The sequence below is a fragment of the Thalassophryne amazonica genome, chromosome 3 (assembly GCF_902500255.1).
Source record: "Thalassophryne amazonica chromosome 3, fThaAma1.1, whole genome shotgun sequence".
Taxonomy (NCBI): domain Eukaryota; kingdom Metazoa; phylum Chordata; class Actinopteri; order Batrachoidiformes; family Batrachoididae; genus Thalassophryne; species Thalassophryne amazonica.
In genome coordinates this window covers 146852065-146906095 of record NC_047105.1, presented here as the reverse complement: position 1 = coordinate 146906095, position 54031 = coordinate 146852065, and the positions used below count along the sequence as shown (strand labels likewise).

The window sequence follows — 54031 nt, the reverse complement described above, 5'->3', positions numbered from 1 at the left end:
TCTTAGTCTTGTCCATCCAAATTGGAAGTCCCAAAAACCAGTTTTATTTGTTATTATCTATCGTCCACCTGGTCGTTACTGTGAGTTTCTCTGTGAATTTTCAGATCTTTTGTCTGACTTAGTGCTTAGCTCAGATAAGATAATTATAGTGGGCGATTTTAACATCCACACAGATGCTGAGAATGACAGCCTCAACACTGCATTTAATCTATTATTAGACTCTATTGGCTTTGCTCAAAAGTAAATGAGTCCACCCACCACTTTAACATATCTTAGATATTGTTCTGACTTGGTATGGAAATAGAAGACTTAACAGTATTCCCTGAAAACTCCCTTCTGTCTGATCATTTCTTAATAACATTTACATTTACTCTGATGGACTACCCAGCAGTGGGGAATAAGTTTCATTACACTAGAAGTCTTTCAGAAAGCGCTGTAACTAGGTTTAAGGATATGATTCCTTCTTTATGTTCTCTAATGCCATATACCAACACAGTGCCAGAGTAGCTACCTAAACTCTGTAAGAGAGATAGAGTATCTCGTCAATAGTTTTACATCCTCAGTGAAGACAACTTTGGAGGCTGTAGCTCCTCTGAAAAAGAGAGCTTTAAATCAGAAGTGTCTGACTCCGTGGTATAACTCACAAACTCGTAGCTTAAAGCAGATAACCCGTAAGTTGGAGAGGAAATGGCGTCTCACTAATTTAGAAGATCTTCACTTAGCCTGGAAAAAGAGTCTGTTGCTCTATAATAAAGCCCTCCGTAAAGCTAGGACATCTTTCTACTCATCACTAATTGAAGAAAATAAGAACAACCCCAGGTTTCTTTTCAGCACTGTAGCCAGGCTGACAAAGAGTCAGAGCTCTATTGAGCTGAGTATTCCATTAACTTTAACTAGTAATGACTTCATGACTTTCTTTGCTAACAAAATTTTAACTATTAGAGAAAAAATACCTCATAACGATCCCAAAGACGTATCGTTATCTTTGGCTGCTTTCAGTGATGCCGGTATTTGGTTAGACTCTTCTCTCCGATTGTTCTGTCTGAGTTATTTTCATTAGTTACTTCATCCAACCATCAACATGTTTATTAGACCCCATTCCTACCAGGCTGCTCAAGGAAGCCCTACCATTATTTAATGCTTCGATCTTAAAATATGATCAATCTATCTTTGTTAGTTGGCTATGTACCACAGGCTTTTAAGGTGGCAGTAATTAAACCATTACTTAAAAAGCCATCACTTGACCCAGCTATCTTAGCTAATTATAGGCCAATCTCCAACCTTCCTTTTCTCTCAAAATTCTTGAAAGGGTAGTTGTAAAACAGCTAACTGATCATCTGCAGAGGAATGGTCTATTTGAAGAGTTTCAGTCAGATTTTAGAATTCATCATAGTACAGAAACAGCATTAGTGAAGGTTACAAATGATCTTCTTATGGCCTCGGACAGTGGACTCATCTCTGTGCTTGTTCTGTTAGACCTCAGTGCTGCTTTTGATACTGTTGACCATAAAATTTTATTACAGAGATTAGAGCATGCCATAGGTATTAAAGGCACTGCGCTGCGGTGGTTTGAATCATATTTATCTAATAGATTACAATTTGTTCATGTAAATGGGGAATCTTCTTCACAGACTAAAGTTAATTATGGAGTTCCACAAGGTTCTGTACTAGGACCAATTTTATTCACTTTATACATGCTTCCCTTAGGCAGTATTATTAGACGGTATTGCTTAAATTTTCATTGTTACGCAGATGATACCCAGCTTTATCTATCCATGAAGCCAGAGGACACACACCAATTAGCTAAACTACAGGATTGTCTTACAGACATAAAGACATGGATGACCTCTAATTTCCTGCTTTTAAACTCAGATAAAACTGAAGTTATTGTACTTGACCCCACAAATCTTAGAAACATGGTGTCTAACCAGATCCTTACTCTGGATGGCATTACCCTGACCTCTAGTAATACTGTGAGAAATCTTGGAGTAATTTTTGATCAGGATATGTCATTCAAAGCGCATATTAAACAAATATGTAGGACTGCTTTTTTGCATTTACGCAATATCTCTAAAATCAGAAAGGTCTTGTCTCAGAGTGATGCTGAAAAACTAATTCATGCATTTATTTCCTCTAGGCTGGACTATTGTAATTCATTATTATCAGGTTGTCCTAAAAGTTCCCTAAAAAGCCTTCAGTTAATTCAAAATGCTGCAGCTAGAGTAATGACGGGGACTAGAAGGAGAGAGCATATCTCACCCATATTGGCCTCTCTTCATTGGCTTCCTGTTAATTCTAGAATAGAATTTAAAATTCTTCTTCTTACTTATAAGGTTTTGAATAATTAGGTCCCATCTTATCTTAGGGACCTCATAGTACCATATCACCCCAATAGAGCGCTTCGCTCTCAGACTGCAGGCTTACTTGTAGTTCCTAGGGTTTGTAAGAGTAGAATGGGAGGCAGAGCCTTCAGCTTTCAGACTCCTCTCCTGTGGAACCAGCTCCCAATTCAGTTCAGGGAGACAGACACCCTCTCTACTTTTAAGATTAGGCTTAAAACTTTCCTTTTTGCTAAAGCTTATAGTTAGGGCTGGATCAGGTGACCCTGAACCATCCCTTAGTTATGCTGCTATAGACGTAGACTGCTGGGGGGTTCCCATGATGCACTGTTTCTTTCTCTTTTTGCTCTGTATGCACCACTCTGCATTTAATCATTAGTGATCGATCTCTGCTCCCCTCCACAGCATGTCTTTTTCCTGGTTCTCTCCCTCAGCCCCAACCAGTCCCAGCAGAAGACTGCCCCTCCCTGAGCTGGTTCTGCTGGAGGTTTCTTCCTGTTAAAAGGGAGTTTTTCCTTCCCACTGTAGCCAAGTGCTTGCTCACAGGGGTCGTTTTGACCGTTGGGGTTTTACATAATTATTGTATGGCCTTGCCTTACAATATAAAGTGCCTTGGGGCAACTGTTTGTTGTGATTTGGCGCTATATAAAAAAATTGATTGATTGAATTGATTGACTCGTGGTTAGTGGCTGGATGAAGCCATTTATCATCAACCAAATGTGTTTCTTCTTTTTAAATCATAATGACAACAGAATCGCCCCAAATTACCCTGATCAAAAGTTTACATCCCCCTGTTTTTCAGACTGTGTGTTGCCACCTTTAACATCAACAACAGATTGGAGTCTTTTGTGGTGGTTGTGGACGACTGAATAACTGAATATGTCTTGGACTTTATTTACATCAGTTATGTAGAAATACAAACAGTTTGGCCCTCTATGGTAAATCTGTGTGGAGTAGACAGTTCTCAAAAACTGAATGAGAAGAGTGAGGAAAGCCACCAAGACACCCAGAAGAAGTTACAGGTTTCTTGTGGCTGTGATTGGAGAAATTGTGCACAGTGCAAATTTCTGCATTTGTATCATCAGTTATCCAGCTTCATGATGAAGCGGTACAGAGGAGGATTTTCTTCAATAGAAGACCTGAAAGTTCAGCTCAAAATTGCCAGGCGGTCTGGATTTGATCTGTTTTGGTGAAAGAAAATACTTTTCCGCTCTACTTCAGTCTGGACTGAAGGTGTCTCTTCTGCAGGAGTGGGCTTTTCCTTGGTCATTAAGCTCTCAGTCTTTTCCTGTCCAGGGCTTTAGTGATTGTCTTCTTTGAGATTACAATTCCTGACTTGCTAAGTCCTGCACTTGTGTCTTGGCAGTTGCTTTGGGGTCTTTAGACACGTCTCTCACTAGTTTTCCTTCCAGAGTCTATGAAATCTTGAATGTTGTGAACTCTGTGACTCTTTGGATTTCTTGATGATTCTTCTCACTCCAGTTCTTGACTGTTGTCCAAGCTGTGATAACTCCTCCTCCTGTTTTGTGAGTCATCAACAGTTCCTTTTCTCAAGTCCAAGCTAATATATTCTGATGTTTTCTCAGTGATGCTCGAACCCCGCATTTTTATCCTGCATGTACAGTAGTGTTCAGAATAATAGTAGTGCTATGTGACTAAAAAGATTAATCCAGGTTTTGAGTATATATCTTATTGTTACATGGGAAACAAGGTACCAGTAGATTCAGTAGATTCTCACAAATCCAACAAGACCAAGCATTCATGATATACACACTCTTAAGGCTATGAAATTGGGCTATTAGTAAAAAAAAGTAGAAAAGGGGGTGTTCACAATAATAGTAGCATCTGCTGTTGATGCTACAAACTCACAACTATTATGTTCAAACTGCTTTTTTTTTATCAATCCTGTGAATCACTAAACTAGTATTTAGTTGTATAACCACAGTTTTTCATGATTTGTTCACATCTGTGAGGCATTAATTTTGTTGGTTTGGAACCAAGATTTTGCTGGTTTACTAGTGTGCTTGGGGTCATTGTCTTGTTGAAACACCCATTTCAAGGGCATGTCCTCTTCAGCATAAGGCAACATGACCTCTTCAAGTATTTTGACATATCCAAACTGATCCATGATACCTGGTATGTGATATATAGGCCCAACACCATAGTAGGAGAAACATGCCCATATCATGATGCTTGCACCACCATGCTTCACTGTCTTCACTGTGAACTGTGGCTTGAATTCAGAGTTTGGGGGTCATCTCACAAACTGTCTGTGGCCCTTGGACCCAAAAACAACAATTTTACTCTCATCAGTCCACAAAATATTCCTCCATTTCTCTTTAGGCCAATTGATGTGTTCTTTGGCAAATTGTAACCTCTTCTGCACGTCTTTTATTTAACAGAGGGACTTTGCGGGGGATTCTTGCAAATAAATTAGCTTCACACAGGCGTCTTCTAACTGTCACAGCACTTACAGGTAACTCCAGACTGTCTTTGATCATCCTGGAGCTGATCAATGGGTGAGCCTTTGCCATTCTGGTTATTATTCTATCCATTTTGATGGTTGTTTTCCATTTTCTTCCACGCGTCTCTGTTTTTTTGTCCATTTTAAAGCATTGGAGATCATTGTAGATGAACAGCCTATAATTTTTTGGACCTGCGTATAAGTTTTCTCCTCTCCAATCAACTTTTTAATCAAACTACGCTGTTCTTCTGAACAATGTCTTGAACGTCCCATTTTCCTCCGGCTTTCAAAGAGAAAAGCATGTTCAACAGGTGCTGGCTTCATCCTTAAATAGGGGACACCTGATTCACACCTGTTTGTTCCACAAAATTGACGAACTCACTGACTGAATGCCACACTACTATTATTGTGAACACCCCCTTTTCTATTTTTTTACTAATAGCCCAATTTCATAACCTTAAGAGTGTGCATATCATGAATGCTTGGTCTTGTTGGATTTGTGAGAATCTACTGAATCTACTGGTACCTTGTTTCCCATGTAACAATAAGAAATATACTCAAAACCTGGATTAATCTTTTTAGTCACATAACACTACTATTATTCTGAACACTACTGTACAATGGGAGATAACCATCAGTTTGCACTTGTGTTTACAAGCCGTGAGCATCACAGAGTTAAAGCTCATCATTGAACATCAGCGGGTCTGTCAGTTCTTAAGGGGAGTAATAATTTTGACCCTGGTAGTTTTTGGTTTTTGTGACATGATTTTGTTTGTGTGTTCAAAGTGAAATAATTTAAACATCCAAAATAAAACCAGGATGTTTAGAAATGCTGTGCTGAAAATTCCTTCATTTTCAATTTATTTTAAATAGCACCAAATCACAACAAAGTTGCCTCAAGGTGCTTCACACAAGTAAGGTCTAACCTTACCAACCCCCAGAGCAAGAACACAGGTGACAGTGGAAAGAAAAAACTCCCTCTGAGGAAGAAACCTCAAGCAGACCAGACTCAAAGGGGTGAGCCTCTGTTTGGGCCATGATACAGACAGAATTTACAAAACAATTCACAAAATGAATAAACAGTAAATGTTGCCGGTGCAGAGGACAGAAGAAGACACCACACCCATCTCTGGATGGAGCTGCACCTCAAACAGAAAGAAAAAACAGATTCGGGCATCAGAAAGACAACAAATACAGTATAATTTGTCAGCATTAAACAACAAGAAAACAGAAGAAATACTAAGGTGATCGCCAGTAGCCCTAAGCTTCACTAAAAGACCCAGAAGCTAGATAAAGTTGAGGCCACGGCCCACCGTGATTACTGATAAAATTAATTTAAAAGAGTAAAAAGCATAGTAAGGTACTATACCAGTATGCTAGCCATATGAAAGGGAAAATAAGTGCATCTTAAATCTGGACTTGAAAGTCTCCACAGAATCTGATTGTTTTATTGATGCAGGGAAATCATTCCACAGAGCAGGGGCACGATACGAGAAAGCTCTGTGACCCACAGACTTCTTATTCACCTTACAGACACAAAGTAGTCCTGCACACTGAGAACGCAAAGCCCGGGGCGGTACGTAAGGTTTACTCAGGTCAGCTAAGTAGGGAGGCGCCAGTCCATGAACAATTTTATAGGTTAGTAGCAGAACCTTAAAATCTGATCTCACTGGGACAGGAAGCCAGTGAATGTGGCTGTAATGTGGTCAAACTTTCTGCTTCCTGTCAAAAGTCTGGCTGCAGCATTTTGAACCAATTGGAGAGCCCTAATGCTGGACTGCAGTAAACCAGAAAATAGAACATTACAGTAGTCCAATCTAGAAGAAACAATCGCATGAATCAGGGTCTCAGCATCAGCCATAGACAGGATGGGATGAATCTTTGCTATATTTCGCAGGTGGAAGAAAGTAGTCCTCATAATATCTCTAATGTGAAGGTCAAAGGACAACGTAGGATCAAAAGTTCTTCACTTTGTCAGTGTGATGTATGACAGATGAGCCTTGGCTAAGCGTTAAATGGTCAAATTGATGCCGATGTCTTTACTGGACCAAGAACCATAATTTCAGTCTTATCAGAGTTTAAAAGGAGGAAGTTGCTAGACATCCAGCTTTCACTGATGCATCAGCATAGCAGTGAGAGGTAATCCCAAATCAATCAATCAATCAATCAATTTTATTTATATAGCGCCAAATCACAACAAACAGTTGCCCCAAGGCGCTTTATATTGTAAGGCAAGGCCATACAATAATTATGTAAAACCCCAACGGTCAAAATGACCCCCTGTGAGCAAGCACTTGGCTACAGTGGGAAGGAAAAACTCCCCTTTTAACAGGAAGAAACCTCCAGCAGAACCAGGCTCAGGGAGGGGCAGTCCTCTGCTGGGACTGGTTGGGGCTGAGGGAGAGAACCAGGAAAAGACGTGCTGTGGAGGGGAGCAGAGATCGATCACTAATGATTAAATGCAGAGTGGTGCATACAGAGCAAAAAGAGAAAGAAACACTCAGTGCATCAGGGAACCCCCCAGCAGTCTACGTCTATAGCAGCATAACTAAGGGATGGTTCAGGGTCACCTGATCCAGCCCTAACTATAAGCTTTAGCAAAAGGAAAGTTTTAAGCCTAATCTTAAAAGTAGAGAGGGTGTCTGTCTCCCTGATCTGAATTGGGAGCTGGTTCCACAGGAGAGGAGCCTGAAAGCTGAAGGCTCTGCCTCCCATTCTACTCTTACAAACCCTAGGAACTACAAGTAAGCCTGCAGTCTGAGAGCGAAGCACTCTATTGGGGTGATATGGTACTACGAGGTCCCTAAGATAAGATGGGACCTGATTATTCAAAACCTTATAAGTAAGAAAGAAGAATTTTAAATTCTATTCTAGAATTAACAGGAAGCCAATGAAGAGAGGCCAATATGGGTGAGATATGCTCTCTCCTTCTAGTCCCCGTCAGTACTCTAGCTGCAGCATTTTGAATTAACTGAAGGCTTTTTAGGGAACTTTTAGGACAACCTGATAATAATGAATTACAATAGTCCAGCCTAGAGGAAATAAATGCATGAATTAGTTTTTCAGCATCACTCTGAGACAAGACCTTTCTGATTTTAGAGATATTGCGTAAATGCAAAAAAGCAGTCCTACATATTTGTTTAATATGCGCTTTGAATGACATATCCTGATCAAAAATGACTCCAAGATTTCTCACAGTATTACTAGAGGTCAGGGTAATGCCATCCAGAGTAAGGATCTGGTTAGACACCATGTTTCTAAGATTTGTGGGGCCAAGTACAATAACTTCAGTTTTATCTGAGTTTAAAAGCAGGAAATTAGAGGTCATCCATGTCTTTATGTCTGTAAGACAATCCTGCAGTTTAGCTAATTGGTGTGTGTCCTCTGGCTTCATGGATAGATAAAGCTGGGTATCATCTGCGTAACAATGAAAATTTAAGCAATACCGTCTAATAATACTACCTAAGGGAAGCATGTATAAAGTGAATAAAATTGGTCCTAGCACAGAACCTTGTGGAACTCCATAATTAACTTTAGTCTGTGAAGAAGATTCCCCATTTACATGAACAAATTGTAATCTATTAGACAAATATGATTCAAACCACCGCAGCGCAGTGCCTTTAATGCCTATGGCATGCTCTAATCTCTGTAATAAAATTTTATGGTCAACAGTATCAAAAGCAGCACTGAGGTCTAACAGAACAAGCACAGAGATGAGTCCACTGTCCGAGGCCATAAGAAGATCATTTGTAACCTTCACTAATTGTTATATGGCTGGGGGGGCCTGGCTGCCGGTTTGTTTCTGTCTTTTGGTTTTCCTCCCAGGTGGCGTGCGTTTGGGACTGAGTGGCTGTGTTGCTGAGGCTGTCAGGACCTCACCCTGATCACCTGCGACTCGTCAGGACTCACAGCTGTGGTGCATCTGGATGGATTGGAACATGTTGGCATTTAAGACTGGAGTGCACAGTGTGTATTTGCCAGAGACCCGACCTTGTGACCAGATGGGTGAGATCGTCGTCTCGGGAGCCATCTCATCAACAGCGGATGCTGAGAACGTCCAGGTTTGATGCACAGTCTGTGAAAGAGGAGGGGGTGAGGTTTCACGCTTGTCAGCACACTTCCTGAGGTACGTTAGATTTTGTGACTAACATTTATACAGTCAGTAAATGTGGTGTCCCTCACACCTTATTGTATTGAGCTGTATGTTAGTCATGTATCAGCTTTCACCGCAGTGGAGTTTTGTGAACTGATTGTTCCATGCCTGCAGGTTGGGAAGCTGATCAGTAACCAAGCCAGGAAGTGTTTGCTGTTTGTACACCTTTAAGTGTTCTGTGTGTAGAGTGTGGACTCACATAATGGTTCCTTCTTTCACAGACTCGGTTGTTGCGGCCACCTGGGGGGTGTCGGCGGGGTCCTTGGGTTCGAAACAACTTCTGGCTCCGGACCGTTAGCGCTGCTGGGAGCGCACCACGCCAGACCGCACCTTTTGTTATTATATTATCACTGTTATGTATTAAATTCAGTTAGCCTTTGTACCGTGCTCTGCTTATTTCATACTGGGTCCTTCAAACGCTGGTCGGTTCTCCGAGCTGCGTCCGACACATAACACTAATGCTGTTTCTGTACTATGATGAATTCTAAAACCTGACTGAAACTCTTCAAATAGATGGTTTAATTACTGCCACCAAAACACCGCAACATGTGCCCAAAGGGTGCTATATACAGGGAGAAAAGCAGGGGGCCTAAGACAGACCCCTGTGGAACCCCAAATTTCATGTCACAAAGGTTAGAGGTAGTGTTACTGTACAAAACACAATGAGAACAACTGGTCAAGTATGATGTCAACCACGCAAGGGCACTCCCAGTAATCCCAAAATGATTCTCCATCTGATCGAGTACAATATGATGATCCATGGTATCAAATGCAGCACTGAGATCTCACAGCACCAGAACCGTAGTGGTGTCTGAATCCATTTTAGCAGAAGATCATTCATCACTTTAGTGAGAGCCGTCTCTGTGGAATGATGTTTTCTAAAAGCAGACTGCTGTGGCTCAAAGAGATTATTCTCAGTAAGATAGTCCACGAGCTGCCGTGACACCACTTTTTCCAGAATTTTAGAGAAAAATTATAGATTTGTTATCGGCCAATAGTTTTTCAATATACTAGGGTCAAGATTAGATTTCTTAAGTAATGTTTAATCACTACAGATTTGAAACATTTCAGAACAGATCCAGAAGTTAAAGAAAGATTAATCATTTCCAGCACAGTCAGCCCAAGAGTGGGCCACAGGTCCTTAAACAGTTTTCTTGGTATAGGATCAAATAAACAGGTTGTGCTTTTTTTTTTTTTTAGATGTTATGAGTTTCATCAGCAGATCTAGTGAGATACTATCAAATTCTGTAAATCTAGGAAATACCCCAGTAATAGCGCCCACCTCAATAGCAGGGTGTAGTGGCTGGGTTAAGGCATGCTGGGATATGTTTAACCTAATGTCTTCTATTTTCTTCTCAAAGTCATCCAAGAAATCTTGTGCTGTAAAAGGAGAGCAAACTACAGGTGGTTGTCCATGCATAAGTGTTGCCACCGTGTCAAACAAGAACTTTGAGTTATGCTTGTTTTTGTTGATCAAATCAGAGTAATAGGTCTGCTTTGTTGCCAGTAGTACATGCTTATAGGCTAAAATAGCATCACGCCTCACGAGGTAGAATACTTCTAATTTTGAACTACGCCATTTCGGTTCTAGACCTCTGACCTTATGCCCTTGTGGGGTGTGGTTTTAATATAGGTGGCCAATCATGTCAGGTGTAGTTTTGAGCGCTGAGTTTAAACTGTCCACAAGACTGTCTACTGATTGGGCATTTTCCAAATGTGAAGCTTAGATATCAGTCAGTCGAGCTTTGAGTTCAGTTGTAGTTGAGGAGTTGATGTGACACCATAGTGATAAATAAGGTTGTTGTTCCACTAAACACAGCAGTGAAACTGTAAACCTAATAAGTGAGTGATCCAGAGAACACCAATGTAAGAGGCATGATGTCAATATTTCTGACAGCAATACCACGTGCGAGAACCAAATCCAGGGTATTTCCACTAATGTGCATCGTGTCCTGAATGCATTACTGAAATCCTAATCCATCCACAGTTTCCATAAATGATTTGCAGAAGGGATCAGAAGGTTTATTTATAAGAATGTTAAAGTCACCAATAATCAGAATATTATCTGCAGTAGTCGACAAGTTAGAGATGAATGCACCAAATTCATCTAAGAATTTAAAACATGGGCCAGGGGGCCTATATACAGTGACAAATACGGCTGATTTTTATTCTTCTGACCTTGGAAATACTTAGCATTGTGGGCAGAGAGGAGAATCAGCTTCTCAGAGGAGTTATATTTGTGAACCCCAACAGCTAATCAGTGGTGGGCACAGATACCCCAAAAAATTAACTTCAATAACAGATAATCAGATAACTGAAAAGTTATCTTTGATAAAGCTAAAAAATGTATTGGAAGTTACAGATAACCGATAAATTCCAGTATTGTCTCCAGTACACTTGCAACTACTAACAAGCTGAGTTTGAGTTTTAACATCACGATCACTTCTGGAAGCATCAAAGGCGACGACAGACCCAAACGAGTCAGCACTTCTGTCTTTGAGCGTCCTGCCTCCTGCTGGAAGCTCCTGTTAACTACATGGCTTCCAGCACAGAAGCAAGTTGAGATGAGCCACAAAGCTCAATCCTCTACTCAATCACAAAGCAGTGCTGAGTTATGGTTTGGTGTATAAAAAATGAATACTGATAGAATAACTCCATTAATGTCAATTCTGTCATTTGTGCAAAGTTAAGATATAACATATATCTTTTAATGTTGAATAATGCACTAATTCTGAAGTTTTGTAACAAACACAGACAGATGGCATTCTGGGTAAACTATGCCTCCGCTAACACTGATTGGTTGACTCATTCATTCTATGTAAACCAACACGTTAATGTGAGGTGTGTCGTGTGTTGGTGTTTACAGATAAATGTGCTTTTGTAAAATATGCCATTTTTTATTTGTAAAAAAAAAAAAGGCATTTTCAAAAAAAAAAAAAAGACAAGTTGTAATTAGATAACTATCTGATATTCCCAGTGTCAAAAATAAATCGAACACTGCCATGATCTACCCGTGCCAGTGCGAGTTTTGGCCCTTTTTCAGCTGATTTTTCATTTCTGCGAGAATTTTTGGGATCGCACCGAGTTTCAGGTTAATCGTGTGTCCTGCATCGTTTAGTATACATGGAGTAACAAGCTGCGTTTAACATTTCACAACCACCTCCTGATTGGCGATTGTATGGTCAGATGAAAATCAAACCTGTTTGATATTCTGGTCGGCCATTGTGATGGTATCCTGCTGCTGAAGAGCTACAAGCATCAAACCTCTATCACTGTGCCTGTGCAAACACCGCAGACCTGTCTTGTAATTTTTTTTTTTTTTAAACTTTGATGTCTCCCATCGAGAGTTTTTGTAAATTAAGTTTGAAAAAAAAGCTTCTGTTTACGTTTTGCTTCTGGAAACACGAGTCCGACGTGTGGTTTTTGAATGTACAATGTGTGTGAGAACATAAATCGTGCACTCTGAACTTTTACACAGTGTGTTCAGTTTGAGCTGGAACCGAGTACAATGATTGAAAATATCAGCCCAGCTTCAGGGAGAATACTGCCATGACCACTACTGGCCAGTACATGGCAATAGAGACCTTGAAAACTTGACAAAACAAAATTCCAGATAATCTGTGTTGCTACGTTTAAGATGCATGGAATTTAATAAACGCAAACAAAATAACAATGTGGAGCCTGATCAGAGTGTCTCAAATGCATTTCTCATGTCGTGAACATACTGAGATTACCCTATCCTACCCACAATGCACCTGGACACAGGATGCCCACAGTAAAACCTTAAAAATTAGTGCATTACTTTAAAAGTAAAACATATATCTGATATTTTCACTTTATAAAACTTCAGATGTGGCGTTAATTTAAATAACTTGTCCAAATTAGTTTGGTTAAAATTTGAACCATAAGTTAAAAATGTATGCCTCTGGATGACTTGGGTGATATTGCCCGCATATCAGTACTGGGTTAAAAGAAATGTTTTTTTTTTTGTGACCAGGTCTCCTTTGCCTGCAGAGGATAGAGCGGTTTCTTCTAGAAACAGCTCTCTTCTGTTTGCAGAGGGTAGGACTACACATCTGCTACAAAACATTTAACAGGTAGGTGCTCAAATGATTTTAAATTTTCTAAATGTTTGTAGCTGTTCAGCTTTGTTTACCATGTTAACAGTCTAAAAATTATTGGACAAAAATTTATCCGAAGGCAATTAGTCCGATAATGGTTTCAAAGTTATCTGAAAAGATAATCCGATAATGAAAATGTTATCTTCGATAATTATCGGTTATCGGATTATCGGAACTGTGCCCACCACTGCAGCTAATAAACTAAACCTAGATTTATAAATAAGAGCAACACCCCCACCTTGCTTTGCATCACGAGGGACATGACTAAATGTATGCGCCGGTTGACACTTGGACTGTTTGGATTTAGCGGTGGTTCCAGAGTAGCATATATAAGATGACTGGTAGTAGGTTTAGGTTTGAGACATTCCACACGAGTTGTAGGTAGCAGACACAAAATATTTGATATTGCTGGAACAGCCAACAGACCATCCTCGATTTCAACATCATCCAATGTAGTAATGGGTATTAAGTTTGCAAAGCATATCCCTCTATGATTTTTATGGACACATCTGTGGAAACAGGCCACAGCCTCAACTTGACAAATTCCCCTCCATGCCACATAAACTGCACTATCACCATAGTGGATTGCACGTGCATTTTTAAATTCAGCACATTTCAAGAAATTTGTTGGACCTTTGTAGGTTTTATTAACATTTTTATGGGTTCTGTTTTTTTTTTTTTTGTTACCATGTACAAGGACAGTGTGACAGCAGTGAGATACGCAGTAGGAACGACTCTTTCAAGGTGGAGGTGGGATTACACCAAGGATCAGCTCTGGATTTTTTCTTGTTCACAGTGGTGACAGACAGGTTGACAGATGAGATCAGACAGGAGTCTCCATGGACTATGGCAGGGGTGGGCAATCATGTGCCATGAAGGGCCGAAGCACTGCAGGTTTTCCTTGCTACCAATCATCTCAGCAGGTGATTTCATTAATGTTCAGGTGTTTCAGCAGGTGATTTCATTGACAACCAGGTGTTTATGTTCAAGGGAGAAAGCTCATCAGCAACCCACCTGCTGAGGTGATTGGTTGCAAGGAAAACATGCAGTGTCTCGGCCCTCGTTGCCCCACCCCTGGACTATGGTGTTTGTAGATGACATTGTGATCTGCAGTGAGAGAGTAGAGAGCAGGTTGAATCTAGCCTGGAGAGGTGGAGATATGCTCTGGAGAGAAGGGGAATGAAAGTCAGTCAGACCAAGACTGAATGCATTGTGTGAATGAGAGGGAGCCCAGTAGAATAGTGCAGTTACAAGGAGTAGAAGTGGTGAAACAAGATGAGTTTAAATACTTGGGGTCAACTGTCCAAAGTAAAGGAGAGTGTGGTAGAGAGGTGAAGAAGAGAGTGCAGGCAGGGTGGAGTGGGTGAAGAAAGGTGGCAGGAGTGAATTGTGACTGAAGAATATCAGCAAGAGTGAAGGAAAAAGTCTACAAGACAGTAGTGAAACCAGCTATGTTGAGACTGAGATGGTTTGGACGTGTGCAGAGGAGGGACCCAGGGTATATAGGGAGAAGGATGCTGAGGATGGAGCCACCAGGCAGGAGAAGAGGGAGGCCAAAGAGGAGGTTTATGGATGTGCTGAGGGAGGACATGCAGGTGATTGGTAAGACAGAGGAAGCTACAGAAAACAGGGTGAGATAGAAATGATTGATCTGCTGTGGCTCCTCCTAATGGGAGCAACCAAGAGAAGAAGAAAAAGAAGATTAATCTACCTTTCTGCAAAAAATTCTTCAAAACGTCTTTCACAGCAGACTGGGGCTTATCTTGCTGATAGTAACCTCTTTGAGTCACTGCAGTCCACATTTACAGTGCACCACTCCACAGAGACAGCACTTACTAAAGTGGTTTTGATCTTCTGCTGGTTGATGGACCACCACAGTCCTGCTGCTGCTGGATCTCAGTGCAGCGATTGATATGGTCGATCATCATATATTGTTGGGTGGGGTGAAAAGTGTTTTATTAATGTTGGTCAAACTCTCTTTTGGTTGACATTGTATTTATCTAACCCATCTCAGTTTGTATCGGACAACAACGTGAGGTGAAAACTCCTACTTCAGTAAAATATGAGGTACCACAGGGTTCCATATGAGGTCCTCTGCTCTTCTCTCTTTACAATGACCTCTTGGACAGATATTTTGAGCCATTGGTCACTGTGACCACTGGGATCTAATCTGTATGTGGTTGCTTAGCTGCAACATTTATGTCTCTGCGTGACTGACATTTCTTTGTTGTTCCTTGTTTTATTTTTTTGTAATTAGTGGTTTGGTCAAAGTAGATGGTCCCCCACTGAGTCTGGTCTGCTTGAGGTGTCTTCCTGTAATCAAAAGCGCCTGAAGGGATTTTTCTGACCACTGTTGTCTGCTTGATGCTCAGGAGTTGGATGAGGTTAGACTTTACTGGTGTGACGTGACTTTCTGTGACTTCTGCTGTGTTTTGGAGCTGTATAAATAAACTAAGTGTCTTTCAGGAGGACTTTTTCAGACATGAGGGGTTTTGTTATACCTCTAACTGACATTAGCACCACAGAAACCTGACTTGAAGTTTTACTAATGTCTTTTCTAGATGAAAGTTTTCAGGTCTGACTGCTTTCAAATAAAATAAAATAAAAAACACAAGCTTTTCTTTTAAAGATCTTATTTAAACCTGAGAGAAATCAACATACATCAGTGAAGGTCAAGATGGATTCAACCAAATACCAGTGAGATGAACACAAAGTGAATCATGAAGGATTCATGAAGCTGGGGGGTTGGTTAGGACTGGACTTCTCCTCAGGAGGGTGACGGTGTGTCTCATTAGCTGAAGTCAGCCTTGACTCAGAGACACACCCTGTTCTTGACACGAGCCTGTCTGCGGTGAGCGTGCACTCATCTGGTCCTCGGGCTACGATTCCACACAGGCGAGGCTCGACTCGACTGCAGGCACACCTCAGAAAGCCTTAAGCCCCGCCCACACGGCAGGTAGTGTGTCTGTGTTTATTCACCGCCTGCTCAGATCAGCGTCACCAGCTTGTTTATTTCCACTAACTTTGGATTTCTTTATCATTGGTTCTACTTGTATTTGGTTGTGTAGGTTTTTTTCTTGAACAGTTAAGTCGTTTGTTTAGAACTTGTTTTTACATACGTGTTTTTTCCCCCTCATTCACACAAAAACTAAATCAAAATGAACCCAACACATGCGCTCCTCATGTTCCCACCTGGCACAATTTGGAACATCTTCTACAGATAACGCTGCATCGTGAGATGCGCTTATGATGTGCGTTCAGGTTTATGAAGCTCCATCTGCTAACTATTCCCAAAACCCTCCAATGGGATTAAAGCCGGCCAGCGAGCTGCCTGGGTGTTTGGGGAACTGACTCGGGGGGAATCAATCTTAATAACTTCAGACATGCTGGGTTTGGTGACAGAGCGTAACACGTGTGAGTGCACGGATCCAGAGCAAGACAAAGATGAAGCGTGATAAACGCGGTCCTTTCAAATCTGGTGAATTTTGATGGAGAAGATCTGAAAAGATTTGAAAAGGTCATTTTTTTTTGCCATTGTAATTTGGCAGACTTGTGTCTGCCACCTGCTGGATGGTCAGTGGATGATGATGGATTAGGAGCAGGTGTGGTTGTCACCTGTGGTGGGCACAGCTAACCAAAAAGTTAGCTTTGACAACCATTAATCAGATAACTGAAAAGTTATCTTTTTTATTTTTTTTATATACACCATCGTTTACGAACTGAAAGCTGCTGCTTTTTTGAACCCTGCGGCTTAAACAACCAAAATACATCCATTAAAGCATTGATTGGCAGAATAAAATACAGGTAGTAAATATAAATTCTTACCTGTTCGTTTCAGTGGGATTCATCTGAAGAAATAATCCACATAAAGTGTCCTTTTTAAAAATCCAAAACAGTGTCCAAATGCAAAGAAAAGTCCCTCCCTCTGTACACACAGCTGCACCGTTAGAGCTCCTCTCCCCCACCGAGTCTTGGCGATTAAATTACAGCCACAAAGAAATAAAATAAAATAATGTTAAGATTAGTCTTTGCGGCTCTGTGACAGACTGGCGTCCTGTCCAGGGTGAACCGCGCCTCACGCCCTGTGATTGCTGAGATAGGCTCCGGCCCCAGTGACCCTTAGTATCAAGTTGAAGATGAGTGATTAAAGTGTTTGCTGAGACGTCAGTGTGACCTGCTCTGAAGATAATCCACAGGCCGCCACCACTCGTGGTACTCGCACTCGTTGTTGCACTCAGTGCATGTTGGTCTCCAAATGAGGTGTGGTCATATGGTCCATTACAAAAAGGCATTTTCTTTTGTGGAGTACTGTATTTAACGAGTGTGACACTCAGACGTGCCTGACATCAGTGGGTTGACCACAGGGACACTCTGCACAGAGTCCAGATCCACGATATCGTGGGACCATCAAACTGATATTAAACAACAACAACAACAAAAAAACAATAAATAAAAGTCAGAACAAAAGGAACAAATACAGTTTTAGTAACTTGTCCGGTTTGGTTGGGACTGTGTGTGGACAGGGGAGGACTCTGTTTCAGAGAATCCACAGACGTCTGAAAACATAAACCTGTAAATTACTGACGATCATTAAGGTCCCGTGACTTCACTCTGTGCACAGAAAGCAGACGACATTTTGAACCCTCTGACTCTCACTGGTCCTGTCCTGCAGAAAAGTCTCACACTCCTGTTTGAAGAGGACAGGTGACCCTGCGTAAGTTTTTATTATTTATTTATTTATTTGGTTATTTTCACTGGACTACAACAGGCCCATAACCAGAAAATGGGAGAAATCAAACAACTATGTTCTGAGTTTCTGCACCAGCAGGATTATGACAAGGACTTGGACACGTCCCCAAATTGATATGTGCTCTGCCTTTTACACCATTTGTCAAATATCCTCAAGATAGGGCCCTTTGCATGTCTTTCTGTGTGTGAGTGTGTGTCTCTATGTGTCTTTCTGTGTGTGTGTGTGTGTGTGTGTGTGTGTGTGTGTGTGTGTGTGAGTGTGTCATGTGTTTCTTTGTGCATGTCTCTGTGCGTGTGTGTGTGTTTTGTGCAGGTGGAGGGTGTGTCTGTGACACACACTTCGTCACAGTATCCAGGTGTTTATAAAGGTGCACACACACACACAGACACACACTCAGAGTGAACACAGCAGATTGTGTTTCTGCTTCTTCAGTCTTTCATTTGTTGAATATTAACCGTAATTAATAATCAACTCATTTTCTTTGACTTGAATCTCCAGATCGATTCCATCTCTAATCCAGAACGTTTTAGTCTCTGATCCAGATTATTTCTCTGGGGGAACACAACATGAGGATTTTCATTCTCCTTGCTGGTAAGAATGAGTTTTTTGTCTTTATCATTTAGTCTTATTTAGTGTGTGTGTGTGTGTGTGTGTGTGTGATACGAGCTGCTGGCGTTGGAATGAATGTCTGCTCTCTGGTCGTGATGGAACTTGTTCCAGGCTACTTCCTGCTACTCAGAATCCGTCTGAAGGTTTAAGCAGCTGCAGATCTTCTTAAAAACAGATTTTAATTTTGGTACATTTTGGAACGACCGACTCTCCAGATGTTTTTGTCTCAGTGTTAAGGTTGAGGGCTGCACTGGAGAAAGAGTTCTTGATTCTTTATGTGTTGTATTATGTAAATTTATATGTTACCTAATGAAACCAGAAACAGAGAGACGTCACTTCAGATGACATGTGGACGTTTCTCACAGGGACGATTTAAACTCTTCTATTTCAGACATAATTAATATCAACATCTTCATGTGTAAATATTCATTGTAGCAGAAATAGAAAGTCTGCCTGTGTTTGCTCAATGAAGAATCCATTCATAATCATCATCATCATCATTCATCTTCAACTGCTTATCCAGGATGGGGTCACGGGGTCAACAGCTCCAGCATGGAACCCAGACTTCCCTTTCCCGGGCCACATTGACCACCTCTGACTGGTAGATCCCGAGGCATTCCCAGGCCAGTGTGGAGATATAATCTCTTCATCTAGTCCTGAGTCTTCCCCGGGGTCTCCTCCCAGATGGACGTGCCTGGAACACCTCCCTTGGGAGGCGCCCAGGAGGCATCCTTACCAGATGACTGAACCACCTCAGCTGGCTCCTTTCAACGCAAAGAAGCAGCGACTCTACTCCGAGCTCCCCACGGATGACCAAACTTCTCACCCTATCTCTAAGGGAGACACCAGCCACCCTCCTAAGAAAGCCCATTTCAGCCCCTTGTACCCACGATCTAGTTCTTTTTTCATGACCCAACCCTCATGACCATAGGTGAGAGTAGGAACGAAGATTGACCAGTAGATCGAGAGCTTCGCCTTTTGGGTCAGCTCCCTTTTCATCAGAACAGTACAGTAGAGCAAATGCAACACCGCCCCACTGGCCAATCTCAGCTTCCACTGTCCCCTCACTCGTGAACAAGGCCATCTGCAAAAAGCAGTGATGAGACCCTGAGCCCACCAAACCTGAAACCCTCCTCCCCCTGACTACGCCTTGATATCCTGTCCATGAATATCACAAACAGGATTGGCGACAAGATGCAGCCCTGGCAGAGGCCAACCCCCACTGGAAAAGAGTCCGACTTACTGCCGAGCACCTGAACACAGTTCTCGCTTTGTGAGTACAGACATTGGATGGCCCAGAGAAGGGACTCCCTCACTCCATACTTGCACAGCACCTCCCACAGTATCTCCAGGGGTACCCAATCATATCCCTTCTCCAAGTCCACAAAACGCATGTAGACTGGATGGGCATACTCCCAGGCACCTCCAGGATCCTTGTGAGAATGAAGAGCTGGTCGGTTGTTCCACAACCTGGACGGAACCCACATTGTTCCTCTTCAATCAGTGGTTCAACTATGGGCCGAACCACCCTTTCCAGCACCCTGGAGTAGACTTTACCAGGGAGGCTGAGTAGTGTGATACCCCTGTAGTTGGCAGACACTCTCTGGTCCCCCTTTTTAAATATGGGGACCACCACCCCAGTTTGCCACTCCTTAGGCACTGTCCCAGACCTCAACACAATGTTGAAGAGATGTCTCATCCAAGACAATCCCTCCACACCCAGAGCCTTCAGCACATATGGACAGATCTCATTAACCCGGCCTTGTCACTGTGGAATTGTTTGACTACCTCAGTGACTTCCACCAGGGAAATTGATGATAATCCTCCATCAGCTTCCAGCTCTGCCCCTACTGCAGAGGGCGCTCGGGTCTGATGTAGGTGTTCCTTCCAGCAGTTGAGATCAACAGAGTCCCATCCTTACTGTAGACATTTTGGATGGTTCCCTGTTTTCCCCTCCTGAGGTGCCTCACGATCCGCCAGAAGCACCTTGGTGCTAACCGAAAGCCCTTCTCCATGGTTGCTCCGAACTCCTCCCATACCCGCTGCTTTTGCTCTTCCACAGAAGAGACTGCTGCCCTTTGGACCTGCTGGTAGCTTGCAACTGCCTCCAGAGTCCTCCGAGATAACATATCCCAGAAGGACTCCACCTTTATTCGGATGGCTTCCCTGACCACCAGTGTCCACCACTGTGTTTGTCATGGACATCAGTTAATCATTCACTGATTAACTGATTCCATCTGCTCAAAGTGATATTAATCAGTGAAATCACCTGGTGGAGTCAGTGGCTGCAAAGAAAACCCACACCCTCTCGGCCCTTTCTAGAACAAGTTGCCCACCCCTGACCTAAGACCTTCAGCCCACAGCTCCCCGCTGCAGCTTCAGCAATGGAAGCTTTGAACATTGCCCATTCTGGTTCAGTGCCCCCAACCTCCACAGGGATGCAAGCAAAGCTCCGCTGGAGGTGTGAGTTGAAGATCTGTTGGACAGTGGGCTCCTCCAGACATTCCCAGTTCACCGTCACTATCTGTTTGGGCTTACCAGGTGTGTCCAAAGTCCTCCCCATCCCCTGATCCAACTCACCACCACATAGTGATCAGTTGATAGCTCTGCCCCTGTCTTCACCCGAATGTCCAGAACATGCGGCCTCAGATCAGATGATACAATCACAAAATTGATCATCGATCTTTGGCCTAGGGTGCTCTGGTACCATGTACACTTATGAACATCCTTATGTTCAAACCAGGTGTTCATTATGGACAGTCCATGACTAGCACAGAAGTCCAATAACAAACGGCCACTTGGGTTTAGATCGGGGAGGCCGTTCCTCCCATTCACGCCTCTCCAGGTTTCTCTGTCATTGCCCACGTGTGCGTTGAAGTCCCCCAGCAGAACAATGGAGTCACCCACCGGAGCCCCATACAGGACCCCATTCAGGGATTCCAAGAAGTCTGAATACTCCAAACTCCAAACTGCTGTTTGGTGCAAACAACAGTCAGAGTACCCCCCCCCCCCCCCAACCGAAGGTGCAGGGTGCAGGGAAGTGACTCTCTCATCTACTGGGTTAAACTCCAGTGTAGGAGTGCTCAGCCGGGGACTCGTGAGTATCTCCACACCCGCCCGGTTCCTCACACCCTGGGCAACTCCAGAGAAGAATCAGGTCCAACCCCTATCAAGGAGAGTGGTTCCAGAGCTGAGGCTGTGCGTGGAGGCGAGGCCCACCAGATTGAACTGGTATCGCTCCACCTCCCGCACAAGCTCCGGCTCCTTCCCCCACAGCAAAGTGACGTCCCACACCTCCAGAGCTAGCCCCTGCTGTTCGGGTCTGGTCTGCCGAGGCCCTCGGCTTTCACTGCTACCCATGGGACAGCGCACCCGACACCTGTGGTTCACCCTGTGGGCGGTGAACCCACAGGGTGGAGATGGAAGGTCCACCCTGCCCTTTTGGGCTGTGCCCGACTGGGCTCCGTGGTAAGCCCAGCCACCAGGCACTTGCTGACGAACCCTACATCCAGGACTGGTTCCAGATGGGGGCCCTGGGTTTCCTTCGGGCCGGGTCACCTTTCTTCTTCTTTATCATGGTGTCTTGTGAACCATTCTTTGTCTGGTCTTTCGCCTGACACCAATTTGCCATGGGAGACCCTACCAGGAGCACAAAGGCTTCAGACAACACAGCTCTTAGGTTCATAGCGGCACACAAACCTCTCCACCACGATAAGGTGATGATTCCCAGAAGGATGTGAAAAAAAAAGATGTGAAAATTCAAACTTCTTGAATTTATTTTGGGTCTTCTCTAATCCACACATAGTCAGAATTATACATACAAGCTATAATATATACATACACCCCCACTAATATTTGGTTCAATGTCCCTCAACAAGCGGAACCTCAACCAGATGCTTTTGGTTGCAATCAACAACCTTCTGGTATAACTCTGTCTGATATTTGACCACTCATCTTGACAGAATTGGTAGAGTTCATTTAAACTCTTTGGTTTCCTGGCACAGACCCGGCTTTTAAAAATAGTCCACAAATTTTCAACAGGGTTGAGGTCAGACTATTCGGGAAGGCTGTCCCAGATTCCTGCTTTATCCAAAACACAGCCGGGTTTGATGTGTGCTTTTTGGATCATTGTCTTGTTGAAAAACACAATTGTGGCCACGTTTCAACCATCCAGCTGTTGATTTGAAGTAATGTTGCAGAATTTGGAGGTCGTCCTCTTCTTCATTATTCCACATTATTTCACTAGCACCACTGGCAGCAAAACAGCCCCGGAGCCTGATGGTACCACCACCATCAAGCGTTTCTCCAGAATACATTTGTCCATGTGGGCAGCTGCAAATTTCATTTTGGTTTGAAGGTGTTGATTTTGGAGCAGGAGCTTCTTTCTTGGTCGGCATGCTCTCAGTCCATGGAGATGGAGAACTCGTTTCTCTGTGGACAGTGACACTGGTGTTCCAGCAGGTTCCAGTTCATGGAAGACCTGAACCTTAGTGGTTCCTGAGTTCTTCCTGAACATCCAAACCAACCTCCTCTCATCTGAGGGTGACAGTTGGGTCTTAAACCAGACCTTGATAAAGTGATGACACATCAAACCAACAGTTGTTTGAACTGATGATCTCAGAATCTGTAGTTTTGGCTCCAAGAGACTTTCCCAACTTGTGTAAATCTGCAGTTCTCCTTAGATGTCCACTGAGTTCCTTGGAGTTTCCCATTGTTCTGAGCATGGCTGTCAAAATAATATGTTCATTTAGATTAATTAATGACAGCACCTACAAGCCATTAATTCCTGAACTCTCTATTAATGGCACTTTGATCCATTTTGTTTTGATGTCACTGGTTTGGTCTGTAAATAAAGAGCCTTTTTGGCAGTGATGACTGGTTTGGATGTCTGTGCCATTGGACACTCTTCCTTTAGTTTAAACAACATCACCAGAGCAGAAGAATTTTTTCATTTATATAGCTCAAAAGGAAATTAACACTTTCAGCACATTCACAGCACACAGCTTTACTTCATGTTGTTCTCTGATGTGAGCAATAAAAACAGCCTTGTTATGGTTTCCTGCTGTTTTTAGTGGTGGTTTATTTTTTCATGTGTTGTTTTTTTGTGTTTTAACAGTTGTTTATTTTGATGTATTGTTTTTGATGTTTTTAGCAGGTGTTTACTTTTTCATGTGTTGTTTTTAGTGTTTTTAGTGGTTGTTTATTTTTTCATATGTTGTTTTTAATATTTTTAGCGGTTGTTTGTTTTTTCATGTGTTGTTTTTTTGTGTTTTTAGCAGTTATTTATTTTGTCATGTGTTGTTTTTAATGTTTTTAGCGGTTGTTTATTTTTTCATATGTTTTTTGTGTTTTACCAATTGTTTAATTTTATGTGTTGTTTTTGATGTTTTTAGCGGGTGTTTAGTTTTTTATGTGTTGTTTTTAGTTTATTTTTTCATATGTTGTTTTTAATGTTTTTAGAGGTTGTTTATTTCTTCATGTGTTGTTTTTAGTATTTTTAGTGGCTGTTCATTTTTTCATGTGTTATTTTTAATGTTTTTAGGTGTTGTTTAGTTTTTCAAGTGTTGTTTTTACTGTTTTTAGTGGTGGTTTATTTTTTCTTGTGTTGTTTTTTGTGTTTTTAGCAGTGGTTTATTTTTTCACGTGTTGTTTTTTATGTTTTTAGCGGTGTTTTATTTTTTCATGTGTTGTTTTTAATGTTTTTAGTGGTGGTTTATTTTTTCTTTTTATCATGTTTGTAGTGGTTTTGTTTATTTTTTCATGTGTTGTTTTTATTGTTTTTAGCAGTTGTTTATTTCTACATGTGTTGTTTTTAGTGTTTTTAGTGGTGGTTTATTTTTTTCATGTGTTTATCATGTGTTTAGCGGCTGTTCATTTTTGTGTGTGTTGGTTTTAATGTTTTTAGTGGCTGTTTATTTTTTCATGTCTTGTTTTTAGTGTTGTTAGCGGTGGTTTGTTTTTTCATGTGTTGTTTTTAATGTTTGTAGTGGTTTTATTTATTTTTTCATATGTTGGTTTTAATGTTTTTAGTGGTGGTTTATTTTTTCATGTGTTGTTTATCATGTTTTCCGCGTCTGTTTATTTTTCTCATGCGTTGTTTTTAATGTTTTTAGTGGTTGTTTCGTACCTCATGTGTTTTTTCTTAGTGGTGGCTAAATTTTTCCATGTGTTGCTTTTAATGTTTTTAGTGGTTGTTAATTTTTTCATGTTGTTTTTCATGTTTTTAGCAGTGGTTTATTCTTTTCATGTGTTGTTTATCGTGTTTTTAGCGGTTGTTAATTTTTCATGTTGTTTTTCATGTTTTTAGCAGTGGTTTATTCTTTTCATGTGTTTATCGTGTTTTTAGTGGTTGTTAATTTTTTCATGTTGTTTTTCATGTTTTTAGCAGTGGTTTATTCTTTTCATGTGTTGTCTCAGAGTGATGCTGAAAAACTAATTCATGCATTTATTTCCTCTAGGCTGGACTATTGTAATTCATTATTATCAGGTTGTCCTAAAAGTTCCTTAAAAAGCCTTCAGTTGGTTCAGAATGCTGCAGCTAGAGTACTGACGGGGACTAGCAGGAGAGAGCATATCTCACCCGTGTTGGCCTCTCTTCATTGGCTTCCTGTTAATTCTAGAATAGAATTTAAAATTCTTCTTCTTACTTATAAGGTTTTGAATAATTAGGTCCCATCTTATCTTAGGGACCTCGTAGTACCATATTACCCCATTAGAGCGCTTCGCTCTCAGACTGCGGGCTTACTTGTAGTTCCTAGGGTTTGTAAGAGTAGAATGGGAGGCAGAGCCTTCAGCTTTCAGGCTCCTCTCCTGTGGAACCAGCTCCCAATTCAGATCAGGGAGACAGATACCCTCTCTACTTTTAAGATTAGGCTTAAAACTTTCCTTTTCGCTAAGGCTTATAGTTAGGGCTGGATCGGGTGACCCTGAACCATCCCTTGGTTATGTTGCTTTAGACGTAGACTGTGGGGGGGTTCCCATGATGCACTGTTTCTTTCTCTTTTTGCTCCGTATGCATCACTCTGCATTTAATCATTAGTGATCGATCTCTGCCCCCCTTCTCGGCATGTCTTTTTCCTGGTTCTTTCCCTCAGCCCCAACCAGTCTCAGCAGAAGACTGCCCCTCCCTGAGCCTGGTTCTGCTGGAGGTTTCTTCCTGTTAAAAGGGAGTTTTTCCTTCCCACTGTGGCGAAGTGCTTGCTCATAGGGGGTCGTTTTGACCGTTGGGGTTTTTCATAATTATTGTATGCCCTTGCCTTACAATATAAAGCGCCTTGGGGCAACTGTTTGTTGTGATTTGGCGCTATATAAGAAAAAAGTTGATTGAAGTTGATTGATTGATGTGTTGTTTATCGTGTTTTTAGCGGTTGTTAATTTTTCATGTTGTTTTTCATGTTTTTAGCAGTGGTTTATTCTTTTCATGTGTTGTTTATCGTGTTTTTAGCGGTTGTTAATTTTTCATGTTGTTTTTCATGTTTTTAGCAGTGGTTTATTCTTTTCACATGTTGTTTTTTCATGTTTTTAGCAGTGGTTTATTCTTTTCATGTGTTGTTTATCGTGTTTTTAGCGGTTGTTAATTTTTTCATGTTGTTTTTCATGTTTTTAGCAGTGGTTTATTGTTTTCATGTGTTGTTTATCGTGTTTTTAGCGGTTGTTAATTTTTCATGTTGTTTTTCATGTTTTTAGCAGTGGTTTATTCTTTTCACATGTTGTTTTTCATGTTTTTAGCGGTGGTTTATTGTTTTCATGTGTTGTTTATCGTGTTTTTAGCGGTTGTTAATTTTTCATGTTGTTTTTCATGTTTTTAGCAGTGGTTTATTCTTTTCACATGTTGTTTTTTCATGTTTTTAGCAGTGGTTTATTCTTTTCATGTGTTGTTTATCGTGTTTTTAGCGGTTGTTAATTTTTTCATGTTGTTTTTCATGTTTTTAGCAGTGGTTTATTCTTTTCACATGTTGTTTTTTCATGTTTTTAGCAGTGGTTTATTCTTTTCATGTGTTGTTTATCGTGTTTTTAGCGGTTGTTCATTTTTTCATGTTGTTTTTCATGTTTTTAGCAGTGGTTTATTCTTTTCATGTGTTGTTTATCGTGTTTTTAGCGGTTGTTAATTTTTCATGTTTTTCATGTTTTTAGCAGTGGTTTATTCTTTTCATGTGTTGTTTATCGTGTTTTTAGCGGTTGTTAATTTTTCATGTTGTTTTTCATGTTTTTAGCAGTGGTTTATTCTTTTCATGTGTTGTTTATCGTGTTTTTAGCGGTTGTTATTTTTTCATGTTGTTTTTCATGTTTTTAGCAGTGGTTTATTCTTTTCATGTGTTGTTTATCGTGTTTTTAGCGGTTGTTAATTTTTTCATGTTGTTTTTCATGTTTTTAGCAGTGGTTTATTCTTTTCATGTGTTGTTTATCGTGTTTTTAGCGGTTGTTAATTTTTCATGTTGTTTTTCATGTTTTTAGCAGTGGTTTATTCTTTTCATGTGTTGTTTATCGTGTTTTTAGCGGTTGTTAATTTTTCATGTTGTTTTTCATGTTTTTAGCAGTGGTTTATTCTTTTCATGTGTTGTTTATCGTGTTTTTAGCGGTTGTTAATTTTTCATGTTGTTTTTCATGTTTTTAGCAGTGGTTTATTCTTTTCATGTGTTGTTTATCGTGTTTTTAGCGGTTGTTAATTTTTCATGTTGTTTTTCATGTTTTTAGCAGTGGTTTATTCTTTTCACATGTTGTTTTTTCATGTTTTTAGCGGTGGTTTATTGTTTTCACATGTTGTTTTTTCATGTTTTTAGCGGTGGTTTATTCTTTTCACGTGTTGTTTTTTGTGTTTTTAGCTGTGGTTGCGGTCTCACAAACACAGACGGACTGTTCTCGGGGAGCATGCTACCCCCCGAGGGGCGACCTGCTGCTGGGCAGAGACCACAGGCTCCATGCCTCCTCCACCTGTGGACTTCTTGGTTCTGAAATCTACTGCACCCCGTACCAGCAGGTAGGATGGGGACATGTGTCCTCTTTAAGACATCTGGAATGTGAGCAAACATAAAGACGGGTTACAGATTCACATGTAACCACCTGATGTGGGTTAGTAGCGTCTTTACCTCGTGGGGTTTTGATGACAGGAGGGGTGTGTGTGTGTGTGTGTGTGTGTGTGTGTGTGTGTGTGTGTGTGTCGGGCTGCTGGGTTCAACCTTTGATACAAACTGATGGGTCTCCATGTTAACGCAGTAGTCTGGAGCTCTGTCTCACATGTCTGGTCCAAAATGTCCCATTAATGTCCCTCTGGGCTGAGATCTGACCACAGCTTGTGACTCACCTCATTCAGTGGCCCCTTGTGACCTCTGGAGGAGCGTGTTCATTGTGTTCATGTCCTACATCTGTCCGTAGAGACACCCAGGCCTCCCGTCCCTGATCCTGTCAAGGCTGGAGTCCCCATGTGGCTTTGACCAAACTGTAGCTGAAGATTCACCTTCTTTATTTTTAAGAAAATCCTTCATGAAGCTTTCACCCTGAACTCTACCATGATGGTTAACAGCTGGATCACTGTCAGAGTACCTCAGGACCAGACTCTGTCTTTCTGTCTGTCTTTCTGTCTGGCTGCATCAGAATCTGAATAGTTTTTATTTGCCAAGTATCCACAGAATGCAAGAATTTGACTTTGGTTTGAGCTGCACTCTCTCTGTATGGCATGTTGAAAAATACACTAAACACAGAATAATTCACAGTAATAAAATGTGCATTAAAATAAAACATGCAATAAAAAATGTGTGCAAAGGAGAAACAGACAAACAGACTGAAGTTGTACATGAGGTATTTGAATGAGTGAGTTTTTTTGTCAGGTGAGGTTGTTCATCAGTGTGATGGCCTGTGGAAAGAAACTGTTCCTGTGTCTGGTTGTTCTGACGTACAGAGCTCTGTAACGTCGATCAGAGGGGAGGAGTTTAAACAGGGTGTGTCTATTGTGGGAGGGGTCTGCAGCTGGCTTCCTGGTCCTGGACCAGTGTAAGTCCTGGATGGAGGGCAGGCTGGGTCCAATGATTTTTTTCTGCATGGGTACGGTGGCTTAGTCATCAGCCCTGTTACATCACAGTGAGAAGGTCACGGGTTCTCTTCCCACCTGGTCCTTTCTGTGTGGTTTACATGTTCTCCATCTGGGTTCTCCAGCTTCCTCCCATATCCAAACACATGCAGGTGTGGTGAAGTGGAGACTCTACAACAGACTCAACTCCCCTCTCCCCTTATGACCACTGGGATAGGCTCCAGTAACCCCGTGACCCTGAACTGGAACGAGTGAGTTCAGAACATGAATAAATGTTTAACTTGCATTTTATTACAGCACTCAGGGATGCTGATGTTCTTGAATCAGACATCTTCAGGCATTTGGGGAACAGGAAAATCAAAAAGCTGGAACGGCGTTGTGATGTCGTAGCATCAGTCGTGTCCAGGGACTGGAGCAGCTGTGCTCCGCGAGGCCGCACGTGGGCCTGTACGTGAGCTCTGCAGCACCAGCAGGCCAGCCATGGCAGACGCTTTGGCTGCACTCTGCTGTGGTTTTGTGAAATAGTCTGGTTTTAGTGCCAGCATGTTGCAACCGTCCCTCCGATCCAGCACAAAGTCCATATCCTCAGACTGTCTGAGCAGATGAAGTCAAACCATTAAACTTGCAAAACCCAGTTCTGATCACACGTTCACCTTCGACAGTTCCCTCCAAAAGTCACACCGGCAGGTCTGATTCAAAGCTTCTCTATTCTTGTTGGACACATCGAGAAACCAGCAAATAGAAACTAAACTATTTCCTTCATCTTCTGACCTCAAACCTATTTTGGAGAAATACTGCAGTTGTGATTATGTAACAATCTCTGTGACTCACATCTGTAAGATGCAATGATTTGGAAGTCAGTTTGTTGAGTTTGACATTAAACACTGTCCATGAGGGCAGCAGCAAACGCAGGATCCAGTAACACGAGCAGGACGCAAATACACAGGAATCAAACAAGAAATACAAACCATCGCTGGCTAAATGTGGAGGAAACAAATAGGCGACACCGGGGTCAGCAACTTTTGATGGCAAATAAGACAATCTGGCACTGGTGTGTGCCAAGTGTGGTGTTAAATGGTGTATAATTCATTTAATCTGGAAAGAAGCCTGCAGGCGAGAGCCAGAGTCCAACACGATAACATGTAGAAGTCCAGAAAACTCACACAGAACAAAAAGGATGACGACATCCAATGCATTCAAAACGCATCAGATCGACACAATGACGTCTGAAGTCCAACTTTAACGCACCTACACACAAAAAACACATGGTGCCATATGGCTCCAAAAGTGGTTTCCAAATGATTACCAGCCAAAGAACTGCTTTTAGTGCTATTTTATTTATTTGTGCGTGTAATTAATAACCATAGACTGTATACATACTGTAGCTTTTCGACAGAGACCCAGAACAGCTGATATGAAGCTGTGTTGACAGCAGCAGCATTATTGCATAAAGAAGTCATTATTGCATTGCATAAAGGGGCGGAGCCTGGGTGGTTCATTGTGTGATGAAAGAAGCGTGAACATGCCCCTCTCTTAGAGTCCAAACCAACCAGCTCACAGGCTAACCTGGGTTCAGGTGTTTATTTCTGGGTGGTTCTGAGAGCGGTTTGCTTTGTTGTGAACATTAAAAGTTACGAGACACTTATTATTTGTTTTATATAACGGCTAAAAAAGGATCCTTGTCATTTTATATTATATTAATTTACAAACAACAGAAAAGGGACTTACATTTTGGTAGCTCCTCAGTGCAGCAAAAAAAATCATGTCAGAAATGAATCCGGCTTTGGTGCGTCGCTGCTGCTTGGACATCAACAATCCAACACAAACTTTAAATAGGAGTCCAAAAATAGTCCGCCATGCCATGTATCAAATCATCATCCGTCAGCAAAACAAACTCCGCCATGAGCGTGTGCACGGTGCGCGTGTGTACTACCAAAATAAAAGACATGTCATGTATGTCCTCAGTGCAGCGAATAAAGTCATGTCAGACGGCTTACAGCGCAGTGGATTTGTTTTGTGTGTGTGTGTGTGTGTTTGTGCACACGTTGTGTGACAGGAGGGTGTGTCAGGAGGGCGTGTCAGGAGGGTGTGTCAGGAGGGCGTGACAGGAGGGCATGTCAGGAGGGTGTGACAGGAGGGCGTGACAGGAGGGTGTGACAGGAGGGCGTGTCAGGAGGGTGTGTCAGGAGGGCGTGTCAGGAGGGTGTGTCAGGAGGGCGTGACAGGAGGGCATGTCAGGAGGGCATGACAGGAGGGCGTGACAGGAGGGCATGTCAGGAGGGTGTGACAGGAGGGTGTGACAGGAGGGCGTGTCAGGAGGGTGTGTCAGGAGGGCGTGTCAGGAGGGTGTGTCAGGAGGGTGTGACAGGAGGGCATGTCAGGAGGGTGTGACAGGAGGGTGTGACAGGAGGGCGTGTCAGGAGGGTGTGTCAGGAGGGCGTGTCAGGAGGGTGTGTCAGGAGGGTGTGACAGGAGGGCATGTCAGGAGGGTGTGACAGGAGGGTGTGACAGGAGGGCGTGTCAGGAGGGTGTGTCAGGAGGGCGTGTCAGGAGGGTGTGTCAGGAGGGTGTGACAGGAGGGCATGTCAGGAGGGTGTGTCAGGAGGGCGTGTCAGGAGAGTGTGTCAGGAGGGCGTGTCAGGAGGGCGTAACAGGAGGGCGTGTCAGGAACACTAAGAACACTAAGATAAATGCCTCAGTTAATCACTCATCAAGAACTCAAACATAAAGATAAAAAGCACAAGTCCACCTTTGAAGCGACGTGTCTGAAATCGTGTCCTGCCGTTACCACATCTCAAATCTGTATGAAGCAGAAAGACCCTTGGAGCAGACTGATGGGCGTGGCCATCTGCTCTCTTCATTATAACCCTCTGGATGTCAAACATGCAGCCAGCCGGAGAATAAAAAGTTGCAGTTCCTTGACTGGCCACTTGAGGCTGGCTCCAAAAGTGAGCAGGTGCTCATAGAAGCCCATGTTAAAAATGTCCAGCTTTATGGCAGAAATAAAGAGTTTCATAGCTCCTTGTCATAAAACCTGTGCCAAAGAACCATGCAGCTCCACCTCAGATCTGCTGTGGCGACTTCGAGTGAAAACGAGGGGAGCAGCTGAATGGTCTCACCGACAGCCTGCTACAAAAACAATTTTGTTTGCTATAGATCGTTTCTCCTATAGATCGTTTCTCCTATAGATGGTTTCTCCTTCCATGACAGCTATACAGGAGATGGATTCTTTTCTTTGTATGTCCTCAATACAACACATTTTATGATGTAAAGTTATGCACAATTAGGGGTGTGGTAGCTTTGAGTGACACCTTGTGTGTTGTATCAGAGCCTCACTTGTTTTGCACAGTTGTATTTTATGTGGCACTTGCAAATGTAACTGTATTGTAGTGCTTGACAAAGGTTTCCCAAAGCAATCCCTTGCCCATGTGGTTATATCAGCTATTGATGAAGGATGGTGGTTCTCGATGCAGGAGAACCACCATGTTCACTTTAGACTTCCGTCTTTCACCTTAACACACTGAAATTCATCCATATTCCTTGATTTAGTTTAATGATATTTTTCATGGTAGAGAGAGAAATATGCAAATCCCTTCTAGTCTTTTGTAGAGGAACATTTCAAGAATTTTCTCATGCATTTTGACAAACTGTCCTCCTCAAAGTTTCAGCCTTTCATGGATCCTGCTTTTGTGCGATTGATAAATGGATTGGGGCAGTTTCTAATGTTTTATGGATGCTGTACCAGACCACTGTGGTGAAGAAGGAGCTGAGCCAGAAGGCAAGACTGATTTATGGTCCTAACTTCACCGATGGTCAGTTAAGAAGATCAGTTAATGACTGAAACAATAACACATGTGGTGGGAATGAGATTCCTCCTTCAGTATGTGAGCTTAAACTCAGCTCAGGTGGTTTGGGGCATCTGGTCAGTGTTGTAATGTAACAACATAGTAATAATTTGTTATTGTACTTAAGTAGAATTTTGATGTATCTGTACTTTACTTCATTATTTACATTAATGGTGACTTTCACTTTTACTCCACTACATTTCCTCAATAAAATGTATACTTTTACTCTGATACATTTCCCTTAACCATCTTTGTTACTCGTTACTACAATATAAAAGTGGAAGAAACTTGATTGCAGAGGTGAAAGTAAGCGGGGGGATACAGTCCTCTACAGGCAGAGCGCAGCACCTTCCTCCCCTGCAGCATCAAGGGCTGTGTTTGACATAAAACAAGTTTAAAAGACAAATAATACAAAAGATGGCAGGTTGAATCTGCGCCCCACTGACGAAGAGGAGACTGTAGAGGGTGAAAACCATCTGCCCTTTGAACTCCAAATGCGCACACACTGACACACACATACACATGGATCGGCTCCCGCTGGAGTCCAGCACACGATCGGAGTTCAGGGGAAAACTTACGTACAGACAAAACTGGCCGGTGTGTCTGTCTCATTTCATTTATTTTATTTGAAATGTTCGCAGAGAAGCGACGCCAGGTTTTGGATTTGAGAGTGCAAAGAGCGCTGCGTTTGGTTGCTTTGCAGTGGTTGGTGGTGGTGATGCTTGCATTGTGTGTGTGTTTTTTAATTTTCCTTAAATTTGGCACAACTGTGTAGCTATAAATGACTGTTTTGTTTTGAAGAGCCTGACTGCTGTGTTTAACAGAAAAGTGTGTGTGGATCTTCAGAAAAAGAATGGCAAATTTATTTACAGCTATTTACATCCACCTGTTGCTCACTCATCACCAACACCAACACCAGCTCCATCCTTTTATAGGGGCCAAGGCCCCCCTCCTGGTTTCTCCAGTCACCACAGTGACTTTCTTTTTGTGTCACTGTTTCAGTTTCCACTCGTTTTGGAGTTTACTTTTACTCAGTATTTTACTTGAAGTACATATTATTTGAGAAATTTAATTTTGATACTTAAGTACAGTAAATATCAGATACTATCAGACTTTTACTGAAGTAATATTTTAAAAGGAGACTTTAACTTTTACCAAAGTAATTTCATGGTAAGATACTCAGACACTCACTTTGAGGTACTTTATACAAGACTGCGTCTGGTGAGGATGCTCCCTGGTCCTCTCCCCAGGGAGGACTTTCAGGTGAGTTCAACTGGGAGGAGGCCCCAGGGGAGACCTCGGACACAGTGGGAGGGATTGTATTTCCCAGCTGCTTTAGGAACACTTTGGGATTCCACTGGAAGAGATACAGGACTTGGCAGTGGATAGGGAAGTGTGGGATGTGCTGCTTGTTGTGCCACTGTGACCTGGATGCAGATAGATGGCAGGAACTGAATGAATGAATGAATAAATGAATGAATGATATCATCTGTTAGAGACACCTTAGTTTTTTATTAATATTTTTACAATTTATTTGTTGCCCTAAAATGTCTCGTCCCAAGTTTAGTTTCAGACTTGAAATACAGAAATGGATCCATATTAACAAATGTTGAAAAACATGAATTATCTCAGCTTCGTATCGTCTGCAAAGAAACTGAAGTCAGTAAAATTTCTGAAATAGTGTGTGGGTTTTTATTTTTTGGGGGCATTTTCCACATTGCCCAAACCTTTTCTGATTTGGATTCATTTACTCTGGCAAGCTCATTAATGTGCTCTTGACTTTAAACCCAAACACGAGATCAGAACGCCAACGCCGGGCACTCGAACCTTTGGATCAGCGCCCGCCTACCGGCGTGTTTAACAGACATACGCATGTAAACACGTCTCCTGATTGTCCTGCTGAGGACACACGGGTCAAGGAGACAAGAACAAACATTTCTTCAGGTTACATTTTACTGTTTGTCACAAAAAGTTGAGCAAAACTCTGGAGGGCTTCAAACTCTGACACAGAACCCTTTCTACTTTGTCAGTAGGTGATGTGGTGAAGTCTCATTTTGTTTTTTGTGTCAGTAATCCCTTTGGATCAGCTGTACATGTGTTTCTGTTTTTCTCCTGATGTCTCACTTTTGGTGGCATCGTTCTAAAAACAGGACATGACGCCTCAAAGACGCTTCAGTTTAACACAAAATATAAAAACGGTGATTAAAATGTTGGTGGTGCAGATGATTCAATAAAAGCTCTGAGTGAGCGTGTGTGAGGACACGGCTGGAGGGAGGAACAAAGAACAGCCACCTTTTCCCCACTGGGACCTGAGCCACAACCCTCCTGTGCCAGCTGCGTCCAAAGTCCCAGCATGCAGCAAGTGTGTGTGTGTGTGTGTGTGTGTGTGTGAGCTCATAGTCACAAAACCTAGTGCACACCTTCTCAGCTGACACGTCACAGTCATAGAACACGCCTACTCCTACTCTGAAGGACCGCTTCACAAAACGGAACCACGTGGATTCAGAAACAAAAAACAGGAACAGTTTGTAACAAAAATCATCAGTCACCTCACATGAGCCACAGGAACAGGATCCAGATCAGACCCGGCCCTCAGCTACCACCTGACCGACACATCTCCCCTCACCAAGATGACTGTCTCACTTGGGGGGTCTGCTCGTACCTGATTGGCTGAACACCTGAATGGAGGGAGAGATGGAAAATTTCTCAGACAGGTGGCGCTCGAGGAACAGTTTGAGAATCGCTGATCTGGACAGAAGACGTGACAGTGGTAAGAAACTTGAAGCAGCCCAGGTTCAGCTGGGTGACCATCTGCACGACACACTCTCACTCCCAACGCAGCAGCTCAACATGAGACGAGTCCGGACGCCGCTTTGCGTCCTTTAGTGGGGAAACCCGAACCTGAACTGTGATGTGCAGGACAAGCACAAAGTCCAGTCAGTTACCAGAGAGACAAGAAACATGTTTCTCCACAAGTCACTAAATGAAGCAAAGCAGCGTCGACCAAACAGCATAATGTGACGAGTCTGGAGCCCAGTGGCCCAGCTAACATTGAGGAAGGTTTTGTCCTTTTGTCCAGGTTCAATTTATTTCCATTTATATAGCACCAAATCACCACAAAGTTGCCTCAAGCTGCTTCACACAAGTAAGATCGAACCTGACCAACCCCCAGAGCAAGAACACAGGTGACAGTGGAAAGAAAAAACTCCCTCTGATGATTTGAGGAAGAAACCTCAAGCAGACCAGACTCAAAGGGGTGACCCTCTGCTTGGACCATGATACAGACATAAATTACAAAACAATTCACAAAACAAATATACAGGAAATGTTGCTGGGGCACAGGACAGGAGGGTTACAGAAACAGACACCACACCCATCTCTGGATGGAGCTGCACCTCAAACAGAGAGAAAAAACCCCAAACAGAATCAGGCATCAGAAAGACAACAAATACAGTATAATTTGTCAGCATTAAACAACAGCAACAAAAAAAGAAATACTAAGGTGATCGCCAGCCACTAGCCCTAAGCTTCACTAAAAGACCCAGACTTTAGATAAAATTGAGGCCGCGGCACGCTCCGTTTACTAATAAAATTAATTAAAAGAGTAAAAAGCATAGTAACATACTATGTCAGTATGCTAGCCATATGAAAGGGAAAATCAGTGCGTCTTAAGTCTGGACTTGAAAATCTCCACAGAATCTGACTGTTTTATTGATGCAGGGAGATCATTCCACAGAACAGGGGCACGATAAGAGAAAGCTCTATGACCCACAGACTTCTTATTCACCTTAGGGACACAAAGTAGTCCTGCACCCTGAGAACATAAAGCCCGGGCAGGTACGTAAGGTTTAATTAGGTCAGCTAGGTAGGGAGGGGCCAGTCTGTGAATAATTTTATAGGTTAGTAGCAGAACCTTAAAATCTGATCTCACTGGGACAGGAAGCCAGTGAAGAGACGCCAAAATGGCTGTAATGTGGTCAAACTTTCTGCTTCATGTCAAAAGTCTGGCTTCAGCATTTTGAACCATTTGGAGAGCCCTAATGCTGGACTGCAGTAAACCAGAAAATAGAACATTACAGTAGTCCAATCTAGAAGAAACAATCACATGAATCAGGGTCTCAGCATCAGCCATAGACAGGATGGGACGAATCTTCGCTATATTTCACAGGTGGAAGAAAGTAGTTCTCATAATATCTCTAATGTGAAGGTCAAAGGACAACGTAGGATCAAAAATTACCTCAACATTCCTCACTTTGTCTGTGTGATGTATGACACACGAGCCAAGGCTGAGCATTAACTGGTCAAACTGATGCCGATGTCTCACTGGACCAAGAACCATCATTTCAGTCTTGTTAGAGTTTAAAAGTCAGAAGTTGCTTGACACTGACACTGATGGAAGGCAATCTTCTAAGGATTTTATGTGGATGAGATTACCAGCAGTTATTGACATGTATAACTGAGTATCATCAGCATAGCAGTGAAAGGTAATCCCAAAACGCCGCAATATGTGCCTAAGGGGTGCTATATAAAGGAAGAAAAGCAGGGAGCCTAAGACGGACCCCTGTGTAAAGTTGGTCTTTACTTCACTGTAACGGCCGGCTTTCAGCATCCAGTCATTGGTTCCTGTACATAAGAGCTGACACAGCGGTGTGTCTGTAAACTGTGGCATTTGAACAAAAGAGAGACACAGTGTTGGACCTCCAAGTCCACTTGATTTGACATGGTGCTTCTGAGCTCAGTTTCTGAGCTCAGCTCAGGTTCTGCAGAAACCCTAAAAAGTACCAAAAGGTGTTGAAAATGCCTTAAGTCAGTCTGTCAAAAGGCTGTAAAATGCCAAGGTGAAGAAAGTAGACTTTTATTTATATTTACATTACATTACAGTTAAAAATATCAAATGAAATGAGCACATCTGGCATTTTGTTGTCCCCAAAACTCAGAAAAGTCTTAAATCGGTCCGACCTGAAGCTGCAGGAACCCTGTCTGAAAAAAGTAACATAATACATACAGTATCCAGAAGTACGGCTTGACGATGGTACAGATGGTATAAGTGGGACAGACAAGGACTTTCTTATGCAAAATTTCAGCTGCAGTTTGCCAGAAGGCACATGGGAGATTTGATCAGTTTTCCTGTTTGCCAACCCTTCTCCACTGGTGGGCAAATGTTGTGCCATTCCCAATTTCTCCTCTCACATCCACAGAAGCCTGTAATTCTTCCAGAGCTGTCATGAGTGTGTTGGTGGCTTCCCTCACTCTTTCAGTTTTTGAGCACTACCCACATGACACAGATTTACTGCACAGTACCATAGTGTTGGTATTTCTTAATGATTGGTGGAAATGAAGACCAAGACACACTCAGTGACTTGGAAAGGTTCATGTGTTCATCCCCTGACCTGTCTCAAGAAAACTGGCTGTAAAAGTGATGATTTCATCCTTATGTTTAGAAGAACCTGACCACACCACAGGAAATAAAAAAAAGGAAGTGACTGTGAAGGGATGAGGTGCCGATTTAGAGGTACAATGTGTTTTGAGTCATCTGTAAGCAGGTTGAGGGTCACTAGACCACAGATTGCGAGTCACTGGATCACAGATTCCTTGAAAACGCCTCCTACTCTATGCTCATGACCATGTCAGCTTCCCATGCAACCTGGAGTTTCCATCAGACTGAGCACTATGACTCCTCTGGATATGGGTTTTAGGCATTGGGGGACCTTAAGGACCCACCCTGAGCTGCAGTTGTGACCTGCTGTCAAATGAGTACAGGATTCAAATGAGAAAAAAACAGACTGATAGTTAATTTAGCTGTTAGATGAAGTGATTTATTTGTTGTTTTGGCAGGTCACTCATCAGGTGCATTTTGTGAGACTCGATTTGGAATCTTCTTTTGTTGTTAGTGCTGCTGTTAGTGCTTCACAGCTGCTGCACAAATCTCAAAGTGTGTAAGCAGAGCATTTTTTTCCAAAGGCACAAAGTTTGAGCTCTTGACCAATACAATCAAAGCGTTGTTTACTAACACTGACGGTCACCAGGACTCAATCGGTATTGATCGGTCCACATTCAACCTGCCCTGTGCCTCACCTGGCAACTCAGGCGGTCACTCCGAAGGCTGATTCTCCCTTCCAGCGCTCGGGTTCAACACACTCATTATCAGGTTGTTATCAAGAACAAGTCAAAGGGGCGTTGACTCACAGAGATCAGGTCTGAAATGCCACCCTGGGAAAATTTTACATATTGAAGCTAATTTGGGATTTGGTGCAATTTTGGACTGAAAAGACAGTTTATTTATTTATTTATTTATTCATTTTATGTCACTGGGTCACGGTCACAGTGACAGTAGACCAAGCAGCTCCTCCCACCCTTCTCTAACCTTGTCAAGCCCTCTAACTCTTCCTAAGGGATCCTGAGGCTTCCCAAGCTGTCTGAGAAATACAATCCTGCCAACACATCCTGGGTCTTCCCCGTGGCCTCCTCTCAGTTAGACATACCTGGAAGACCTCCCTAGGGAGGCAGCCAGGGGGCATCCTCACCAGATGCCTGAACCACCTCAGCTGGCTACTTTGAAACAGCAGCTCTATTCCGAGTTCCTCATTGCCAGTTTTCTTCAGACAAGTCAGGGGATGGATACATGAACATTTCCAAGTCACTGAATATGTCTTGGAGTTTATTTACATATGAAGAAATACAAAGTTATGACACTCTGTCGTAAATCTGTGTGGAGTAGACAGTTCTCAAAAGCTCTCAAAAGAGTAAGGATCTGGTTAGACACCATGTTTCTAAGATTTGTGGGGCCAAGTACAATAACTTCAGTTTGATCTGAATTTAAAAGCAGTAAATTAGAGGTCATCCATGTCTTTATGTCTGAAAGACATTCCTGCAGTTTAACTAATTGGTGTGTGTCCTCTGGCTTCATGGATAGATAAAGCTGGGTATCATTATTTCTAATAATACTGCCTAATGGAAGCATGTATAAAGTGAATAAAATCGGTCCTAGCACAGAACCTTGTGGAACTCCATAATTAACCTTAGTCCGTGAAGAAGACTCCCCATTTACATGAACAAATTGTAATCTATTAGATAAATATGATTCAAACCACCGCAGCGTAGTGCCTTTAATACCTATGGCATGCTCTAATCTCTGTAATAAAATTTTATGGTCAACAGTATCAAAAGCAGCACTGAGGTCTAACAGGACGAGCACAGAGATGAGTCCACTGTCTGAGGCCATAAGAAGATCATTTGTAACCTTCACTAATGTTGTTTCTGTACTATGATGAATTCTAAAACCTGACTGAAACTCTTCAAATAGACCATTCCTCTGCAGATGATCAGTTAGCTGTTTTACAACTACCCTTTCAAGAATTTTTGAGAGAAAAGGAAGGTTGGAGATTGGCCTATAATTAGCTAAGATAGCTGGGTCAAGTGATGGCTTTTTAAGTAATGGTTTAATTACTGCCACCTTAAAAGCCTGTGGTACATAGCCAACTAACAAAGATAGATTGATCAAAGAGTGTAACCGAATACCAGCATTACTGAAAGCAGCTGAACATAAAGATATGTCTTTGGGATGGTTATGAATAATTTTTTCTCTAATAGTTAAAATTTTATTAGCAAAGAAAGTCATGAAGTCATTACTAGTTAAAGTTAAAGGAATACTCGGCTCAATAGAGCTCTGACTCTTTGTCAGCCTGGCTACAGTGCTGAAAAGAAACCTGGGGTTCTGATTTAAGGCTCTCTTTTTCAGAGGAGCTACAGCATCCAAAGTTGTCTTCAATGAGGATGTAAAACTATTGACGAGATAATCTATCTCACTCACAGAGTTTAGGTAGCTACTCTGCACTGTGTTGGTATATGGCATTAGAGAACATAACAAAGAAGGAATCATATCCTTAAACCTAGTTACAGCGCTTTCAGAAAGACTTCTAGTGTAATGAAACTTATTCCCCACTGCTGGGTAGTCCATTAAAGTAAATGTAAATGTTATTAAGAAATGATCAGACAAAAAGGGGTTTTCAGGGAATACTGTTAAGTCTTCAATTTCTATGCCATAAGTCAGAACAAGATCTAAAGTATGGTTAAAGTGGTGGGTGGGCTCATTTACATTTTGAGCAAAGCCAACTGAGTCTAATAATACATTAAATGTAGTGTTGAGGCTGTCATTCTCAGCATCTATGTGGATGTTAAAATCACCCACTATAATTATCTTATCTGAGCTAAGCACTAAGTCAGACAAAAGGTCTGAAAAATCACAAAGAAACTCACAGTAACGACCAGGTGGACGATAGATAAAAACAAATAAAACTGGTTTCTGAGACTTCCCATTTGGATGGACAAGACTAAGAGTCAAGCTTTCAAATGAATTAAAGCTCTGTCTGGGTCTTTGATTAATTAATAAGCTGGAGTGGAAGATTGCTGCTAATCCTCCGCCTCGGCCCGTGCTACGAGCATTCTGACAGTTAGTGTGACTCGGGGGTGTTGACTCATTTAAACTAACATATTGATCCTGCTGTAACCAGGTTTCTATAAGGCAGAATAAATCAATATGTTGATCAATTATTATATCATTTACTAACAGGGACTTAGAAGAGAGAGACCTAATATTTAATAAACCACATTTAACTGTTTTAGTCTGTGGTGCAATTGAAGGTGCTATATTATTTTTTCTTTTTGAATTTTTATACTTAAATAGATTTTTACTGGTTGTTCGTGGTCTGGGAGCAGGCACCGTCTCTACGGGGATGGGGTATTGGGGGGATGCCAGGGGGAGAGAAGCTGCAGAGAGGTGTGTAAGACTACAACTCTGCTTCCTGGTCCCAACCCTGGATAGTCACGGTTTGGAGGGTTTAAGAAAATTGGCCAGATTTCTAGAGATGAGAGCTGCTCCATCCAAAGTGGGATGGATGCCGTCTCTCCTAACAAGACCAGGTTTTCCCCAGAAGCTTTGCCAATTATCTATGAAGCCCACCTCATTTTTTGGACACCACTCAGACAGCTAGCAATTCAAGAACATGCGGCTAAACATGTCACTGCCGGTCCGATTGGGGAGGGGCCCAGAGAAAACTACAGAGTCCGACATTGTTTTTGCAAAGTTACACCCCGATTCAATGTTAATTTTAGTGACCTCCGATTGGCGTAACCGGGTGTCATTACTGCCGACGTGAATTACAATCTTACCAAATTTATGCTTAGCCTTAGCCAGCAGTTTCAAATTTCCTTCAATGTCGCCTGCTCTGGCCCCCAGAAGACAATTGACTATGGTTGCTGGTGTCGCTAACTTCACATTTCTCAAAACAGAGTCGCCAATAACCAGAGTTTGTTCCTCGGCGGGTGTGTCGCCGAGTGGGGAAAAACGGTTAGAGATGTGAACGGGTTGGTGGTGTACACGGGGCTTGTGTTTAGGACTACGCTTCCTCCTCACAGTCACCCAGCCGGCCTGCTTTCCCGGCTGCTCGGGATCTGCTGGGGGACAGCTAACGGCGACTAAGCTACCTTGGTCCGCACCAACTACAGGGGCCTGGCTAGCTGTAGGATTTTCCAAGGTGCGGAGCTGAGTCTCCAGTTCGCCCAGCCTGGCCTCCAAAGCTACGAACAAGCTACACTTATTACAAGTACCGTTACTGCTAAAGGAGGCAGAGGAATAACTAAACATTTCACACCCAGAGCAGAAAAGTGCGGGAGAGACAGGAGAAGCCGCCATGCTAAACCAGCTAAGAGCTAATAGCTGCGCTAAGCTAGCAGATTCCTAAAAACACACAAAGTGAATAATGTGTAAATAATTTAGAGGTGATTCAGCAGAGAGAGTGCTTTAGTTAAGGCATGTGAAGATTACACTGTGAAAAAAATCGTTATCTATACTCAACAAAAATATAAACGCAACACTTTTGGTTTTGCTCCCATTTTGTATGAGATGAACTCAAAGATCTAAAACTTTTTGCCACATACACAATATCACCATTTCCGTCAAATATTGTTCACAAACCAGTCTAAATCTGTGATAGTGAGCACTTCTCCTTTGCTGAGATAATCCATCCCATCTCACAGGTGTGCCATATCAAGATGCTGATTAGACACCATGATTAGTGCACAGGTGTGCCTTAGACTGCCCACAATAAAAGGCCACTCTGAAAGGTGCAGTTTTGTTTTATTGGGGGGGGGGATACCAGTCAGTATCTGGTGTGACCACCATTTGCCTCATGCAGTGCAACACATCTCCTTCGCAAAGAGTTGATCAGGTTGTCAATTGTGGCCTGTGGAATGTTGGTCCACTCCTCTTCATTGGCTGTGCGAAGTTGCGACGACGAACTGGAGTCAGGTCGAGACCCCGATGAGGATGACGAGCATGCAGATGAGCTTCCCTGAGACGGTTTCTGACAGTTTGTGCAGAAATTCTTTGGTTATGCAAACCGATTGTTTCAGCAGCTGTCCGAGTGGCTGGTCTCAGACGATCTTGGAGGTGAACATGCTGGATGTGGAGGTCCTGGGCTGGTGTGGTTACACGTGGTCTGCGGTTGTGAGGCTGGTTGGATGTACTGCCAAATTCTCTGAAACACCTTTGGTTGACGGCTTATGGTAGAGAAATGAACATTCAATACACAAGCAACAGCTCTGGTTGACATTCTTGCTGTCAGCATGCCAATTGCACGCTCCCTCAAATCTTGCGACATCTGTGGCATTGTGCTGTGTGATAAAACTGCACCTTTCAGAGTGGCCTTTTATTGTGGGCAGTCTAAGGCACACCTGTGCACTAATCATGGTGTCTAATCAGCATCTTGATATGGCACACCTGTGAGGTGGGATGGATTATCTCAGCAAAGGAGAAGTGCTCACTATCACAGATTTAGACTGGTTTGTGAACAATATTTGAGGGAAATGGTGATATTGTGTATGTGGAAAAAAGTTTTAGATCTTTGAGTTCATCTCATACAAAATGGGAGCAAAACCAAAAGTGTTGCGTTTATATTTTTGTTGAGTGTAGTTATCTAGATCAATCTAACTATGCAGATTAAACAGCTAACAGATACAGCAAAACACCGCTGTGCTCCGGAACAGGAAGTGATACAATACCGCAGTGAGAGCCAACCACCAGTAGAGGTCCCAACCACCAAGTCCAACATATATATATATATATATGTATATATATATATATATATATGTTGTGAAAGTGTAGGAACACGGACCCACAACAGGGGGCGCAATGAACGGACAATGGAGAGAGTAAATAACAAGATTTACTACTGAAACAAGCACGAGTAATACAACAAACACAATTTGGGGTCGAATCCGCTGGTGTCGTGTGGGCAGGCTCGAAGGTAGGAGACGTCTGTCTCAGTCGAACCGGAACCACCCAGATCTCCTCTGCCACCGAACCCTGGAAATACTGGAACCGCCAAGTCCCGAATTCCCAGGTGGCCACTGCCTCCGCTCGTCGGATCCGGTACTGCTGGCGGGAGAGAGCAACAACACACAGGAGTGGATGAACGCACCCAGTAACAGAGAGGGGAGAAGCCGCCTCCACCTCTTGGCAAAGTATAGCAGGAAGGTGAGTACTTATCCAAAGAATGAGGTTTTCAGTAGTCACCAGTCCTGAAAAAGGTTTTAACAGTCTTAGCTGATGATGCAATGTATAACTGCAGAGAATACTACCTTGGTCTTAGGCGATATCTCGGCCCTGAGGTGGAGACGCCGTCCTCCTGATATACCTCGGTGCTGAGTAGAACAGCTGTGTCTGGTGATGGGTGACAGCTGTCACCCAGGCTACTCCCATGATGCGACAGCGCCCTCTGGTGCCTGGAGCCCGCACTCCAGGCAGGGCGCCCTCTGGTGGTGGTGGGCCAGCAGTACCTCCTCTTCAGCGGCCCACACAACATATATATATATATATATATACAGTAGTGGGCACAGTTCCAATAATCCAATAAACGATTTCTTCATAATTGATGTAAATAAAGTTCAAGACATATTCGGTGACTTGGAAATGTTCATGTATCCATCCCCTGAGTTTTTTGAAGAAAACTGATTATTTGATTATTGATTTTGATATTGATTACTTACAGGTATTGTACCAAAGGGGCTGATTACTTATGCAACCCATAATCTTGGCTTTTATATTTTTAATTAATTTATATCAAGTTGTAGAGATTTACTTTCAGTTTGCGTCTGAGGAAGATAATTTTAGAAATTTTTATATTGAGAAGCCTGATTTACTTTTTGTATTTGAAATGCCATAAACAAATTAAAATCCTTGAAATACCAAGGGGGGCTGAATACTTTTGCAAGCCACTGTATACATAACTTTATGGCTTAAAATGTCTTAAACTAAGAAGATAGAAAAAAATCACAGCCTATAAAGCTGTCATGGAGGTGGAAACTATCTATAAAGACCAAAAACAGTTTGTTGTAACAGACTGTGAACAAGTTAATTTCTGCCCCAAAGTTGAACATTTTAACATGGACTTGAATAGGAATCTGCTCACTTTTGGAACCAGCCTCAAGTGGCCAGTCAAGGAACTGCAGCCTTTCTTTCTTCTGGGTGGAGCTGTCATGATTTTCTCTGGATCTGGGCTCACGTCTTGCTTTGTCCTTTATCTGTGAGCCATTTGTCTTTGATTTTCTGTTTGTCGTGATCTTAGTCACTGGTTGTGTTTATCTGGTTGTGTTTATCTGGTTATTATATTTTAGTCACTTGTTATGTCTCGTCCTTGTTTGGTTCAGATGATCTCTTTTCTGTGTGTCATACTTTTGTTACTAGTTTTATTCTCTGTTGATCTTGTATTTCCTGTGTAATCATTAGTTGTATTATCTGTTCCACTTTAGCCACCCGTTAAGTTCCGTTCTGGTTTGGTCTCTGTCTTTATTTTCTTGTTGATCACTTTTCTGTTCTCTTGTTTGATTCTGTGTTCTTTTCATGTTGGTATTTAATTTTGTCTTTGATATTTGCTTCTTCTTTGCTTTAGGTATTTCATTTTATCACAGTTGTTTTGGGTTTGATTTTCAGTCACTTTCTTGAGTCTGCTTCTCTTAGTCACGCCCACCTGTCACTCTACTCCTGTCTCACCTCTGTCTCAGCTGACCTTGCCCCCTTCCTGAACTTTCCCCGCACCTGTTTCACATTCATGCCCTGCCTTGTCCCTGCCTTTTCCTTCATGTCTTTTCCAGTTTGTTGTGATACTGTTCTCCACTTTCCAGCCTTTTGTTCTTGCTCTGTTTTGCTCTGCTGTGTTTTGACCATGTTCTGTTTTTGACCTTGCTCTCACCTCAGCCCACGACCTTTGTCTCCATGTGTATTAAACTGTGCTTGTTTTTTGACCTCGCCTCAGCCTGACACCTGCCTGTGCCTCCGCCTCTCTGACTGTCCACCTGTGTACTGAATCCCAGCCTGATTTTGAGATAAAGCGTGTCTGTGAGTTTTGCGTTTGTGTCCGTTCACCTTCTGTGCCACTCCTCTTTGGGCCCTGACAGGAGCTTCATGTGAGTCCGTTGAATGTTTTACCACTTGCTCCTAAACACAGCGACTGTGAATGAGCTTGCTGAAGTGGCAGGCAGAGAGAGACAGACAAGCCCATGTGCAGAGGTGTCAAGTAACGAAGTACAAATACTTCGTTACAGTACTTAAGTACACTTTTTAGGTATCTATACTTTACTCCATTACTTATTTTTCTGCCTACTTCTGACTTCTACTCATTACATTTTCACACAAGTATCTGTACTTTCTATTCCTTACATTTTTAAAACAAACAGCCTCGTTACTCTTGGCTTCAGTTTAATGTTTATATATATATATTTCACGTCATGTGCGCCTGTAATCAAATTTTCTGCAGCACGGCTTTGCTTTGAACCGTGAACCAATCGAAGCAGTGGTTTGCAGACTGAAGCAATGCTTCGACCTATTGCTTCATTTATTCTTTCTTTCTTTCGCTTAATTTTCCCCCGCTAAAACCCTAAAGAACATACGTCTGTGAGTATTATTTACCTTTTCTATGTCAAACCAACCTGTTATGGTCTTCTGAAACAGTTGATAGATGTATTTTATAACTTAAAAACGGGAGCGACGCTAACGCGTTAGCATGTCTATGGCATTTTCAATGTTAAAACTTAGCATTAAGCAGTTGCAGCCGTCAACACGTTCGGGTGCATTTGTTTTCAAATTGTAATATTTTTTAAATTTATTTTTGTTTATATATTAATAATCTAATGATTATTATATACAATTTTAGAGAAAGAGGCAAAAAGAACCCGAATAGAAACACAACAGAAAATATAAAAGCAACTAACAATGAACATAAATAAATACATACATATATACATAAATAAGTGTTTCCTGTAAACACCTAGTGACTCTTACTCCTCCACTTCATCCCTGTCTTATTTAATGACAGTTTGTTTCGGTCAAACCATATTTTCAATGTGTTAATTTCTTCAGTGATTTCCTCCAGAACTATCTGACAAACTAGAAAACTGCTGCATCCTAGTAAGAGCAGAATACTACTGGAATGAATCTGAATAAGGAAAATTGTATTTTTTTTTCTCACTAAATGGATGCTGCACTCACTGCAGTTTATTGTCTGGAATAGTCCCAGATTGCAATTCAGAGCTTCTAGAGTTGAAACATTTTCGTGCAGGTGGTGTTGGGGGGTAATTTTGGGTCTTGGGCCACATGAAGAACGAATCAGTTTTTAAATTAATCTTTCAATTCATATAGTGGCATCTACCTTTTTTTTTCTTTTTTTTTTTAAAGGTTACTTTATACTTTTATACTTTAAGTAGGTTTTCGAGTACATACTTTTTCACTTTTACTTGAGTAAAGAGGTGAAGTTGATACTTCAACTTTTACCAGAGTGTTTTTTAAACTGCAGTATCTATACTTTACTTAAGTAACAAATGTGTGTACTTTTGACACCACTGCCCATGTGACCTTCTCCAGGCTCTTAGATTTGCTGTGAGGCAAAGATCATTTAGAAAAGGGGGGAAAAACTAGAGGTGACACTCTGTAGTTTCAGGAAGTGGTCAGTTGAAGCCTCTGTGACATTCCAGAACTGATTTATTAACACAAACATGACAAAAAGCAGAGTGGCATGCATGGGCACATTTATGGACCTCAGAGAGTTAAATGGTAAATGGACTGCATTTATATAGCACTTTTCCATCTGAATCAGACGCTCAAAGCGCTTTACAATTATGCCTCACATTCACCCTGATGTCAGGGTGCTGCCATACAAGGCGCTCACTACACACCGGGAGCAATAGGGAATTAAAGGCCTTGCCCAAGGGCCCTTAGTGATTTTCCAGTCAGGTGGGAACTTGAACCCAGGATCTTCTGGACTCAAGCCTAACACCTTAACCACTAGACCATCACCTCCCCTGTTAAAGAGGCGTTCATTAATTAAAAACATTTGACTTAATAAATAAAACTGAAATAGATACAAACATAACTTTACATGGGAATAAAGTCAACATTGTAACTTAACACACCCATTGTTGGATGAAGCAGAAAACAAACAGCAGAGGCTTGTCAGATTTTGGTTCAGGTGTATGTAAACCTTTGACGTCACATGTCTATGACCACAGGTAGCTTCTGGAAGTTATTGTCCCGGAAACCTGCGATGTTATCATGCCGTCTGTGACTGTTTCTGATGTCTGTTCTGTTTCTTTCTCTGTTCCTCTCAGCGGAGGATGAAGTGCTGCCCATGTGACTCCCGGAATCCAAAGAGCGACCTGGCCCACACGGTCCAGGATGTGCTGTCTACTGCTGCACCTGACCGATGGTGGCAGTCCAAGAAAGGTGGGCAAAGAACAGAAAGAAAGAAAGAACAGAAATGTAGCCGCTTGACGTTGCTGTCGCTCTGCTTCTCCTCAGGGAGCTTTGGTATCCACTGTGTGCTCTGATTGGTTGGCACTTATCACTCACCTGCCAGAAATCCTTTTCCGTCTGTCTGCGTCACCGCAGTGCCGTGCACCTCTGGCCTCCGCTGGCCACCATCTAATTGGCTGCTATGTCCGGAATACAAAATGCCCTTGAATGATCTAGTGCAGACAGGGAGTAAAGTGTATCACAGCATCCCCACACTATGGAATTTCCTTGGGTCCTGGATGGCAACCACCTAGGCAGTCAAGTGGTCCATCCCTGCCTCTCAAAAATAGTCATCAGGCTTCTGCAGCTAGGTGGCATGGGGCCTGTCTGTGACCTTCTCCAACCCCTGGCGTCATCATCACTGAAGTGCCTCTGTGCCGGATCGTGTCTCCAGAAACACACCTTCTGGACAAAATGTGGTGTCTGATGTTCCCTCACAGTGTCAGTGATCCTCCTGAATCTCACTAAATAACCGCTTGTTTGATCCTGCGAAGGGACCTGGTACCAAACACATCCAGGTGTCACCTTTGCTCACTGGTTAGCTTCCACTTCTCAGAACCACACAGTAAGACAGAACGCAGTCAATCCAGTCCTTTCGCACGGCTTTCCACGGGTCTTTCTCACTACTAAAATACCAAAGTGTGCTTGGACATGCTTCAAACAGACTTGCACCCTTTGTGCAAATCCTTTTTGCAACCACCATCAACTTAAGATCTTCATCTGCATTTCAGGTCTGAGACAAACAAATGAAGCAAAACCATAACACAACTCGTGAGGAATAGCAGGAAATAAAAGCTGATGTTCTAAAGTGAATTCTCACATCAGTGTCTTTGTCTAAAACCCAAACATACCGACTGTGGAGCCAAACCATCTGACCGGTCTTGTGCTTCCAGTACTTTCAGAGGGGACAAGCACATTTTGTTTAAGGAAATATTGAAGCAGGAAGTAACAAGTAACACTTTGATTCTACCTGATGAAAATGTTCTGTTGTGTCTTGCAGAGGTTAGCCCGGTCACGCTGCAGCTTGACCTTGAGGATCTGTTCCAGCTGGAGAACCTGGTGCTAAACTTCAAGGTAGAAGATGTCCAGTCATCACTACACTCACACACACACACACACACACACACACACACACACACACACACACACACACACACACACACACACACACACACACACACACACACACACACACACACACACACACACACACACACACACACACACACACACACAATGCAATGTACACAGTAAAAATACCCCAGTGAAGCTGTTTTTCTTTTAGTCAGGTTTATGAGGAAGACGCGGCAAACATTATGGCACGTGGAATAATTTGTGTCTGAAAAACTGGTGACACAACAAATATCTACAACTAGAAGCACTCGGAGAGCGCAAACCTCCATCAAGGCCATAGGGTCACTGACGTCACACGGAAAACCCTTTGGCAAAGAGACTTATTCCACATTGTTTTACGCATCTACCGTCATATTTCAGATTCAGTGGTTAACCCTCTGGGGTCCGAGGGCATTTTTTTGGACAGTTCACTCGCCTGGCATAAATGTTTTATTATTGCTGTTAACAGCTCTCCCTGCATCCCACAATCAAGTTTTATGTCTCTTTTTTTCTGGACAACCTGTACTTTCAAAATATATATGCTATAGTTGTGTTCTATAATTGTAATGCAGGTTACAATCAGAAATAAGAAAAGAAAAAGTAAAGCAGCATTAATTTTCCACACACATTTATTCAAAACACACAGCAAACTATAATAAACTAGTAACACATCACTCCTAAAACAATCTTTGGTGTGTCACATGAGAAAAAAGTAAGTTTCTATCTCATATCATTAAAACGTTATTTATAATTTAGTAAAGCTTGATCTCAGCCATCGTATACGACGGTGTCGGCCCCAGAGGCTTAAACCCTTAGATCTTCAGCAAATGTATTTATAAAGAGAAACTGCATGAACTACACAAGTTTTTTTTAATTTTCTAATAACACGTTTATTCAATGAGGAGAAACAAATGCTAAATTATTGTTGTGTCATAACTTAATTTTTGTTCAGCCTTTGTGACCTGTCTTCATGAAGTTAGATGCAAACATGTTGAAATTGGCCCTATGCTGCAATGATAAAGAATCCTTTAAAAAATTACTGGATCTGGATCATGTTCTGGATCATCACCAAAATTTAATGACTTCTAAGTTAGGCCAAGATACACCCCTGGTAAAAATTTCATTGAAATCCGTTGAGGATTTTTGGAGTAATCCTGATAACAACCAACCAACCAACCAACAAACAAACAGACGCGACCGAAAACATAACCTCCTTGACGAAGGTAATGATGACACACTTAGTTACAATCACATTTTACAGTCAGAACAAGCATGGTGGCACCAACGCACCTGCTGTTAAAGCCTGTGGAATCAGTGAGGAATCACTGAGGAATCAGTGAGGAATCAAGATGGAATCAGTGTGAAATCAGGATGCAACCAGCATAGTATCTGTATAGAATCCTTGTGCAATGTGCATGGAATCAGTGACAAATCAATATGGAATCAGTGTAAAATCAGGATGTAATCCATGTGGAGTCCATATGGAATCAGTGTGGAATCAGTGTAGAATCAGTGTTGAATCAGTACAGAATCTGTAAGGAATCAGTGTGGAATCAGAGCTGAATCAGTGTGGAATCCATGTGGAATCAGAGCTGAATCAGTATGGAATCAGTGTGGAATCAGCATTGAATCACAAAACAGAAAAGAAAAAAGATTTTATTCTAACATTTAGCTGTGAAGAGTAAGTTTGGCCAAAGGTTTTGATCACGACTAAAAACATCACACCAAAGCACTCCACAGGAACCCACCGGAACCAGCATGAAACTGCTGAACTGGACAGCTGCTCTGGATGGTTCTCTGTGTTGGGCTGATGGTGTTCTCGATGTTTCAGTGTTTGATGGGAATGGAAGAGAAGGAGAGGAAGGAAGGAGGTGCATGGATCAAATAAAGGAAGACTTGAGTGTGAAGGATGGTCCAGAACATTACAGAAGTCCAAGAGCCACAGGATCATATTACCAGGTCCATCTACAAGGAACCCATTGGAATGAGGCGGTTGCGTTGTTCCTGGTTCTTTGGGGCCATTGTGTGATTTTTCTTTCTGGTTGTCTCATCTAAATCAAAGCGCTGAGTCGTGAGCATAGAACCACTCTATTTCTTGCAAAGCTTCACAAAACATCTATATGATGATGCAGCACGTCTACGTGTAAGATTTGATATCACGTAAATATGCCTTTTGGTGGTTGAGGTTGAAGGAGGTTTGAGAGGAGGTGGAAGAAGGTTCTGTGTGTGAAGAAGGTGCACACAGGTCGTCGGCTCACCTGTCCTTCAACGAGGACTCTGTCGGGACCATCATCACGAACACGGTCCAAATCCACAACGTGTCCAAAGATGGCAAAGACGTCTGGGAGGACAAGAATTAGACCCTTAGATCAAGCAGCAAAGTGTGTTAAAGTTCAAAGGTCAACGTGTGTGTGTTTTATTTTCTATCTCAGCCAAGTTTATTTCAGACGTGTCGTGTTTCTGGTGTTTCCATGTGGATGTGTTTGGATGAAGGTGGTGATTTCTTCTTCTGTGATGTCTGTCTCTTTGCAGGGACCTCGTCCTAATGCCTTAGTGATTGAGAGGACGCTGGATCATGGCAGCACTTGGCAGCCGGCCCTGTACCTGGCTGCAGACTGTCAAAAAGCATTCCCAGGTGTTCGCACAACGCTGCCTCGTGCCCTGGACGAGACGTACTGCAGCACTCTGCCCCCTACTGGCACCAACCCGTACCAAGACTACACAGTGAGTCTGTTACTGCATTTAAAGGCTTCATGTTCCTCATGTTTGCACCGCGAGTCTGAAGGACTCAGACACAGATGAGACGCGTCATCAAAGGACGGCTTTCCAAATCTCTAATTAATAGCGTGTTTCTGCCCTGTATGGGACAGTGTCTCTTCTCTAACATGACACTGTGTCCTCAGGAGCAGCCACACAGCTCCTCCAGTCACAGCCGCTCACGCTCGTGTCTCTCTCATATTTGTCCTGGCTTCCTCGTTCGTCTCTTTTGTGCACACTCACTCAGATTTTGAAGATGAGACACTGTGGGGACATGTAACGCCCCGTGTTAGATGAAGACAAGACACTGCAGGGACATGTACCGCCCCGTGTTAGATGAATACAAGACACTGCGGGACATGTACCGCCCCGTGTTAGATGAAGACAAGGCGATGCAGGGACATGTAACGCCCTGTGTTAGATGAAGACAAGACACTGCAGGGACATGTAACGCCGCGTGTTAGATGAAGACAAGACACTGCAGGGACATGTAACGCCGCGTGTTAGATGAAGAAAAGACACTGCAGGGACATGTAACGCCGCGTGTTAGATGAAGACAAGACACTGCAGGGACATGTAACGCCGCGTGTTAGATGAAGACAAGACACTGCAGGGACATGTAACGCCGCGTGTTAGATGAAGACAAGACACTGCAGGGACATGTAACGCCCTGTGTTAGATGAAGACAAGACACTGCGGGGACATGTGCCGCCCCGTGTTAGATGAATACAAGACACTGCGGGACATGTACCGCCCCGTCTTAGATGAAGACAAGGCGATGCAGGGACATGTAACGCCGCGTGTCGGATGAAGACAAGACGCTGCAGGGACATGTACCACCCCGTGTTAGATGAAGACAAGACACTGCGGGGACATGTACCGCCCTGTGTTAGATGAAGACAAGACACTGCGGGGACATGTACCGCCCTGTGTTAGATGAAGACAAGACACTGCGGGGACATGTACCGCCCTGTGTTAGATGAAGACAAGACACTGCGGGGACATGTACCGCCCCGTGTTAGATGAAGACAAGACACTGTGGAGACATGTACCGCCTCATGTTAGATGAAGACGAGACACTGTGGGGACATGTACCGCCCCGTGTTAGATGAATACGAGGCACTGCGGGGACATCTACTGCCCTGTGTTAGATGAATACGAGGCACTGCGGGGACATGTACCGCCTCATGTTAGATGAAGACGAGACACTGTGGGGACATGTACCGCCCCGTGTTAGATTAAGATGAGATACTGTGGGGACATGTACTCCTCCGTGTTAGATGAATACGAGACACTGTGGCAACATGTACCCCCCTGTGTTAGATGAATACGAGACACTGCGGGGACATGTACCGCCCCGTGTTAGATGAATACGAGGCGATGCTGGGACATATACCGCCCCGTGTTAGATGAATACGAAGCGATGCGGGGACATGTACTGCCCTGTGTTAGATGAATACGAGTCACTGCTGGGACATGTACTGCCCCATGTTAGATGAATACGAAGCGATGCGGGGACATCTACTGCCCTGTGTTAGATGAATACGAGGTGATGCTGGGACATGTACCGCCCCGTGTTAGATTAAGATGAGATACTGTGGGGACATGTACTGCCCCATGTTAGATTAAGATGAGATACTGTGGAGACATGTACTGCCCCATGTTAGATGAATACGAGGCACTGTGGAGACATGTACCGCCCTGTGTTAGATGAATAGGAGGCACTGTGGGGACATGTACCGCCCTGTGTTAGATGAATAGGAGGCACTGTGGGGACATGTACCGCCCTGTGTTAGATGAATAGGAGGCACTGTGGAGGACATGTACCGCCCTGTGTTAGATGAATAGGAGGCACTGTGGGGACATGTACCGCCCTGTGTTAGATGAATAGGAGGCACTGCGGGGACATGTACCGCCCCGTGTTAGATGAATACGAGGCACTGCGGGGACATGTACCGCCCTGTGTTAGATGAATACGAGGCACTGTGGGGACATGTACCGCCCTGTGTTAGATG

At 42.6% G+C, this 54031-nt stretch overlaps 1 protein-coding gene across 1 annotated transcript; it reads left to right on the top strand.

The window, feature by feature from the left end:
• The first annotated feature begins 18213 nt into the window (after positions 1–18213).
• On the top strand, positions 18214–52827 carry LOC117507854 (laminin subunit beta-3-like). Its single transcript, XM_034167638.1, has 7 exons — positions 18214–18418; positions 27259–27413; positions 47963–48077; positions 49147–49220; positions 51792–51983; positions 52310–52420; positions 52696–52827. The coding sequence occupies exons 1-7, from the start codon at positions 18394–18396 to the stop codon at positions 52825–52827; spliced, it is 804 nt and encodes a 267-aa protein (XP_034023529.1). The 5' UTR covers positions 18214–18393.
• Positions 52828–54031: the final 1204 nt, after the last annotated feature.

What these genes read in the sequence shown, in the direction of transcription:
- LOC117507854 (XM_034167638.1), top strand. Translation starts at nt 18,394, where the DNA reads ATGAGGATTTTCATTCTCCTTGCTG. An exon ending in GATTTTCATTCTCCTTGCTG is followed by an intron (nt 18,419 to 27,258) that starts GTAAGAATGAGT and finishes TTGTGTTTTTAG; the next exon opens with CTGTGGTTGCGGTCTCACAA. An exon ending in ACCTGGTGCTAAACTTCAAG is followed by an intron (nt 49,221 to 51,791) that starts GTAGAAGATGTC and finishes GTCTCTTTGCAG; the next exon opens with GGACCTCGTCCTAATGCCTT.